Source organism: Chelonia mydas, chromosome 6, assembly GCF_015237465.2.
Source record: "Chelonia mydas isolate rCheMyd1 chromosome 6, rCheMyd1.pri.v2, whole genome shotgun sequence".
NCBI classification, from domain to species: Eukaryota; Metazoa; Chordata; order Testudines; family Cheloniidae; genus Chelonia; species Chelonia mydas.
The window spans coordinates 18,180,259-18,230,804 of record NC_051246.2 but is presented as its reverse complement, the minus strand read 5'-3'; the positions used below and the strand labels follow the sequence as shown (position 1 = coordinate 18,230,804).

The 50,546-nt window shown below is 51.9% G+C and overlaps 2 protein-coding genes across 2 annotated transcripts; both read right to left on the bottom strand.

Moving 5' to 3' along the window:
• Positions 1-5,184: 5,184 nt before the first annotated feature.
• On the bottom strand, positions 5,185-33,910 carry LOC119566333. Its single transcript, XM_043548468.1, has 24 exons — positions 33,705-33,910; positions 32,844-32,965; positions 32,082-32,673; positions 30,704-30,847; positions 29,718-29,902; positions 29,534-29,631; positions 27,398-27,525; positions 27,115-27,304; positions 26,876-27,026; positions 26,578-26,662; positions 25,425-25,550; positions 24,722-24,859; positions 14,280-14,525; positions 13,419-13,540; positions 12,591-13,248; positions 11,215-11,358; positions 10,229-10,413; positions 10,045-10,142; positions 7,909-8,036; positions 7,626-7,815; positions 7,387-7,537; positions 7,089-7,173; positions 5,936-6,061; positions 5,185-5,370 (listed from the first exon to the last, which is right to left on the bottom strand). Exons 1-24 carry the CDS (start codon positions 33,889-33,891, stop codon positions 5,231-5,233), a joined length of 4,419 nt encoding a protein of 1,472 aa, XP_043404403.1. The 5' UTR covers positions 33,892-33,910; the 3' UTR covers positions 5,185-5,230.
• A 10,183-nt stretch (positions 33,911-44,093) lies between these two features.
• On the bottom strand, positions 44,094-50,257 carry LOC122461344 (zona pellucida sperm-binding protein 1-like). Its single transcript, XM_043549603.1, has 9 exons — positions 50,109-50,257; positions 49,124-49,308; positions 48,940-49,037; positions 46,803-46,930; positions 46,520-46,709; positions 46,281-46,431; positions 45,984-46,068; positions 44,843-44,968; positions 44,094-44,279 (listed from the first exon to the last, which is right to left on the bottom strand). Exons 1-9 carry the CDS (start codon positions 50,206-50,208, stop codon positions 44,140-44,142), a joined length of 1,203 nt encoding a protein of 400 aa, XP_043405538.1. The 5' UTR covers positions 50,209-50,257; the 3' UTR covers positions 44,094-44,139.
• Between the last annotated feature and the right edge of the window lie 289 nt (positions 50,258-50,546).

Sequence of the window (50,546 nt, the reverse complement as noted above, 5' to 3'; positions counted from 1 at the left end):
ATTGTAATTGCTGCTTGTTGTGTGCTCCACAATATCTGTGAGAGTAAGGGGAAGACATTTATGGCAGGGTGGGAGGTTGCGGCAACTTGCCTGGCGGCTAGTTTCACACAGCCAGACAACAGGGCGATTAGAAGAGCGCAGCAGGGCGCGCTGCACATCAGAGAAGCTTTGAAAGCCAGTTTCATGACTGGCCAGGGTACGCTGTGAGAGTTGTTGTTGTTTCTCTTAAAGTTACCTGCCCCCCCGCCCCAGATATATATATGAGAGGAAATAAAGTCACAATTGTTTAAAAACCGTTCTTTATTAGGTGTTGCACAAAACATTGAGAGAAATCAGAAGCTAGAGGGGGTATTGGGTTACGGGGGCAGAGGAGGAGGAGGGAAGGACTAGTCCAGAAACCAAATCAAAATTTAGGATATGCCAGCTTTCTGCTGCTTGTGCAATCCTCTGGGGTTGACTGTGTTGATCCTCGCAGCTTCCCCCCGGCCATGTACTTGGGCGTCTGGGTGAGGAGGCTATCGAACTTGGGGAGGAGGGAGGGCGGTTATACAGGGGCTGCAGCAGCAGTCTGTGGTCTTGCTGCCTTTCCCGCATTGGATCCACCATACAGCGGAGCATATCAGTTTGCTCCCCCATGAGCTTGACCATAGCATCCTGCCTGCTCTCATCACCCACGTCCCTCCTCTCTTTGTATTCATGTAACGCTTTACGCGACTCCGCAGTTGTTTGCCTCCATGCATTCAACTGGGCCCTATCAATGCGGGAGGACTGCATGAGCTCAGCAAATGTTGTCCCGAGTTCATTTTTTCCACCTTCTAATCTGGACCAGCCTCTGGGACGGAGTAGATAGGGGCCGCATTGAAACATTTGCACCTGCTGCAGGAGAAGAAAAAGGGAGGGTAGTATTTTAAAAGATACAGTTTAGAGAACAAAGGGGACACTGTTTCTCAGTGAAACAGGCAATTCATAATACACAGCACATGTTCTTTCTGTAGAAGGTCTCATTTTGCCTCTCATACTGAAGTGCCTGCCACTTTGGTGTGAGTAAGCCATCACATGCGGCCGGGCAACAGAATTCAGCTTGCAGCTCCTTGATTTTTGTACGACACTGTTCTGTGTCCCTGGAGTAGCCTCTTTCCATCATGGCAGTGGAGAGTTTAATGTACGTATTTGCGTTCCTTTTTTTGGAACATAGTTGAGCCAGAAGAGATTCGTCTCCCCAACATGCAATGAGATCCAGTACCTCCCGTTCGGACCAAGCTGGAGCTCATCTGCGAATCCGGGACTGCGTGGTCTCTTGAGATGGTGGACTGTGCTGATGGTGACCAAACAGGAAATTCAAAAGTTCCCGGGGCTTTTCCTGCCTACCTGGCTAGTGCATCGGAGTTCAGAGAGTTGTCCGGAGCGGTCACAAGGGAGCATTCTGGGATAGCTCCCAGAGGCTAATATTGTCAAATTGCGTCCACAGTACCTCTAACCCGGAACTGCGATCTCAGTTTTAGTGTGGCTACTCCACTTGCCGAGGTGGAGTACAGAAATCGGAGTAAAGAGCCCTTTAAAATCGAAAAAACTGGTTTGGTCCTGTGGACGGAACCAGTTTTATTTCGAGGTAACTCGCCTAATTCGGAAATAACTGCGTACTGTAGACCAGGCCCAAGTCTCCCTACTTCAGCAGGAGAAACATTTGGCCATTTTTCTATCACACTCAGCACTTTTCCCCTAAGTGGAGAAGTTTCATCCTCTCCTCCAACTCTCTCCTGTCTAGTGTCTCTGCCCCTGAAGTCAATGGAAGGATTCCCATGGACTTCGAAGCAGACCTTTTCTGTCAGGGGAAAATCATCCCTCACCTTCAGTGTCTGGAAGAAACCCCACACAATGACATTTTATACACGTTCAGAATTGGCCTTTCAGTAGGCTACTGAGGCCTCCATTCTTGTTCACCCTGCCTTTAGAATTCGGGATGGCCAGGGTTTTCCGTTTAAAGATTTTAATAGGCAGCAGTAGCAGAAATACAGAACTTACACCCTTGTGTCTGAAACTTAGTTCTTCTGCTGCCACCCTATTGTTTTGGCTCCAGGGTAGTTCGGTTAGCTAAGCCTTCCCTCCTCATCACTGTAGTCCTGGAAAGCACACTGCCCGCCCCCCCCGCCCCATTACTGCCCATCAGCCAGTATTGACCCCCAGTTTTGCATCATTTAAATACACCATTGAGTTGTTGGAGGAAACAGCTTATTGCTATTGTTCTATCCTGGCACAGATCAGTGCTGGCAATCCTGATTCAAACATTGTAGCTTGCACCACTCCCTTTGGATTGTTTCTGGTACCCTAAGGCAATTATATGTCTTACTTCTGTGCCAAGATGATACCAAGTCTTTCATGTGCAAGATGTGACAATGCTGACTGAATTGTCACATCATTTAGCTGGTAGAAAGAAAGTCACAGGCACCCATCCAGCTGCATGCAACTTGTATCTCCAGTGTTGCGTTATTGCTTATAGTTGGCTGTCCGCTGCCATTGTTGAGCTTTCAGGGAACCCCGTCTCTCTTCTGTCACAGACTTTAAGGCCAGAAGGGACCATCATGGTCATGTAGTCTGACCTCCTGCACATTACAGGCTACAGAACCTCACCCACCCACTCCTGCAATACACCCATGACCTCTGTCTGAGTTAGTGATATCCTCAATAATGATATAAAGGACAAAACTAAACAGAATCCCCACATTTACATTAGTTTAAACCTGCAAGTGACCCGTGCCCTGTGCTGGAGAGGACGGCAAACCCCCAGCCACAGGGTCTCTGACATGGGGGAAATTCTTTCCCATTCCCCAAAATTGTAATCAGTTGTGGGCAAGACCCACTAGCTAGATATCTTGGGGAAAGAATTCTCTATAGAAACTCAGAGCCCTCCCCATCTAGTGTCCTGTAACCAGCCATTGGAGATATTCGCAGCTCGCAGTCACAGAGCGGCCGTGTGCCATTGTAGGCAGTCTCATCCTACCATCCCCTCCATAAACTTATCAAGCTCAATCTTGAAGCCAGTTACGCTTTTTACCCTCCCCCCCACGGCTCCCTTTCAAAGGTTGCTCCAGAACCTCACTCCTCTGATGGAGAGAAACTTTTGTCTAATCTAAAGCCTAAACTTGTTTATGGCCAGTTTATATCCATTTGTTCTTGTGTGCACATTGGTGCTTATGTTAATTCCTCTGTGATAGTTATCCCTCTGATGCATTTAGAGAGAGCGGTCATCTATCTCTCCTCAGCCTTCTTTTGGTTAGGCTAAATGAAAGTATTTCAGTCTCCTCTCATAAGTGAGGTTATCCATTTCTCTGGATATACTAGTAGCCCTTCTCCATATCCAGTTTGAATTCATCTTACACATGGGAGACCAGAATTGCACACAGTATTCCAGATGAAGTCTCACCAGTGCCTTGTATAATGGTACTAGCACTTCCCGGTCTCTACTGGAAATACCTCACCTGAGTATCCCATGACTGGGTTAGCCTTGTTCCCAGCTGCATCACAGTGAAATCTCAGAGTCATCCTGTGATCAAGCAATACACCCAAGTCTCTCCTTCTCTGTTGCTTCTAGCAGATAAGTGCCCAGCTTTCAGCAATAATTCTCATTGTTAGTCCCCAAGTACATGACTTAAGCACAGAAGCAAAGGCCTTTACAACTGCAGCACGATCTTCATACTACTTTGAATTTTAGCAAATGGCAAATTCATTACCTTGTGCCTTGAAGCCACCAGGCTTCCATTCATTATTGTGCCAAGCCATCACAGAATGCTTTTTGCAGAGAGTAACAAAAGCATGATCCCTGCTGCCATCCTCTTACAGTCCAAGACTGACCTTGCAACACTCCATTTTGGGATGCAGGAGTACACAGGTGCACCCAGTCAGGCAGAGCAGGGACTCAAATCCATGTCTCCTAGATCTCAGGCGAGTGCCCATGCATTTCTAGGATACGCATGTCTTTCTGCTTTTTCCATGAAGAGTTTTGAGGCATTGGTTTTGCCTACTGCAGACTGAACGTTGACATTTAATGAACAGTTTGTGTTGCTTGGCCAGCCCTCAGCATGTGCTTAACTCCATGCATGCGTGAAGTCCCCATGAAGTCATTACCACATGCACATTAAGTGTCTGCAGGATCCAGTCCCACAGTAGGCTACCCTAGAAGATGCTCATAGAGGGGCTAGAACAGTCACACCACGTTAGTGTGACAGTCCCTGTGGGTTCTACAGTAGGTGGAGGATGTTGACATGGTAGGAGCAGTGGGAGAGAAGATTTAGCTGTTGGAAGGGGATTTGGAGAGGAGCTGGAGGGCTGTAGTTTCCCAGGTGAGATAGAAGGAAACTAATGCAAATGGAGAAGGGTAGATTGCTGTGTAGACAGAGGTGAGTGTGTAGATGTAGCCAAGGTAGCTTTAGCCTAGCCAGATCAAGCAGTAGAGCAACAGCAGCACAGGCTACCCACTGGAGCCTGACCCAGAGTCCCAGCTAGTCTTGTATAGTCCATGCTTCCACTACTGTTATTTCAACTAGCTTGATGAAAGCTAGCTCATTGAGGTCTGTGTGTGCGCACTACAGCCACACTTTGGAGTGCCCCATAGATATAGCTTAAGGGTCAAGAAGCAGGAGATAGCAGTTATGGGGGAGATCCCAGCTGTAAGGCAGGATGCTTAAGGTCTTGAAGCATCAGGTTTCCCAGTCACTAACACAATGGGGAAATCTTCACCACCTCCTGTAAGCTAGGGGCTGGCCACAGCCCCCACAGAAGACACAAGGGTTTCTAATTACCAGACTTAGGCTTGTCCCCCAGCTTGCTCACATGGACTTCATGTTAGACTGGCAAGCGCCAGTCGTTCTTATTGCGTGCCCAGTGGAGTTAGAATCCAGCTATTCACAGTAAAGTTAATCAAAAAGTCTCTAGTTCAGCTGAGTGGCTTCCCCTCCCCCCAGATAGGACCCCAGGAGATGAGAGAAAGCCATTTGATTTACCTTGTCTAGTGCTAGCTTGCAGTCTTCTTCCTGTCCTCTATGCCACATCCTATTCTGGTGTCTATCCCTGCAGAGAGGTCTGTTCTGCTGCTGACTGGGGAAGAGCTACAAGGCCAGTAGTAGACGCCTGGCCTCAACAACTGCTGTTCCCTCCCCCAGAGGGACACATGCTACCACAAGACATTAGTGCAGTCCAGACATTTTATTTCTGCTCCCCCTCCCTTATTTTACAGTCATCTGCCATGGAAGATTGGGGACCTTGTCATCCAGCTGCTTCTCCTATGGAGTAGTGTCACAGTAACAAGAGAAACCACAGCCACCAATGAAAGCATGGCCAGAAGCACCAGGGTCAGGTCCAGTCTGGAGACAGGGTCTGGAGGAGGAAGAGGAGGAGAGGTTAAGACAATCCTGATTTCTGTAGGGTCTAAAGTGTGGAGATGACACCTAGACTTCCCTGCCCCAGTGGTGCTCCCCCTACCGCTTAGGCCAGCCTTCATCAGAAAGATACTTGAATTGTCAACTCACTTTTTAGACTGTGAGCCAGCACCACCATCCCATTGATTGCCTTCTATTGAATGGCTGAGGCAATGCTAGCCCCAGTGCATTGAGTGCCACAGAGGCTCAGGGCATACAAGTCACCATTGAGGTGCCATAGTGTCCCCCCCACCCCACCCCCCAAGTTTGCTGGGTTTTGAGACATCCTATGAATGTCCAAAGGATAAGGAAATAACCCAACATTGGCCCACTCATAGGAAGCACTCACAGGTGTGGTGTCAGCCAGCATTAGCTTACATATGGATCATCAAGGAGTGACTTCTGCATGTAGCTCCCCCGCCCGAACATTTACATTAGAACCCCCTAGACAGCATTGACTTGCTGTATTCCAGGTTACTGTGCAAGATGCCAGTTGTCCTACTCGGGTTTAACAGAAAACTCACCCTTGTTCTCATAGACGTGCTCTCTCCATGGCTCAGGGCTCTCCTGGAAGATCACAGGGCCAGGAGAGCTCACCAGGTCCTGGGGCTCTCCTGTCCCATTGTTGATATCCAGGAACCGGCGGCCTCCTGGGAGATGGAATGGAGAGTTAGGGAGCTGTCTGTCCAGTGCACTCACAGCCAGAGGGCCCATCGTCATGAAATGCAGTGTCACCATGGACTCAACCATGAGCCCTTACAGGCCTCCTGACAGGTTGTGGTACCAGGTATTAGATCTTCCTGAATTGCTTATTTGAAGTGTGGGAGAAGTTGGGAAGAAAGGCCATTTCATCAGGAGCAGCAGACACTCCACACTCCAGAGGCAATTTCTAGTATTGTCTCCTACATAGGGCAATTGTAGGAGATTAGGCCATTTACCTCTTCGTGTTAGCCCATCATACCCCAGCTAGCGCTACAGTACATGGTACAGGTACATAACGAGCTGGGCTGAACGCCTTGCAGTCAGTGTATAGCACAGGGCTGGGCAAACTTTTTGGCCTGAGGGCCACATTAGCACTGTAAAACTATATGGAGGGCCAGGTAGGGAAGGCTGTGCCTCCCCAAAGAGCCTGGCTCCCTCCCACTTCCTGCCCCCTGACTGCCCACCTCAGAAACCCCCTCTGCCCCCCCAACTCCTTGTCTCCTGACTGCCCCCTCCCAGGACCCCTGCCCCTAACTGCGCCCTGGGACCACACCCCTATCCAACCCCCCGCTCCCTGACAGCCCCCGCTGGACTCCAAAGACTATCCAATGCCCCCTGACTGCCCCCCTGAACCTCTGCCCAATCCAACCAGCCCCTGTCCCGACTGCCCCCTGGGACCCTCTGCCCCTTATCCAAGGCCAACCCCCTTATGATGCTGCTCAGAGCAGCAGGAGCTCACAGCCCTGCCGGAGTAGAGTGCTGGACGGCACAGGAGGGGCTGGGGGCTAGCCTCCCCGGCCGGGAACTCAGGGGCCGGGCAGGATGGTCCTGTGGGCGGTAGTTTGCCCTCCTCCAATATAGCAGGACAGGCAGATCTCTGTTCACTATGAGTCCTCTGGTATTTGGGATGGCAGCTTGTAGAAACCCACATGGGTTTCAGACCACTGGGGCCCAGATGGAGCCACTCCGACTTACTCGTAGCAGCTCCTGATGGGCACATGGTCCTGCAGGGCTCCAGCCGGGAGGGGTAGCAAGCTGAGGCGCTACAGTAAATGTACACCTAAAATCCACACAAGTGAGAATGGAGTTAGTGAGTGACTGGCCAGTGCTGGTAGGAGCCAGGAAGTAGATCCACAGCTATCAGTTTGGTTCTGCATGTGCAGCGCCTCAGCAGAGACAATGTGAAGGTCAGGACCTGACTGAAATAGGAGCTCCTGCCCCTGCACTCCGACTTCCCCCTCCTCACCCGCTTTATATGTGGGCCCCTTCTCACCTCTCCCTCAAGCGCCACCTGGGAGGCGGAGTCCACAAAGGCAAAGGTGGAGAGGACGAAGCGCTGGTGGTGAGTCGGGAAGGGCAGCTCAGATAAGGCAGGGCCCACGGGCACAAGCTGGGTTCTGTAGTTGTCTCCCAGGAACGGGCACCTGGGAGCAAGACATGAGAGAAGGGTGGACCAAGGAAACCGCCTTCCTCCTCCCCAAGCCATGCTCCCCCTCCATCCCAGCCACTCACCCGTCCACCAGGATGGGCCACTGCGGCTGCTGCAGGGGGTTAGCACTTGGGGTGGCCCAGCACTGGTGTAGAACCAGAACCAGGGACGGGTCTGTTCTGTGCAGGATGCGAACCTCCATGTAGAGAGGGTCCCTGAGCACCTTCACCACAGGGTAGTCTCTGTCTGTGAGATAGGATCTGTAGCTCAGGTCTGTGGGGGAGAGGGCAGGAGGAGAGCAGAGCTGAGACACCTGTGGTCCTTCAGGGGGATGGGATCTCCGTGCTGGAGTGAGGGGTCACCTACCTGTGGCGATGCGCAACTCAAGCCGGAGGGGTCCTGCCTGGGTGACTGGAGCAGGTGTGGGGGGCAAGAAGACCTCGACCTGGACTGGCAGAAAGTCACTGGCATTGTAGATGCAGCGAGCATGGAGGCTGCACAGGAGAGAGCAGAGGGAGGAGACAGGGGCTGATGCTCTGTGAATTCAGATTGAGGCCATGTGGTTTCTGGCAGTGACCTTATTAGTGCTTGAGACAAGCAGGGTCAGGCCCTATCAGTACTTGGATGGCAGACATCCAAGGATGCTAGTGTATCAACCCTTTTAGCAACTCAGATGTTCTTCCCTCTAACTCAGGGACTCAGCAGGAGTGTCCGAGCACGGCCACATGGGGGCCTTCTCAGACAGGCTAGAAGCACCTGCTTACTTGTAGTCACATCTCTCTTGGCAGCATTCTCAAGTTTGCCACCAACTATTATCCAAGCTTTCTTTCTACCAACCCTGTAGTGAGTTATCAGTCCCTCCGGGTGGCCCCACGGAGGCCTTCTCAGGTCAGGCTGGCTGTGCCTACTTGTCATCATTGGAGATCACATAGCAAGTGGCATTTACAATCATAAGATTAGGATTGGAAGTGACCTCAGGTGGTCAGCTAGTCCAACCCCCTGCTCAAAGCAGGACCAACCCCAACTAAATCATCCCAGCCAGGGCTTGGTCAAGCCAGGTGGCAGAATCTCCATCCTTAGAGGTTCTGCCACCTCCCTAGGTAACCCATTCCAGTGCTTCACCACCCTCCCTGTGGGATAGTCCCATCCCCAATAGCCAACCTAGACCTCCCCCACTGCAGCTTGAGACCATTGCTCCTTGTTCGGTCATCTGCCACCACCGAGAACAGCTGAGCTCCATTCTCCTTGGAACCCCTTCAGGTAGTTGAAGGCTGCTATCAAATCCCCCCTCACTCATCTCTTCATTTTTGTTGCCCTCTGCTGGGCTCTCCAATTTTTCCACATCCTTTCTGTTGGTGGGGGCCCAAAACTGGACACAGTATTCCAGATGGGCCTCCCCAGTGCTGGATAGAGGGGAATCACTTCCCTCCATCTGCTGGCAATGCTCCTACTAATGCAGCCCAACATACCAGTAGCTTTCTTGGCAACAAGGGCCCACTATTGATTTCATAGCCAGCTTCTCGTTCACTCTAATCCCCAGGACCTTGTCTGTAGAACTGCTGCTTAGCCAGTCGGTCCCCAGCCTGTACCAGTAAATGGGATTCTTCCCTCCTAAGTGCAGACTCTGCACTTGTCCTTATTGAACCTCAGATTTCTTTTAGCCCAATTTTCAATTTTTCTAGGTCACTCTGGACCCTACCTACCTCTCCCCCCAATTTAGTGTCATCCATTAACTTGCTGAGGGTGTAAGCCATCCCATCATCCAGATCATTAATGATGATGAACAAAACCAGCCCCAGGACTGACCCCTGGGGCATGCTGCTTGATACCAGCTGCCAACTAGACAGAGCTATTGATCACTACCGGTTGAGCTTGATGACCTAGCCAGCTTTCGACCCACCTTATAGTCCATACTTTTTTAACTTGCTGTCAAGAATACGGTGGGATACTGTGTCAAACTTTGTTAGAGTCAAGGTATATCATGTCCACCACTTTCCCCATATGCGCAGAGCCAGTTCTCGTCATAGAAAGCAATCAGGTTGGTCAGGCATGACTTGCCCTTGGTGAATGCAACTTGGAGGAGAGGAAGGTGATCAGGACCAGCCAAGTGCTTCAGAATGGATTTGACCTGCTGCAGGATTTTTCTAGGGACTGAGGTGAGGCTGACCAATGTTGGCATTTGATCAGACAATGTAAAACCCTGACTCTTGGACAGTCAGCTGCACAGCGTGTCCTTCCCTTCACAAAGCAAGATTTTGCCCCATGCCCCATTAGGGATCAGGTGCATTGCCCCACACTCAAAAAAGGGGATGTCTGTGACTGCAGGGAATCCATACCTGTAGAACATCCCCCAAGTCCTTCGGTGGTCAGGAGAGGCTGCTGAAAAATTGATGGATCAGATCTTTGCCAGGGGAAAGTATCTGGCCTCACGCTTCCACTGTGGAAGGGCTGAAGCCTGCTCACCATCACTTCCTTGCTAGTCAATAGAGCAGGCCAACTTACATGAAGGTGCTGTCCCGGGTGATGGAGCCGTCTGGCCCAGTCCGGATGTCGATGCCAGAGATCAGCTGGTTCTCATAGATCAGTTTGTCATGGATCACCTGGAAGAGTGGAGACATGGGGCAGGTTAGTCCCCCAAGCCCCTGAGCAGAGCACTCACCCTGGCTTCCCGTGGGTGTCCCCTCACCTGGACTGTGGTGCCGCACTGCATGAGGGGGAAGCGGAAGATCACAAAAGCCTCAGTCATCCTGATGGGGTCACACCCTGCCTGGGCATAGGCTAGCCGGACACTCTCCAGGATGATAGGGTGATCAGACATGTCCCTGGAGACCACCAGAACAAAGTGACCATCCAGGAGGCACTGAACAGTGACTGCAACACAAAGGAGCAGGATTCAGTATAGATGTTCCTGGTAGAGGAATTGGGCAAGAGTTCCATGCCACACTCTGGATGATAGACTGGAATCAAGTCACCCCTTAACCTTCTCTCTGTCTAAAGAGGCAGAACTTGGTCACTACAAGGCCTGTTTTCTAATATTTCTCATGGCTCTTCTCCAATCTAAGTATTTAAATAAGGTGTAGATCTGAGAGCGAGGGTAGTTAACCCTTGGAATGGTTTGCCCAGGGTCACTGATAAGGCAAGACTGGATGTCTACTAAGAGATCTGCTTGAGGAATTATTTCAGGGAAAGTCTATAGCTTGTGTGATACAGGAAATCAGACTAATGATCACAATGGTCCCTTCTGGCTTTGGAATCTATCAAGTGAAGCCCCATGGGGGTAAGTGGGTTTGTCTGACACAGCATGATTGCAGCTCAGGTTGTGCAGGAACGAGACACAAGCCGGCAGAGTTATCCTTCGATCTGATGATGGAGCACCAGCCTGTACGGTCTGATGGTTCTTCCTCTGCCACCACACATTTGGTGTTGGCTCTCAAGATCTGCCAGGCACTGGGCAACTGAGGAGAGACCGTGATGTAGGAAGGAATCCCTTTGCACACAACTGATGCCAGCTGCAGCCTAGGGTGAGAGTTACAAAGACATTGCATCCAAGTCTAGTTCACCATGCTAGTAGGTGGTGACCAAACTCATCTGAGAAGTACGGTGTGTCACCAAGCTTCCCAGGACGGAGATGGCAAAAGGCTCCATAAACTGACATGAGGGCAGGTCTCCTACCTGTGTTGCCATAGTAGCAGGGAGTAGTGAGGTCAGTCTCATCATAACAGCAGCCAGCCTGGAAGCAAGCAGCTTGGCCTGGGGCATCCGCACAGGGCATCTTCCCAGCCACCACACGGCACTGCTCCTCTGTGAGATGGGCCCCTAGAACAGCAGGGTGTGGATTAAGGAGAGCTAGAGATCCTCTGAAGGGATCACAAGAGACCCTTCCCCAGAGATTATTTAAGATCCGTAGTGACCTCTGGACAAGTGGCTGACCTCAACACCAGTCCAACCCTCCTCCCCTTCCCCAAAGGGCTGCAAGAGCTCCCACAGTGGTCCTCCATCCCAGCTCACCCTGCCCCCCACAGCCATAACCTCAAACCACATACCACCTCAGACAGCATTGTGCTCAGATCCCCACCCCTGTCCTCCAGATGTAGGATGTTGCCCTTCTTTGCATTAAGCCAGATACCAGGCTTAACATTTCACTTGGAAATTCAGGCTCCTGATCTGCTGCTGTGTCAGAGGAGAGCCCCCACCCACACCCTACAGCCCTCTCAACACAGCCAGCAGTGTGGTCCACTCCAATTTATCACAGTTAGCAGTTCCGGGGTGGGTTTTTCTAGCCATCTCATGAAATGGTGAGCAGACACTTACTCTATGAATTTTTCCTTTATTAAAGTCACCATCTCCCTTTACTGATGATGGGGCAGACGCTAGCAGGAAGGCCACCATTTCCCCATAGCCAATCAGAGGAAAGTGCCCCTCGTAAAACATGGCTGCGAATTTCTTTCATGAGACTGAAGCTGTACCTAGAGGCAAAGTGGCTGCCACTCTGGTTTAGGGGAAGGGCTAGACAGGACACTAAGAGTGCTGAGGGACTAAGAGCTGTGGAGAGCCTGTGCGAGAGACATGGGGGGAAGGAGACAGATTGCAAGCAGATGTGGGGATGAGATATGAAGGGATACAACATCAGATCCCAAACCCTGGGATACTGGAGGAACAGGGGAAACCCCTCTGAGCAGCCAATGGCAAGGACACATTGGTGCATGTGTGACTGGATTTTGCACCAAAGAAGCTCACAGACTTTGGAAGCAAGTGCCTTCCCCTAAAGCTTTGAAAAACCAGAAGGCAAATAGCCACCCCTTCCCTTCAAATAAACTGGGGGGAGGCGGGGGGGGGGGGGGAACAGCATGATTTCTAAACAAATCTAATTTTTGATCATGGCTTACAACACTGTCAACACCAGCTCTAACATGGCAGCCACAAGCAAGAGACAAGGTTCAGCTCCTCTGAAGACCACCACAGGAGTCAGAAGTGGACCATGAAACCTTCCATTAGAGGGGACCCACATGCACTCAAACCAGTTAGAGGTCACAGACACCCCTACACACCTATGTTGCTTGGTGGAGGATATATTTGGGGCACCGGGCGCACCAGGCCCGGCTGCGGCTGGGGCACCGGGCGCACCAGGCCCGGCTGCGGCTGGGGCACCGGGCGCACCAGGCCCGGCTGCGGCTGGGGCACCGGGCGCACCAGGCCCGGCTGCGGCTGGGGCACCGGGCGCACCAGGCCCGGCTGCGGCTGGGGCACCGGGCGCACCAGGCCCGGCTGCGGCTGGGGCACCGGGCGCACCAGGCCCGGCTGCGGCTGGGGCACCGGGCGCACCAGGCCCGGCTGCGGCTGGGGCACCGGGCGCACCAGGCCCGGCTGCGGCTGGGGCACCGGGCGCACCAGGCCCGGCTGCGGCACGGGCACCGGGCGCACCACGCCCGGCTGCGGCACGGGCACCGGGCGCACCAGGCCCGGCTGCGGCACGGGCACCGGGCGCACCAGGCCCGGCTGCGGCACGGGCACCGGGCGCACCAGGCCCGGCTGCGGCACGGGCACCGGGCGCACCAGGCCCGGCTGCGGCACGTAGCGCATGGTCTCCTCTGGGGTTAAGTCACGTTCAGTGGGCTTGGGGCAGGTCATGTTCACATCATAGGTGGCAGCGATGGCCCTGGTGCTCAGCAGTTCCTCCACTCGCACCTGCAGGTGGTTACGGCCATCCTGCAATAAAGAGACACCAGTCAGTCAGTATTGTGGCCTAACAGACTCTCTGTAGGCGCTAAGCACAGTGCCCCCCAGCTGCACAGGCTGTGTGACTGCAGGTATGGACCCATCTCCAGCTTCTGTTGTTGCTCAGGTACACTGGGGTGAGGCGTGCCAACCCCCCTCACCTTCTTCTGGACATGACAGCCATTGTAGCCAGCCGAGAAGATCATCGCTCCTTGCTCGCCAGATGTGACCCAATGGAGACAGATGGAGCAGTTGGTAACTTCGAAGGGTGTCCCAAACTCATCTGTGGAGAGAGTCATACAGGTCGTGGGTAAGGAAGAGTTAAAGCCCTTGATGAAGCTTAGCCAAGTAGCCATGTTTGGAACAGTGACTGTGGTTTGTCACATCCTTCAGTTTAGTGGAGTTTAGCATGGTGGGAAGCAGCTCTAAAGGTACAGGACGGCCCTCATTTACCAAGTCTGAACTAGAGCCAGGAGTGCTGAGAGTGGCCGAGCCAGGCCAGGCCAGGCCATCCCATCCGACCCCATGCTTGGGCATGACAACAGGGAGGTGATCGCCCACAGAGGCCACAGGATCCAGGTGTCTGGAGCTCAAAGGGCCGAGTTACACCCGAGCTTGGGATACCCAGCCACATTTTGGTATGTCCTTTTACAGTCTCCCCCCCAGCAGGGTTCCCTCTTTACCCTCTGCTATTTTGTGGGTCACGATCAGCAGGCTGTTGTGAGGAAAGACTTCGCTACCTGGATTCAATGGTTAGGGCTAACTCCAGTCTTTTCTCCAGGGGACAGAAGCCACAGACTCTCACTTCAGGAGACCAGGGTACTCAAGATTTGAGGATAATAGCCAGGCCACCAAGAAGCACTAGAGTAGAACCTTCTTGTTCCCTTCCTAAAGCTCTCATTACATACTGTAGAAGTAAGAGGTTTCCACAGGAGACCCATAAAACCCTCCTGCATGTCTAAGAGGGCAGACGAGCAGGAGGCTTCTTAGCTTTCTTATGAAGCAGCCAGGCAGCTACTTACCCACAACTTTGAAGCGGACGGTGCGGCCCTGGCTGGGAAAGACCAGCAGCTGCATCCCATAGTCTCCACAGTCATACTCATGTTGCAAGACAGAGAAACTGACCCTGTGGAAGTCCCCCTGCCCAAGGGCTATTCTTAGGGACCAGAGCAGCACTAAGCCCACAAAATACCTACAGCCCAGCCCCATGGCAGAAGATGCTAAGAAAGAAGCCCTGTCTAGCAGCCACTTCTCATAAGGGGGGGAAGCTGTGGGACCGGGGCTTTGTAGGGTGAGTGGTGGGGAGGGGGCGGGGTGTGAATCAGATAAGCAGAGAGGCAACACCTGGGGAGCTGCCTGCTGCTGGGGAGGGGCCGGGTGAAAAGTGCAAAGCTCAGGGTGAAAGGGAACATAACCATCGAAGCCTTCAGCCCTAAGACCCCCCTCCCATTGAATCCTCCTGTTATGCTACCTTTTGAGTGTTGCCAGCTCTCAGGATTTTATTGCAAGTCCCATGGTAAGTGATGTTTTATTTCAAGCCCCATCTCCTGGAAACAAGGAACTAGCTGAGAACCTCAGTGTGCATTCAAAAGAAAAGTAAGTTTCTTGCCCTCACAGTTGCAGAGAAAAGCTTAAAAACAGGGCTCAAGCACACCCCAAGTGCCCCAAAAATTAGAAGGCCAAGTTGCCTGGAATCGAGGGATCTAGTCAGTGTATCCTTCTGGGATCGGATGATTTAGTTGGGGATCGGTCCTGCTCTGAGCAGGGGGTTGGACTAGATGACCTCTTGAGGTCCCTTCCAAGCCTGATATTCTATGATTCGAAGTGGGCGGGCAGGCACAAGGTCGAGTCAGTGTGTAGGTGGCCATGGTATTGAATGAGGCCTTTTTCTTTCTTGTTCTGTGTGATTAGGTTATTGAAAAACTGGAGTGGATACAGAGAAGAGTCACAAATGCAATTTGCCGGCTGGAAGAAGTGCCGGCTAGCAAGAGACTTACAGAGCTCAGTCAGTTTAGCTTATCGAAAAGGAGATCAAGAAGTAGCTCAAGTACAGTGCCCAAGCACATTCATAGGGAGAAAAGACTGGCTATTAAAGGGCTCTCTAATCGAGTGGAGAAGGGTAGAACAAGATCCAGCGGTTGGAAGTTGGAGCCAGACCAATCCATGGACGATGCGTACAATAGCCTGGGGAGGCTGTACCTCTGCAAAGAGCCCCGCGCGGCCCTGTCCATGCACCGCCCAAGGCCCCCTCCTTCTGCTGCTGGTAGTTGGCCCCAGTCCAGGCAAGCGGGCTGCTCCTCTTCCGGGAAGCCTGCTGGGCTGGGGCTGGGGCTAGGGCGGCTAGGACTTGGGGTGGCTGGGGCCGCACCACCCAGTTCTCCAGGGCTGGGGGGAAAGGGAGGGCTGCCCGACGCCACCCAGTGGTCTGGTGCTGGGGGGCAGCCCACCCACCCAGTGCTGCGGGGCTGATGGGGCAGCCTGTCTGGTGCTCTGAGTGTGTGTGTGTGCCCTGGCGCTTTGGGGCTGGTGGTGCTTGGGCAACCCGGGATTGGGAGGGGGGGCAGGTAGCCGCGGGAGGGAGGGATTCTGGGCTTTGGGGTGGGGCCTCAGGCTCAAGGGGTGGGCCGGGCCAGGGGCTAGCCTCCCCAAGCCTGTGGTTCACCCACCGTCCGTGGCCAAATCTAAGGTAGACGTAAGGCACACATTTTGAAGGGTGACTAACCCTTGGAGCAGATGGCCACTGGAAGTGGTGGATTCTCGATCAGGCTATGTTTACACAGCTGCCCTGTAGTGCTGACACTTACTGCAGCAACGCTGTCGTAAATCCACCGCTCCGAGAGGTAGGACGATGGCAGAGTTCTTCCAGTGAGCTCATGGCATCTACCCTGGGAGAGAGGTTGGATTAACTACGTCTCTCAGGAGGGTGAATTTTTCACAGCCCTGAGGGACACACCTGGGTCAACCTAACTTTCTAGTGTAGACCAGCCCACAGGCGGCCTGTCTGGAAGACGCTTTACTCAGACACAAGTTATCGGGCTCCATGCAGAGGTAACAGGGTGACATTCTCTGGTCTGTGCTCTGCTGGAGGTCAGATTGGTTGATCTAAGGGTCCCTTCTGGCCTGAAAATCCATGAACCTATGAAAAAACCCCTCAAGTGTATTTTTTGTGTGAAAAAGCTCATGATTTTTGCAGCAATCTCTTGATTTTTGGCTCTTTGGGGTTGGGGCTCCCCGTCTCATCTCCCTCGCTCTTTCTGCCCTTCTCACTGCCGAGAATATCGCCAACCCTGAGCGCTCAAAAATCCTGAGGCCCCCCAAACGCATGAGCTTCCCTTAAAAATCATGAGATTTTAAAAATAACAAATTTGTGGCTATTTTAAAATGCTTTTCTGGCTTTTGAATCTGCGGAGGTCATGCTTTGAAGCTTCTCTGTCTCTACAGTTATTATGTATTTGTAGTCCTGCAGTGCTTAAGAGCTCCGGTCATGGAGCAGGACCCCATTGGGCCAGGCACCATACAAACATAAAACAAAAAGATGAGGCTCGAAACCCTGTTTTTAAAAGGAAAGCTGACGTTCTGGTATGTTCACCTGACTCCAGGAGCTGGAGCTTTAAGAAAAGCACAATTATTGCATCACTCACAATAACATGATGAGAATTGGTAACTCTGTCTCTGCTTCTTCCCTACTTCCCTGTTGTGTTGTGAACACTGGGGCGGGGGGGGCATCGGGGGAGGAATGTAAAACTCATTCAAAGATGCTTTATCTTTGCGGCAGGGCAAGCAAGGTGTGTAGAGAAACTGCTCCTGTGACTGGGGAATGGAGAACGGGCCCCTGAGCCTGATGCTAACAGCTGCCAAATACGCCTCCTCCACAGCTCTGCTAGTACTCTTAACTCTGACCTACACACATGCTGCTAGTCTGGTCTTCTGTCCCACTGCTCTGCACCCCCTTGCCCCGTATGTCAATCTCTGGCTTGCAATTTTAACTGCTCCTGCTTGGGCCCACACTGAGATTTAAACTCCATGATCTTCAGAGCAAAAACCAGGCGATTCTGAACTAAAAGGACGAACCATCTCTAGGGAGTGGCTGTAGCACACTCATTAACATCCATGTGAACCAGCCACTAGAGAGCAACAGATCCCCAAGCTCCCCTCATGCGGGTGACATCGTCATCTCTGTACAGGTGTAGTCCTGGCCCCTAGTCACCCTGGTGCTTTATCCCATCACCAACCCCATAAGGGACACCAGCTGAGACCTATCATTACATGTCATACCTTTGGAAGGATCAGGCCCGCTCAGTGCTGAGTAGGGGGATCTGTGGGCAAAACCCAGGAGGTCCAGAAAACAGTGGTGTTAATTCACTAGGAGTCACTGCGTTCTGTCTGAGTCAGTGTTGGAACAGGGCTCTGGCGTGGTGCCAGGGGCTGATGGAGGTGCCATTGTTCTGATGAGGTGTGGAACTGAGGCCCATGATTGTTAATGATTTTATAACTCTTTTAAAATAAGATTAAGGGGGTTAGCCCTGGTGGCCTGTGTAGAGTCCAAGTTAGGGGTGAAACTAGTGAAAAAGCAGGGAGGCCTCATACCAGGCCTTGAAGAAGCCTAACCTGGCCAAGTATGGAGCTCCACAGAACGAGGCAGGCCTCAGCCTGAGCTATGTGAAACCTGAGGATGGGATGTAAGGACACCTCAGTAGGCTTAGGCCTCTTGAGCTTCTCTTGGCTGGTGGTTTTCCTAGGCTCTGTCTGTCTTTTTCTCATGGCACTGCTAACCCTCAGTACGTTTACAGTACAAAATTATTTCAAAATTATTCTATTCGAATTTTCGGAAGCTATTTTATACGTTCGGTCTTCTGTGTCCCCACTAAAGCGGGTGAATTTGGCAGATTGCGTCCACAGTACCAAGGCTAGCATCAAATGTCAGAGCCGTGCCCCTACTGTGGGTAGCTATCCCACAGTTCCCACAGTCCCTGCCGCCCATTGGAATTCTCTGTTAAGCTCCCAGTTAAGCATGATGGGGCAAAAACATTCTGGCGGGTGTTTCTGGATGTGTGTCATCAGAAAGCTACGACAGACAATCGTTTCGCCCCTTTTTGGCATGCAGACGCCATACTGCTTTCAGCAGATGGTGCACTACTGCTCTCCTGCTACGATGAAACCACCTCTCCAACTCAACTCTGCTCGGCCATCGTGAACCGAGCAACACAGCTTCTGCCACCAACTCTGCTCTCCCGCTATTGCCACGCTTGCGAGCTTCTCCATGGACACAGACAGCACGGCATGTGGCGATTGGGAGATCATGGTGCTGTTGGGCCAGGTTCATGCTGTGGAACGCCGATTCTGGGCCCGGGAAACAAGCACAGACTGGTGGGACCGCATAGTGTTGCAGGTATGGGATGATTCCCAGTGGCTGCGAAACTTTCGTACGCGTAAGGCCACTTTCATGGCACTTTGTGACTTGCTGTCCCCTGCCCTGAAGCGCAAAGACACCAAAATGAGAGCAGCCCTCACAGTTGAGAAGCAAGTGGCCATAGCCCTGTGGAAGCTTGCAATGCCCGACAGCTACCGGTCAGTCGGGAATCAGTTTGGAGTGGGGAAATCTACTGTGGGGGCTGCTGTGCTGCAAGTAGCCAATGCAATCAATGACCAGTTGCTATCAAGGGGAGTGACTTTGGGAAACGTGCAGACCATTGTGGATGGCTTTAATGCGCTGGGATTCCCTAAGTGCGGCAGGCAACAGACGGAACACATATCCCCATCTTCGCCCCGGAACACCAGGGCAGCCAGTACATAAACCGCAAGGGGTACTTTTCCATGGCGCTGCAAGCACTGGTGGATCACAAGGGACGTTTCACCGACATCAGCGTGGGATGACCTGGAAAGGTGCATGACGCTCGCATCTTCAGGAACTCTGGTCTGTTTGAACAGCTGCAGGAAGGAACTTACTTCCCAGACCAGAAAATTACTGTTGGGGATGTTGAAATGCCTATAGTTATCTTGGGGGACCCAGACTACCCCTAAATGCCATGGCTCATGAAGCCGTACATAGGCACCCTGGACAGTAGTAAGGAGCAGTTCAACTCTAGGCTGAGCAAGTGCAGAAAGGTGGTAGAATGTGCATTTGGACGTTTGAAAGCACGCTGGTGCAGTTTCCTGACTTGGTTAGATCTCAGCACAACCAATATTCCAATTGTAATTGCTGCTTGTTGTGTGCTCCACAATATCTGTGAGAGTAAGGGGAAGACATTTATGGTGGGGTGGGAGGTTGAGGCAACTTGCCTGCTGACAAGTTTCACACAGCCAGACAACAGGGTGATTAGAAGAGCGCAGCAGGGCGTGCTGCACATCAGAGAAGCTTTGAAAGCCAGTTTCATGACTGGCCAGTGTACGCTGTGAGAGTTGTTGTTGTTTCTCTTAAAGTTACCTGCCCCCCCCATATATATATATATGAAAGGAAATAAAGTCACAATTGTTTAAAAACCGTTCTGTATTAGTTGTTGCACAAAACATTGAGAGAAATCAGAAGCTAGAGGGGGGTATTGGGTTACGGGGGTGGACGAGGAGGAGGGAAGGACTAGTCCAGAAACCAAATCAAAATTTAGGATATGCCAGTTTTCTGCTGCTTGTGCAATCCTCTGGGGTTGACTGTGTTGGTCCCCGCAGCCTCCCCCCCCCCCCCCCCCCCCCCCCGGCATGTTCTTGGGCGTCTGGGTGAGGAGGCTATCGAACTTGGGGAGGAGGGAGGGCGGTTATCCAGGGGCTGCAGCAGCAGTCTGTGGTCTTGCTGCCTTTCCCGCATTAGATCCACCATACAGCGGAGCATATCAGTTTGCTCCCCCATGAGCTTGACCATAGCATCCTGCCTGCTCTCATCGCCCACGTCCTTCCTCTCTTCATATTCATGTAACGCTTTACGCGACTCTGCAATTGTTTGCCTCCATGCATTCAACTGGGCCCTATCAATGCAGGAGGACTGCAAGAGCTCAGCAGTTATTGTCCCGAGTTCATTTTTTCCATCTTCTAATCTGGACCAGCCTCTGGGACAGAGTAGATAGGGGCCGCATTGAAACATTTGCGCCTGCTGCAGGAGAAGAAAAAGGGAGAGTAGTATTTTAAAAGATACAGTTTAGAGAACAAAGGGGATGCTGTTTCTCAGTGAAACAGGCAATTCATAATACACAGCACATATTCTTTCTGTACAAGGTCTCATTTTGCCTCTCATACTGAAGTGCCTGCCACTTTGGTGTGAGTAAGCCATCACATGCGGCCGGGCAACAGAATTCAGCTTGCAGCTCCTTGATTATATGTACGACACTGTTCTGTGTCCCTGGAGTAGCCTCTTTCCGTCATGGCCGTGGAGAGTTTAATGTATGTATTTGCGTTCCTTTTTTTGGAACATAGTTGAGCCAGAAGAGATTCGTCTCCCCAACATGCAATGAGATCCAGTACCTCCCGTTCAGACCAAGCTGGAGCTCGTCTGTGAATCCGGGACTGCGTGGTCTCTTGAGATGGTGGACTCTGCATGGTCTCCTGTGATGGTGGACTGTGCTGATGGTGACCAAACAGGAAATTCAAAAGTTCCCGGGGCTTTTCCTGCCTACCTGGCTAGTGCATCGGAGTTCAGAGAGTTGTCCGGAGCGGTCACAAGGGAGCATTCTGGGATAGCTCCCAGAGGCTAATATTGTCAAATTGCGTCCACAGTACCTCTAACCCGGAACTGCGATCTCAGTTTTAGTGTGGCTACTCCACTTGCCAAGGTGGAGTACAGAAATCGGAGTAAAGAGCCCTTTAAATCGAAAAGACTGGTTCGGTCGTGTGGATGGAACCAGGTTTATTTTGAGGTAACTCTCCTAATTCGGAAATAACCGCTTACTGTAGACCAGGCCCAAGTCTCCCTACTTCAGCAGGAGAAACATTTGGCCACTTTTCTATCTCACTCAGCACTTTTCCCCTAAGTGGAGAAGTTTCATCCTCTCCTGTCTAGTGTCTCTGCCCCTGAAGTCAATGGAAGGATTCCCATGGACTTTGAAGCAGGCCTTTTCTGTCAGGGGAAAATCATCCCTCACCTTCAGTGTCTGGAAGAAACCCCACGCAATGACATTTTATACACATTCAGAATTGGCCTTTCAGTAGGCTACTGAGGCCTCCCTTCTTCTTCACCCTGCCTTTAGAATTCGGGATGGCCAGGGTTTTCCGTTTAAAGATTTTAATAGGCAGCAGTAGCAGAAATACAGAACTTACTCCCTTTCCCTTGTGTCTGAAACTTGTTCTTCTGCTGCCACCCTATTGTTTTGGCTCCAGGGTAGTTCGGTTAGCTAAGGCTTCCCTCTCCATCACTGCAGTCCTGGAAAGCACACTGCCCACCCCCACCACTGCCCATCAGCCACTATTGACCCCCAGTTTTGCATCATTTAAATACACCATTGGGTTGTTGGAGGAAACAGCTTATTGCTATTGTTCTATCCTGGCACAGATCAGTGCTGGCAATCCTGATTCAAACATTGTAGCTTGCACCACTCCCTGTGGATTGTTTCTGGTACCCTAAGGCAATTATATGTCTTACTTCTGTGCCAAGATGATACCAAGTCTTTCATGTGCAAGATGTGACAATGCAATCAGCAAAGACAGTCATTTAGCTGGTAGAAAGAAAGTCACAGGCACCCATCCAGCTGCATGCAACTTGTATCTCCAGTGTTGCGTTATTGCTTATAGTTGGCTGTCCGCTGCCATTGTTGAGCTTTCAGGGAACCCCGTCTCTCTTCTGTCACAGACTTTAAGGTCGGAAGGGACCATCACGGTCATCTAGTCTGACCTCCTGCGCATTACAGGCTACAGAACCTCACCCAGCCACTCCTGCAATACACCCATGACCTCTGTCTGAGTTAGTGATATCCTCAAATAATGATATAAAGACAAAACTAAACAGAATCCCCACATTTACATTAGTTTAAACCTGCAAGTGACCCGTGCCCTGTGCTGGAGAGGACGGCAAACCCCCAGCCACAGGGTCTCTGACATGGGGGAAATTCCTTCCCATTCCCCAAAATGGTGATCAGTGAGACCCTGAACATGTGGGCAAGACCCACCAGCTAGATACCTTGGGGAAAGAATTCTTTCCCCAAGGTAACTCAGAGCCCTCCCCATCTAGTGTCCTGTAACCAGCCATTGGAGATATTTGCAGCTAGCGGTCACAGATCAGCCGTGTGCCATTGTAGGCAGTCTCATCCTACCATCCCCTCCATAAACTTATGAAGCTCAGTCTTGAAGCCAGTTTTGCTTTTTGCCCCCCAACACTCTGCTCCCTTTGAAAGGTTGCTCCAGAACCTCACTCCTCTGATGGAGAGAAACTTTTGTCTAATCTAAAGCCTAAACTTGTTTATGGCCAGTTTATATCCATTTGTTCTTGTGTGCACGTTGGTGCTTATGTTAATTCCTCTGTGATAGTTATCCCTCTGATGCATTTAGAGAGAACAATCAACTCTCTCTCTCCCCTCAGCCTTCTTTTGGTTAGGCTAAATAAAAGTATTTCTGTCTCCTCTCATAAGTGAGGTTATCCATTTCTCTGGACATCCTAGTAGCCCTTCTCCATATCTGGTCCAGTTTGAATTCATCTTACACATGGGAGACCAGAATTGCATACAGTATTCCAGATGAGGTCTCACCAGTGCCTTGTATAATGGTACTAGCACTTCCCGGGCTCTACTGGAAATACCTCACCTGAGTATCCCATGACTGGGTTAGCCTTGTTCCCAGCTGCATCAGAGTCATCCTATGATCAAGCAATACACCCAAGTCTTTCTCCTTCTCTGTTGCCTCTAGCAGATAAGTGCCCAGCTTTCAGCAATAATTCTCATTGTTAGTCCTCAAGTACATGACTTAAGCACAGAAGCAAAGGCTTTTACAACTACAGCATGATTTTTATACTACTTTGAATTTTAGCAAATGGCAAATTCATGGCCTTGTGCCTTGAAGCCACCAGGCTTCCGTTCATTATTGTGCCAAGCCATCACAGAATGCTTTTTGCAGAGAGTAACAGAAGCATGATCCCTGCTGCCATCCTCTTACAGTCCAAGACTCTGACCTTGCAACACTCCATTTTGGGATGCAGGAGTACACAGGTGCACCCAGTCAGGCAGAGCAGGGACTCAAACCCATGTCTCCTAGATCTCAGGCGAGTGCCCATGCATTTCTAGGATACGCATGTCTTTCTGCTTTTTCCATGAAGAGTTTTGAGGCATTGGTTTTGCCTACTGCAGACTGAACGTTGACATTTAATGAACAGTTTGTGTTGCTTGGCCAGCCCTCAGCATGTGCTTAACTCCATGCATGCGTGAAGTCCCCATGAAGTCATTACCACATGCACATTAAGTGTCTGCAGGATCCAGTCCCACAGTAGGCTACCCTAGAAGATGCTCATAGAGGGGCTAGAACAGTCACACCACGTTAGTGTGACAGTCCCTGTGGGTTCTACAGTAGGTGGAGGATGTTGACATGGTAGGAGCAGTGGGAGAGAAGATTTAGCTGTTGGAAGGGGATTTGGAGAGGAGCTGGAGGGCTGTAGTTTCCCAGGTGAGATAGAAGGAAACTAATGCAAATGGAGAAGGGTAGATTGCTGTGTAGACAGAGGTGAGTGTGTAGATGTAGCCAAGGTAGCTTTAGCCTAGCCAGATCAAGCAGTAGAGCAACAGCAGCACAGGCTACCCACTGGAGCCTGACCCAGAGTCCCAGCTAGTCTTGTATAGTCCATGCTTCCACTACTGTTATTTCAACTAGCTTGATGAAAGCTAGCTCATTGAGGTCTGTGTGTGCGCACTACAGCCACACTTTGGAGTGCCCCATAGATATAGCTTAAGGGTCAAGAAGCAGGAGATAGCAGTTATGGGGGAGATCCCAGCTGTAAGGCAGGATGCTTAAGGTCTTGAAGCATCAGGTTTCCCAGTCACTAACACAATGGGGAAATCTTCACCACCTCCTGTAAGCTAGGGGCTGGCCACAGCCCCCACAGAAGACACAAGGGTTTCTAATTACCAGACTTAGGCTTGTCCCCCAGCTTGCTCACATGGACTTCATGTTAGACTGGCAAGCGCCAGTCGTTCTTATTGCGTGCCCAGTGGAGTTAGAATCCAGCTATTCACAGTAAAGTTAATCAAAAAGTCTCTAGTTCAGCTGAGTGGCTTCCCCTCCCCCCAGATAGGACCCCAGGAGATGAGAGAAAGCCATTTGATTTACCTTGTCTAGTGCTAGCTTGCAGTCTTCTTCCTGTCCTCTATGCCACATCCTATTCTGGTGTCTATCCCTGCAGAGAGGTCTGTTCTGCTGCTGACTGGGGAAGAGCTACAAGGCCAGTAGTAGACGCCTGGCCTCAACAACTGCTGTTCCCTCCCCCAGAGGGACACATGCTACCACAAGACATTAGTGCAGTCCAGACATTTTATTTCTGCTCCCCCTCCCTTATTTTACAGTCATCTGCCATGGAAGATTGGGGACCTTGTCATCCAGCTGCTTCTCCTATGGAGTAGTGTCACAGTAACAAGAGAAACCACAGCCACCAATGAAAGCATGGCCAGAAGCACCAGGGTCAGGTCCAGTCTGGAGACAGGGTCTGGAGGAGGAAGAGGAGGAGAGGTTAAGACAATCCTGATTTCTGTAGGGTCTAAAGTGTGGAGATGACACCTAGACTTCCCTGCCCCAGTGGTGCTCCCCCTACCGCTTAGGCCAGCCTTCATCAGAAAGATACTTGAATTGTCAACTCACTTTTTAGACTGTGAGCCAGCACCACCATCCCATTGATTGCCTTCTATTGAATGGCTGAGGCAATGCTAGCCCCAGTGCATTGAGTGCCACAGAGGCTCAGGGCATACAAGTCACCATTGAGGTGCCATAGTGTCCCCCCCCCCCCCCCCCCCAAGTTTGCTGGGTTTTGAGACATCCTATGAATGTCCAAAGGATAAGGAAATAACCCAACATTGGCCCACTCATAGGAAGCACTCACAGGTGTGGTGTCAGCCAGCATTAGCTTACATATGGATCATCAAGGAGTGACTTCTGCATGTAGCTCCCCCGCCCGAACATTTACATTAGAACCCCCTAGACAGCATTGACTTGCTGTATTCCAGGTTACTGTGCAAGATGCCAGTTGTCCTACTCGGGTTTAACAGAAAACTCACCCTTGTTCTCATAGACGTGCTCTCTCCATGGCTCAGGGCTCTCCTGGAAGATCACAGGGCCAGGAGAGCTCACCAGGTCCTGGGGCTCTCCTGTCCCATTGTTGATATCCAGGAACCGGCGGCCTCCTGGGAGATGGAATGGAGAGTTAGGGAGCTGTCTGTCCAGTGCACTCACAGCCAGAGGGCCCATCGTCATGAAATGCAGTGTCACCATGGACTCAACCATGAGCCCTTACAGGCCTCCTGACAGGTTGTGGTACCAGGTATTAGATCTTCCTGAATTGCTTATTTGAAGTGTGGGAGAAGTTGGGAAGAAAGGCCATTTCATCAGGAGCAGCAGACACTCCACACTCCAGAGGCAATTTCTAGTATTGTCTCCTACATAGGGCAATTGTAGGAGATTAGGCCATTTACCTCTTCGTGTTAGCCCATCATACCCCAGCTAGCGCTACAGTACATGGTACAGGTACATAACGAGCTGGGCTGAACGCCTTGCAGTCAGTGTATAGCACAGGGCTGGGCAAACTTTTTGGCCTGAGGGCCACATTAGCACTGTAAAACTATATGGAGGGCCAGGTAGGGAAGGCTGTGCCTCCCCAAAGAGCCTGGCTCCCTCCCACTTCCTGCCCCCTGACTGCCCACCTCAGAAACCCCCTCTGCCCCCCCAACTCCTTGTCTCCTGACTGCCCCCTCCCAGGACCCCTGCCCCTAACTGCGCCCTGGGACCACACCCCTATCCAACCCCCCGCTCCCTGACAGCCCCCGCTGGACTCCAACGACTATCCAATGCCCCCTGACTGCCCCCCTGAACCTCTGCCCAATCCAACCAGCCCCTGTCCCGACTGCCCCCTGGGACCCTCTGCCCCTTATCCAAGGCCAACCCCCTTATGATGCTGCTCAGAGCAGCAGGAGCTCACAGCCCTGCCGGAGTAGAGTGCTGGACGGCACAGGAGGGGCTGGGGGCTAGCCTCCCCGGCCGGGAACTCAGGGGCCGGGCAGGATGGTCCTGTGGGCGGTAGTTTGCCCTCCTCCAATATAGCAGGACAGGCAGATCTCTGTTCACTATGAGTCCTCTGGTATTTGGGATGGCAGCTTGTAGAAACCCACATGGGTTTCAGACCACTGGGGCCCAGATGGAGCCACTCCGACTTACTCGTAGCAGCTCCTGATGGGCACATGGTCCTGCAGGGCTCCAGCCGGGAGGGGTAGCAAGCTGAGGCGCTACAGTAAATGTACACCTAAAATCCACACAAGTGAGAATGGAGTTAGTGAGTGACTGGCCAGTGCTGGTAGGAGCCAGGAAGTAGATCCACAGCTATCAGTTTGGTTCTGCATGTGCAGCGCCTCAGCAGAGACAATGTGAAGGTCAGGACCTGACTGAAATAGGAGCTCCTGCCCCTGCACTCCGACTTCCCCCTCCTCACCCGCTTTATATGTGGGCCCCTTCTCACCTCTCCCTCAAGCGCCACCTGGGAGGCGGAGTCCACAAAGGCAAAGGTGGAGAGGACGAAGCGCTGGTGGTGAGTCGGGAAGGGCAGCTCAGATAAGGCAGGGCCCACGGGCACAAGCTGGGTTCTGTAGTTGTCTCCCAGGAACGGGCACCTGGGAGCAAGACATGAGAGAAGGGTGGACCAAGGAAACCGCCTTCCTCCTCCCCAAGCCATGCTCCCCCTCCATCCCAGCCACTCACCCGTCCACCAGGATGGGCCACTGCGGCTGCTGCAGGGGGTTAGCACTTGGGGTGGCCCAGCACTGGTGTAGAACCAGAACCAGGGACGGGTCTGTTCTGTGCAGGATGCGAACCTCCATGTAGAGAGGGTCCCTGAGCACCTTCACCACAGGGTAGTCTCTGTCTGTGAGATAGGATCTGTAGCTCAGGTCTGTGGGGGAGAGGGCAGGAGGAGAGCAGAGCTGAGACACCTGTGGTCCTTCAGGGGGATGGGATCTCCGTGCTGGAGTGAGGGGTCACCTACCTGTGGCGATGCGCAACTCAAGCCGGAGGGGTCCTGCCTGGGTGACTGGAGCAGGTGTGGGGGGCAAGAAGACCTCGACCTGGACTGGCAGAAAGTCACTGGCATTGTAGATGCAGCGAGCATGGAGGCTGCACAGGAGAGAGCAGAGGGAGGAGACAGGGGCTGATGCTCTGTGAATTCAGATTGAGGCCATGTGGTTTCTGGCAGTGACCTTATTAGTGCTTGAGACAAGCAGGGTCAGGCCCTATCAGTACTTGGATGGCAGACATCCAAGGATGCTAGTGTATCAACCCTTTTAGCAACTCAGATGTTCTTCCCTCTAACTCAGGGACTCAGCAGGAGTGTCCGAGCACGGCCACATGGGGGCCTTCTCAGACAGGCTAGAAGCACCTGCTTACTTGTAGTCACATCTCTCTTGGCAGCATTCTCAAGTTTGCCACCAACTATTATCCAAGCTTTCTTTCTACCAACCCTGTAGTGAGTTATCAGTCCCTCCGGGTGGCCCCACGGAGGCCTTCTCAGGTCAGGCTGGCTGTGCCTACTTGTCATCATTGGAGATCACATAGCAAGTGGCATTTACAATCATAAGATTAGGATTGGAAGTGACCTCAGGTGGTCAGCTAGTCCAACCCCCTGCTCAAAGCAGGACCAACCCCAACTAAATCATCCCAGCCAGGGCTTGGTCAAGCCAGGTGGCAGAATCTCCATCCTTAGAGGTTCTGCCACCTCCCTAGGTAACCCATTCCAGTGCTTCACCACCCTCCCTGTGGGATAGTCCCATCCCCAATAGCCAACCTAGACCTCCCCCACTGCAGCTTGAGACCATTGCTCCTTGTTCGGTCATCTGCCACCACCGAGAACAGCTGAGCTCCATTCTCCTTGGAACCCCTTCAGGTAGTTGAAGGCTGCTATCAAATCCCCCCTCACTCATCTCTTCATTTTTGTTGCCCTCTGCTGGGCTCTCCAATTTTTCCACATCCTTTCTGTTGGTGGGGGCCCAAAACTGGACACAGTATTCCAGATGGGCCTCCCCAGTGCTGGATAGAGGGGAATCACTTCCCTCCATCTGCTGGCAATGCTCCTACTAATGCAGCCCAACATACCAGTAGCTTTCTTGGCAACAAGGGCCCACTATTGATTTCATAGCCAGCTTCTCGTTCACTCTAATCCCCAGGACCTTGTCTGTAGAACTGCTGCTTAGCCAGTCGGTCCCCAGCCTGTACCAGTAAATGGGATTCTTCCCTCCTAAGTGCAGACTCTGCACTTGTCCTTATTGAACCTCAGATTTCTTTTAGCCCAATTTTCAATTTTTCTAGGTCACTCTGGACCCTACCTACCTCTCCCCCCAATTTAGTGTCATCCATTAACTTGCTGAGGGTGTAAGCCATCCCATCATCCAGATCATTAATGATGATGAACAAAACCAGCCCCAGGACTGACCCCTGGGGCATGCTGCTTGATACCAGCTGCCAACTAGACAGAGCTATTGATCACTACCGGTTGAGCTTGATGACCTAGCCAGCTTTCGACCCACCTTATAGTCCATACTTTTTTAACTTGCTGTCAAGAATACGGTGGGATACTGTGTCAAACTTTGTTAGAGTCAAGGTATATCATGTCCACCACTTTCCCCATATGCGCAGAGCCAGTTCTCGTCATAGAAAGCAATCAGGTTGGTCAGGCATGACTTGCCCTTGGTGAATGCAACTTGGAGGAGAGGAAGGTGATCAGGACCAGCCAAGTGCTTCAGAATGGATTTGACCTGCTGCAGGATTTTTCTAGGGACTGAGGTGAGGCTGACCAATGTTGGCATTTGATCAGACAATGTAAAACCCTGACTCTTGGACAGTCAGCTGCACAGCGTGTCCTTCCCTTCACAAAGCAAGATTTTGCCCCATGCCCCATTAGGGATCAGGTGCATTGCCCCACACTCAAAAAAGGGGATGTCTGTGACTGCAGGGAATCCATACCTGTAGAACATCCCCCAAGTCCTTCGGTGGTCAGGAGAGGCTGCTGAAAAATTGATGGATCAGATCTTTGCCAGGGGAAAGTATCTGGCCTCACGCTTCCACTGTGGAAGGGCTGAAGCCTGCTCACCATCACTTCCTTGCTAGTCAATAGAGCAGGCCAACTTACATGAAGGTGCTGTCCCGGGTGATGGAGCCGTCTGGCCCAGTCCGGATGTCGATGCCAGAGATCAGCTGGTTCTCATAGATCAGTTTGTCATGGATCACCTGGAAGAGTGGAGACATGGGGCAGGTTAGTCCCCCAAGCCCCTGAGCAGAGCACTCACCCTGGCTTCCCGTGGGTGTCCCCTCACCTGGACTGTGGTGCCGCACTGCATGAGGGGGAAGCGGAAGATCACAAAAGCCTCAGTCATCCTGATGGGGTCACACCCTGCCTGGGCATAGGCTAGCCGGACACTCTCCAGGATGATAGGGTGATCAGACATGTCCCTGGAGACCACCAGAACAAAGTGACCATCCAGGAGGCACTGAACAGTGACTGCAACACAAAGGAGCAGGATTCAGTATAGATGTTCCTGGTAGAGGAATTGGGCAAGAGTTCCATGCCACACTCTGGATGATAGACTGGAATCAAGTCACCCCTTAACCTTCTCTCTGTCTAAAGAGGCAGAACTTGGTCACTACAAGGCCTGTTTTCTAATATTTCTCATGGCTCTTCTCCAATCTAAGTATTTAAATAAGGTGTAGATCTGAGAGCGAGGGTAGTTAACCCTTGGAATGGTTTGCCCAGGGTCACTGATAAGGCAAGACTGGATGTCTACTAAGAGATCTGCTTGAGGAATTATTTCAGGGAAAGTCTATAGCTTGTGTGATACAGGAAATCAGACTAATGATCACAATGGTCCCTTCTGGCTTTGGAATCTATCAAGTGAAGCCCCATGGGGGTAAGTGGGTTTGTCTGACACAGCATGATTGCAGCTCAGGTTGTGCAGGAACGAGACACAAGCCGGCAGAGTTATCCTTCGATCTGATGATGGAGCACCAGCCTGTACGGTCTGATGGTTCTTCCTCTGCCACCACACATTTGGTGTTGGCTCTCAAGATCTGCCAGGCACTGGGCAACTGAGGAGAGACCGTGATGTAGGAAGGAATCCCTTTGCACACAACTGATGCCAGCTGCAGCCTAGGGTGAGAGTTACAAAGACATTGCATCCAAGTCTAGTTCACCATGCTAGTAGGTGGTGACCAAACTCATCTGAGAAGTACGGTGTGTCACCAAGCTTCCCAGGACGGAGATGGCAAAAGGCTCCATAAACTGACATGAGGGCAGGTCTCCTACCTGTGTTGCCATAGTAGCAGGGAGTAGTGAGGTCAGTCTCATCATAACAGCAGCCAGCCTGGAAGCAAGCAGCTTGGCCTGGGGCATCCGCACAGGGCATCTTCCCAGCCACCACACGGCACTGCTCCTCTGTGAGATGGGCCCCTAGAACAGCAGGGTGTGGATTAAGGAGAGCTAGAGATCCTCTGAAGGGATCACAAGAGACCCTTCCCCAGAGATTATTTAAGATCCGTAGTGACCTCTGGACAAGTGGCTGACCTCAACACCAGTCCAACCCTCCTCCCCTTCCCCAAAGGGCTGCAAGAGCTCCCACAGTGGTCCTCCATCCCAGCTCACCCTGCCCCCCACAGCCATAACCTCAAACCACATACCACCTCAGACAGCATTGTGCTCAGATCCCCACCCCTGTCCTCCAGATGTAGGATGTTGCCCTTCTTTGCATTAAGCCAGATACCAGGCTTAACATTTCACTTGGAAATTCAGGCTCCTGATCTGCTGCTGTGTCAGAGGAGAGCCCCCACCCACACCCTACAGCCCTCTCAACACAGCCAGCAGTGTGGTCCACTCCAATTTATCACAGTTAGCAGTTCCGGGGTGGGTTTTTCTAGCCATCTCATGAAATGGTGAGCAGACACTTACTCTATGAATTTTTCCTTTATTAAAGTCACCATCTCCCTTTACTGATGATGGGGCAGACGCTAGCAGGAAGGCCACCATTTCCCCATAGCCAATCAGAGGAAAGTGCCCCTCGTAAAACATGGCTGCGAATTTCTTTCATGAGACTGAAGCTGTACCTAGAGGCAAAGTGGCTGCCACTCTGGTTTAGGGGAAGGGCTAGACAGGACACTAAGAGTGCTGAGGGACTAAGAGCTGTGGAGAGCCTGTGCGAGAGACATGGGGGGAAGGAGACAGATTGCAAGCAGATGTGGGGATGAGATATGAAGGGATACAACATCAGATCCCAAACCCTGGGATACTGGAGGAACAGGGGAAACCCCTCTGAGCAGCCAATGGCAAGGACACATTGGTGCATGTGTGACTGGATTTTGCACCAAAGAAGCTCACAGACTTTGGAAGCAAGTGCCTTCCCCTAAAGCTTTGAAAAACCAGAAGGCAAATAGCCACCCCTTCCCTTCAAATAAACTGGGGGGAGGCGGGGGGGGGGGGGGGGAACAGCATGATTTCTAAACAAATCTCATTTTTGATCATGGCTTACAACACTGTCAACACCAGCTCTAACATGGCAGCCACAAGCAAGAGACAAGGTTCAGCTCCTCTGAAGACCACCACAGGAGTCAGAAGTGGACCATGAAACCTTCCATTAGAGGGGACCCACATGCACTCAAACCAGTTAGAGGTCACAGACACCCCTACACACCTATGTTGCTTGGTGGAGGATATATTTGGGGCACCGGGCGCACCAGGCCCGGCTGCGGCTGGGGCACCGGGCGCACCAGGCCCGGCTGCGGCTGGGGCACCGGGCGCACCAGGCCCGGCTGCGGCTGGGGCACCGGGCGCACCAGGCCCGGCTGCGGCTGGGGCACCGGGCGCACCAGGCCCGGCTGCGGCTGGGGCACCGGGCGCACCAGGCCCGGCTGCGGCTGGGGCACCGGGCGCACCAGGCCCGGCTGCGGCTGGGGCACCGGGCGCACCAGGCCCGGCTGCGGCTGGGGCACCGGGCGCACCAGGCCCGGCTGCGGCTGGGGCACCGGGCGCACCAGGCCCGGCTGCGGCTGGGGCACCGGGCGCACCAGGCCCGGCTGCGGCTGGGGCACCGGGCGCACCAGGCCCGGCTGCGGCTGGGGCACCGGGCGCACCAGGCCCGGCTGCGGCACGTAGCGCATGGTCTCCTCTGGGGTTAAGTCACGTTCAGTGGGCTTGGGGCAGGTCATGTTCACATCATAGGTGGCAGCGATGGCCCTGGTGCTCAGCAGTTCCTCCACTCGCACCTGCAGGTGGTTACGGCCATCCTGCAATAAAGAGACACCAGTCAGTCAGTATTGTGGCCTAACAGACTCTCTGTAGGCGCTAAGCACAGTGCCCCCCAGCTGCACAGGCTGTGTGACTGCAGGTATGGACCCATCTCCAGCTTCTGTTGTTGCTCAGGTACACTGGGGTGAGGCGTGCCAACCCCCCTCACCTTCTTCTGGACATGACAGCCATTGTAGCCAGCCGAGAAGATCATCGCTCCTTGCTCGCCAGATGTGACCCAATGGAGACAGATGGAGCAGTTGGTAACTTCGAAGGGTGTCCCAAACTCATCTGTGGAGAGAGTCATACAGGTCGTGGGTAAGGAAGAGTTAAAGCCCTTGATGAAGCTTAGCCAAGTAGCCATGTTTGGAACAGTGACTGTGGTTTGTCACATCCTTCAGTTTAGTGGAGTTTAGCATGGTGGGAAGCAGCTCTAAAGGTACAGGACGGCCCTCATTTACCAAGTCTGAACTAGAGCCAGGAGTGCTGAGAGTGGCCGAGCCAGGCCAGGCCAGGCCATCCCATCCGACCCCATGCTTGGGCATGACAACAGGGAGGTGATCGCCCACAGAGGCCACAGGATCCAGGTGTCTGGAGCTCAAAGGGCCGAGTTACACCCGAGCTTGGGATACCCAGCCACATTTTGGTATGTCCTTTTACAGTCTCCCCCCCAGCAGGGTTCCCTCTTTACCCTCTGCTATTTTGTGGGTCACGATCAGCAGGCTGTTGTGAGGAAAGACTTCGCTACCTGGATTCAATGGTTAGGGCTAACTCCAGTCTTTTCTCCAGGGGACAGAAGCCACAGACTCTCACTTCAGGAGACCAGGGTACTCAAGATTTGAGGATAATAGCCAGGCCACCAAGAAGCACTAGAGTAGAACCTTCTTGTTCCCTTCCTAAAGCTCTCATTACATACTGTAGAAGTAAGAGGTTTCCACAGGAGACCCATAAAACCCTCCTGCATGTCTAAGAGGGCAGACGAGCAGGAGGCTTCTTAGCTTTCTTATGAAGCAGCCAGGCAGCTACTTACCCACAACTTTGAAGCGGACGGTGCGGCCCTGGCTGGGAAAGACCAGCAGCTGCATCCCATAGTCTCCACAGTCATACTCATGTTGCAAGACAGAGAAACTGACCCTGTGGAAGTCCCCCTGCCCAAGGGCTATTCTTAGGGACCAGAGCAGCACTAAGCCCACAAAATACCTACAGCCCAGCCCCATGGCAGAAGATGCTAAGAAAGAAGCCCTGTCTAGCAGCCACTTCTCATAAGGGGGGGAAGCTGTGGGACCGGGGCTTTGTAGGGTGAGTGGTGGGGAGGGGGCGGGGTGTGAATCAGATAAGCAGAGAGGCAACACCTGGGGAGCTGCCTGCTGCTGGGGAGGGGCCGGGTGAAAAGTGCAAAGCTCAGGGTGAAAGGGAACATAACCATCGAAGCCTTCAGCCCTAAGACCCCCCTCCCATTGAATCCTCCTGTTATGCTACCTTTTGAGTGTTGCCAGCTCTCAGGATTTTATTGCAAGTCCCATGGTAAGTGATGTTTTATTTCAAGCCCCATCTCCTGGAAACAAGGAACTAGCTGAGAACCTCAGTGTGCATTCAAAAGAAAAGTAAGTTTCTTGCCCTCACAGTTGCAGAGAAAAGCTTAAAAACAGGGCTCAAGCACACCCCAAGTGCCCCAAAAATTAGAAGGCCAAGTTGCCTGGAATCGAGGGATCTAGTCAGTGTATCCTTCTGGGATCGGATGATTTAGTTGGGGATCGGTCCTGCTCTGAGCAGGGGGTTGGACTAGATGACCTCTTGAGGTCCCTTCCAAGCCTGATATTCTATGATTCGAAGTGGGCGGGCAGGCACAAGGTCGAGTCAGTGTGTAGGTGGCCATGGTATTGAATGAGGCCTTTTTCTTTCTTGTTCTGTGTGATTAGGTTATTGAAAAACTGGAGTGGATACAGAGAAGAGTCACAAATGCAATTTGCCGGCTGGAAGAAGTGCCGGCTAGCAAGAGACTTACAGAGCTCAGTCAGTTTAGCTTATCGAAAAGGAGATCAAGAAGTAGCTCAAGTACAGTGCCCAAGCACATTCATAGGGAGAAAAGACTGGCTATTAAAGGGCTCTCTAATCGAGTGGAGAAGGGTAGAACAAGATCCAGCGGTTGGAAGTTGGAGCCAGACCAATCCATGGACGATGCGTACAATAGCCTGGGGAGGCTGTACCTCTGCAAAGAGCCCCGCGCGGCCCTGTCCATGCACCGCCCAAGGCCCCCTCCTTCTGCTGCTGGTAGTTGGCCCCAGTCCAGGCAAGCGGGCTGCTCCTCTTCCGGGAAGCCTGCTGGGCTGGGGCTGGGGCTAGGGCGGCTAGGACTTGGGGTGGCTGGGGCCGCACCACCCAGTTCTCCAGGGCTGGGGGGAAAGGGAGGGCTGCCCGACGCCACCCAGTGGTCTGGTGCTGGGGGGCAGCCCACCCACCCAGTGCTGCGGGGCTGATGGGGCAGCCTGTCTGGTGCTCTGAGTGTGTGTGTGTGCCCTGGCGCTTTGGGGCTGGTGGTGCTTGGGCAACCCGGGATTGGGAGGGGGGGCAGGTAGCCGCGGGAGGGAGGGATTCTGGGCTTTGGGGTGGGGCCTCAGGCTCAAGGGGTGGGCCGGGCCAGGGGCTAGCCTCCCCAAGCCTGTGGTTCACCCACCGTCCGTGGCCAAATCTAAGGTAGACGTAAGGCACACATTTTGAAGGGTGACTAACCCTTGGAGCAGATGGCCACTGGAAGTGGTGGATTCTCGATCAGGCTATGTTTACACAGCTGCCCTGTAGTGCTGACACTTACTGCAGCAACGCTGTCGTAAATCCACCGCTCCGAGAGGTAGGACGATGGCAGAGTTCTTCCAGTGAGCTCATGGCATCTACCCTGGGAGAGAGGTTGGATTAACTACGTCTCTCAGGAGGGTGAATTTTTCACAGCCCTGAGGGACACACCTGGGTCAACCTAACTTTCTAGTGTAGACCAGCCCACAGGCGGCCTGTCTGGAAGACGCTTTACTCAGACACAAGTTATCGGGCTCCATGCAGAGGTAACAGGGTGACATTCTCTGGTCTGTGCTCTGCTGGAGGTCAGATTGGTTGATCTAAGGGTCCCTTCTGGCCTGAAAATCCATGAACCTATGAAAAAACCCCTCAAGTGTATTTTTTTGTGTGAAAAAGCTCATGATTTTTGCAGCAATCTCTTGATTTTTGGCTCTTTGGGGTTGGGGCTCCCCGTCTCATCTCCCTCGCTCTTTCTGCCCTTCTCACTGCCGAGAATATCGCCAACCCTGAGCGCTCAAAAATCCTGAGGCCCCCCAAACGCATGAGCTTCCCTTAAAAATCATGAGATTTTAAAAATAACAAATTTGTGGCTATTTTAAAATGCTTTTCTGGCTTTTGAATCTGCGGAGGTCATGCTTTGAAGCTTCTCTGTCTCTACAGTTATTATGTATTTGTATTCCTGCAGTGCTTAAGAGCTCCGGTCATGGAGCAGGACCCCATTGGGCCAGGCACCATACAAACATAAAACAAAAAGATGAGGCTCGAAACCCTTTTTTTAAAAGGAAAGCTGACGTTCTGGTATGTTCACCTGACTCCAGGAGCTGGAGCTTTAAGAAAAGCACAATTATTGCATCACTCACAATAACATGATGAGAATTGGTAACTCTGTCTCTGCTTCTTCCCTACTTCCCTGTTGTGTTGTGAACACTGGGGCGGGGGGGGCATCGGGGGAGGAATGTAAAACTCATTCAAAGATGCTTTATCTTTGCGGCAGGGCAAGCAAGGTGTGTAGAGAAACTGCTCCTGTGACTGGGGAATGGAGAACGGGCCCCTGAGCCTGATGCTAACAGCTGCCAAATACGCCTCCTCCACAGCTCTGCTAGTACTCTTAACTCTGACCTACACACATGCTGCTAGTCTGGTCTTCTGTCCCACTGCTCTGCACCCCCTTGCCCCGTATGTCAATCTCTGGCTTGCAATTTTAACTGCTCCTGCTTGGGCCCACACTGAGATTTAAACTCCATGATCTTCAGAGCAAAAACCAGGCGATTCTGAACTAAAAGGACGAACCATCTCTAGGGAGTGGCTGTAGCACACTCATTAACATCCATGTGAACCAGCCACTAGAGAGCAACAGATCCCCAAGCTCCCCTCATGCGGGTGACATCGTCATCTCTGTACAGGTGTAGTCCTGGCCCCTAGTCACCCTGGTGCTTTATCCCATCACCAACCCCATAAGGGACACCAGCTGAGACCTATCATTACATGTCATACCTTTGGAAGGATCAGGCCCGCTCAGTGCTGAGTAGGGGGATCTGTGGGCAAAACCCAGGAGGTCCAGAAAACAGTGGTGTTAATTCACTAGGAGTCACTGCGTTCTGTCTGAGTCAGTGTTGGAACAGGGCTCTGGCGTGGTGCCAGGGGCTGATGGAGGTGCCATTGTTCTGATGAGGTGTGGAACTGAGGCCCATGATTGTTAATGATTTTATAACTCTTTTAAAATAAGATTAAGGGGGTTAGCCCTGGTGGCCTGTGTAGAGTCCAAGTTAGGGGTGAAACTAGTGAAAAAGCAGGGAGGCCTCATACCAGGCCTTGAAGAAGCCTAACCTGGCCAAGTATGGAGCTCCACAGAACGAGGCAGGCCTCAGCCTGAGCTATGTGAAACCTGAGGATGGGATGTAAGGACACCTCAGTAGGCTTAGGCCTCTTGAGCTTCTCTTGGCTGGTGGTTTTCCTAGGCTCTGTCTGTCTTTTTCTCATGGCACTGCTAACCCTCAGTACGTTTACAGTACAAAATTATTTCAAAATTATTCTATTCGAATTTTCGGAAGCTATTTTATAAGTTCGGTCTTCTGTGTCCCCACTAAAGCGGGTGAATTTGGCAGATTGCGTCCACAGTACCAAGGCTAGCATCAAATGTCAGAGCCGTGCCCCTACTGTGGGTAGCTATCCCACAGTTCCCACAGTCCCTGCCGCCCATTGGAATTCTCTGTTAAGCTCCCAGTTAAGCATGATGGGGCAAAAACATTCTGGCGGGTGTTTCTGGATGTGTGTCATCAGAAAGCTACGACAGACAATCGTTTCGCCCCTTTTTGGCATGCAGACGCCATACTGCTTTCAGCAGATGGTGCACTACTGCTCTCCTGCTACGATGAAACCACCTCTCCAACTCAACTCTGCTCGGCCATCGTGAACCGAGCAACACAGCTTCTGCCACCAACTCTGCTCTCCCGCTATTGCCACGCTTGCGAGCTTCTCCATGGACACAGACAGCACGGCATGTGGCGATTGGGAGATCATGGTGCTGTTGGGCCAGGTTCATGCTGTGGAACGCCGATTCTGGGCCCGGGAAACAAGCACAGACTGGTGGGACCGCATAGTGTTGCAGGTATGGGATGATTCCCAGTGGCTGCGAAACTTTCGTACGCGTAAGGCCACTTTCATGGCACTTTGTGACTTGCTGTCCCCTGCCCTGAAGCGCAAAGACACCAAAATGAGAGCAGCCCTCACAGTTGAGAAGCAAGTGGCCATAGCCCTGTGGAAGCTTGCAATGCCCGACAGCTACCGGTCAGTCGGGAATCAGTTTGGAGTGGGGAAATCTACTGTGGGGGCTGCTGTGCTGCAAGTAGCCAATGCAATCAATGACCAGTTGCTATCAAGGGGAGTGACTTTGGGAAACGTGCAGACCATTGTGGATGGCTTTAATGCGCTGGGATTCCCTAAGTGCGGCAGGCAATAGACGGAACACATATCCCCATCTTCGCCCCGGAACACCAGGGCAGCCAGTACATAAACCGCAAGGGGGACTTTTCCATGGCGCCGCAAGCACTGGTGGATCACAAGGGACGTTTCACCGACATCAGCGTGGGATGACCTGGAAAGGTGCATGACGCTCGCATCTTCAGGAACTCTGGTCTGTTTGAACAGCTGCAGGAAGGAACTTACTTCCCAGACCAGAAAATTACTGTTGGGGATGTTGAAATGCCTATAGTTATCTTGGGGGACCCAGACTACGCCTAAATGCCATGGCTCATGAAGCCGTACATAGGCACCCTGGACAGTAGTAAGGAGCAGTTCAACTCTAGGCTGAGCAAGTGCAGAAAGGTGGTAGAATGTGCATTTGGACGTTTGAAAGCACGCTGGTGCAGTTTCCTGACTTGGTTAGATCTCAGCACAACCAATATTCCAATTGTAATTGCTGCTTGTTGTGTGCTCCACAATATCTGTGAGAGTAAGGGGAAGACATTTATGGTGGGGTGGGAGGTTGAGGCAACTTGCCTGCTGACAAGTTTCACACAGCCAGACAACAGGGTGATTAGAAGAGCGCAGCAGGGCGTGCTGCACATCAGAGAAGCTTTGAAAGCCAGTTTCATGACTGGCCAGTGTACGCTGTGAGAGTTGTTGTTGTTTCTCTTAAAGTTACCTGCCCCCCCCATATATATATATATGAAAGGAAATAAAGTCACAATTGTTTAAAAACCGTTCTGTATTAGTTGTTGCACAAAACATTGAGAGAAATCAGAAGCTAGAGGGGGGTATTGGGTTACGGGGGTGGACGAGGAGGAGGGAAGGACTAGTCCAGAAACCAAATCAAAATTTAGGATATGCCAGTTTTCTGCTGCTTGTGCAATCCTCTGGGGTTGACTGTGTTGGTCCCCGCAGCCTCCCCCCCCCCCCCCCCCGGCATGTTCTTGGGCGTCTGGGTGAGGAGGCTATCGAACTTGGGGAGGAGGGAGGGCGGTTATCCAGGGGCTGCAGCAGCAGTCTGTGGTCTTGCTGCCTTTCCCGCATTAGATCCACCATACAGCGGAGCATATCAGTTTGCTCCCCCATGAGCTTGACCATAGCATCCTGCCTGCTCTCATCGCCCACGTCCTTCCTCTCTTCATATTCATGTAACGCTTTACGCGACTCTGCAATTGTTTGCCTCCATGCATTCAACTGGGCCCTATCAATGCAGGAGGACTGCAAGAGCTCAGCAGTTATTGTCCCGAGTTCATTTTTTCCATCTTCTAATCTGGACCAGCCTCTGGGACAGAGTAGATAGGGGCCGCATTGAAACATTTGCGCCTGCTGCAGGAGAAGAAAAAGGGAGAGTAGTATTTTAAAAGATACAGTTTAGAGAACAAAGGGGATGCTGTTTCTCAGTGAAACAGGCAATTCATAATACACAGCACATGTTCTTTCTGTACAAGGTCTCATTTTGCCTCTCATACTGAAGTGCCTGCCACTTTGGTGTGAGTAAGCCATCACATGCGGCCGGGCAACAGAATTCAGCTTGCAGCTCCTTGATTATATGTACGACACTGTTCTGTGTCCCTGGAGTAGCCTCTTTCCGTCATGGCCGTGGAGAGTTTAATGTATGTATTTGCGTTCCTTTTTTTGGAACATAGTTGAGCCAGAAGAGATTCGTCTCCCCAACATGCAATGAGATCCAGTACCTCCCGTTCAGGACCAAGCTGGAGCTCGTCTGTGAATCCGGGACTTGCGTGGTCTCTTGAGATGGTGGACTCTGCATGGTCTCCTGTGATGGTGGACTGTGCTGATGGTGACCAAACAGGAAATTCAAAAGTTCCCGGGGCTTTTCCTGCCTACCTGGCTAGTGCATCGGAGTTCAGAGAGTTGTCCGGAGCGGTCACAAGGGAGCATTCTGGGATAGCTCCCAGAGGCTAATATTGTCAAATTGCGTCCACAGTACCTCTAACCCGGAACTGCGATCTCAGTTTTAGTGTGGCTACTCCACTTGCCAAGGTGGAGTACAGAAATCGGAGTAAAGAGCCCTTTAAATCGAAAAGACTGGTTCGGTCGTGTGGATGGAACCAGGTTTATTTTGAGGTAACTCTCCTAATTCGGAAATAACCGCTTACTGTAGACCAGGCCCAAGTCTCCCTACTTCAGCAGGAGAAACATTTGGCCACTTTTCTATCTCACTCAGCACTTTTCCCCTAAGTGGAGAAGTTTCATCCTCTCCTGTCTAGTGTCTCTGCCCCTGAAGTCAATGGAAGGATTCCCATGGACTTTGAAGCAGGCCTTTTCTGTCAGGGGAAAATCATCCCTCACCTTCAGTGTCTGGAAGAAACCCCACGCAATGACATTTTATACACATTCAGAATTGGCCTTTCAGTAGGCTACTGAGGCCTCCCTTCTTCTTCACCCTGCCTTTAGAATTCGGGATGGCCAGGGTTTTCCGTTTAAAGATTTTAATAGGCAGCAGTAGCAGAAATACAGAACTTACTCCCTTTCCCTTGTGTCTGAAACTTGTTCTTCTGCTGCCACCCTATTGTTTTGGCTCCAGGGTAGTTCGGTTAGCTAAGGCTTCCCTCTCCATCACTGCAGTCCTGGAAAGCACACTGCCCACCCCCACCACTGCCCATCAGCCACTATTGACCCCCAGTTTTGCATCATTTAAATACACCATTGGGTTGTTGGAGGAAACAGCTTATTGCTATTGTTCTATCCTGGCACAGATCAGTGCTGGCAATCCTGATTCAAACATTGTAGCTTGCACCACTCCCTGTGGATTGTTTCTGGTACCCTAAGGCAATTATATGTCTTACTTCTGTGCCAAGATGATACCAAGTCTTTCATGTGCAAGATGTGACAATGCAATCAGCAAAGACAGTCATTTAGCTGGTAGAAAGAAAGTCACAGGCACCCATCCAGCTGCATGCAACTTGTATCTCCAGTGTTGCGTTATTGCTTATAGTTGGCTGTCCGCTGCCATTGTTGAGCTTTCAGGGAACCCGTCTCTCTTCTGTCACAGACTTTAAGGTCGGAAGGGACCATCACGGTCATCTAGTCTGACCTCCTGCGCATTACAGGCTACAGAACCTCACCCAGCCACTCCTGCAATACACCCATGACCTCTGTCTGAGTTAGTGATATCCTCAAATAATGATATAAAGACAAAACTAAACAGAATCCCCACATTTACATTAGTTTAAACCTGCAAGTGACCCGTGCCCTGTGCTGGAGAGGACGGCAAACCCCCAGCCACAGGGTCTCTGACATGGGGGAAATTCCTTCCCATTCCCCAAAATGGTGATCAGTGAGACCCTGAACATGTGGGCAAGACCCACCAGCTAGATACCTTGGGGAAAGAATTCTTTCCCCAAGGTAACTCAGAGCCCTCCCCATCTAGTGTCCTGTAACCAGCCATTGGAGATATTTGCAGCTAGCGGTCACAGATCAGCCGTGTGCCATTGTAGGCAGTCTCATCCTACCATCCCCTCCATAAACTTATGAAGCTCAGTCTTGAAGCCAGTTTTGCTTTTTGCCCCCCAACACTCTGCTCCCTTTGAAAGGTTGCTCCAGAACCTCACTCCTCTGATGGAGAGAAACTTTTGTCTAATCTAAAGCCTAAACTTGTTTATGGCCAGTTTATATCCATTTGTTCTTGTGTGCACGTTGGTGCTTATGTTAATTCCTCTGTGATAGTTATCCCTCTGATGCATTTAGAGAGAACAATCAACTCTCTCTCTCCCCTCAGCCTTCTTTTGGTTAGGCTAAATAAAAGTATTTCTGTCTCCTCTCATAAGTGAGGTTATCCATTTCTCTGGACATCCTAGTAGCCCTTCTCCATATCTGGTCCAGTTTGAATTCATCTTACACATGGGAGACCAGAATTGCATACAGTATTCCAGATGAGGTCTCACCAGTGCCTTGTATAATGGTACTAGCACTTCCCGGGCTCTACTGGAAATACCTCACCTGAGTATCCCATGACTGGGTTAGCCTTGTTCCCAGCTGCATCAGAGTCATCCTATGATCAAGCAATACACCCAAGTCTTTCTCCTTCTCTGTTGCCTCTAGCAGATAAGTGCCCAGCTTTCAGCAATAATTCTCATTGTTAGTCCTCAAGTACATGACTTAAGCACAGAAGCAAAGGCTTTTACAACTACAGCATGATTTTTATACTACTTTGAATTTTAGCAAATGGCAAATTCATGGCCTTGTGCCTTGAAGCCACCAGGCTTCCGTTCATTATTGTGCCAAGCCATCACAGAATGCTTTTTGCAGAGAGTAACAGAAGCATGATCCCTGCTGCCATCCTCTTACAGTCCAAGACTCTGACCTTGCAACACTCCATTTTGGGATGCAGGAGTACACAGGTGCACCCAGTCAGGCAGAGCAGGGACTCAAACCCATGTCTCCTAGATCTCAGGCGAGTGCCCATGCATTTCTAGGATACGCATGTCTTTCTGCTTTTTCCATGAAGAGTTTTGAGGCATTGGTTTTGCCTACTGCAGACTGAACGTTGACATTTAATGAACAGTTTGTGTTGCTTGGCCAGCCCTCAGCATGTGCTTAACTCCATGCATGCGTGAAGTCCCCATGAAGTCATTACCACATGCACATTAAGTGTCTGCAGGATCCAGTCCCACAGTAGGCTACCCTAGAAGATGCTCATAGAGGGGCTAGAACAGTCACACCACGTTAGTGTGACAGTCCCTGTGGGTTCTACAGTAGGTGGAGGATGTTGACATGGTAGGAGCAGTGGGAGAGAAGATTTAGCTGTTGGAAGGGGATTTGGAGAGGAGCTGGAGGGCTGTAGTTTCCCAGGTGAGATAGAAGGAAACTAATGCAAATGGAGAAGGGTAGATTGCTGTGTAGACAGAGGTGAGTGTGTAGATGTAGCCAAGGTAGCTTTAGCCTAGCCAGATCAAGCAGTAGAGCAACAGCAGCACAGGCTACCCACTGGAGCCTGACCCAGAGTCCCAGCTAGTCTTGTATAGTCCATGCTTCCACTACTGTTATTTCAACTAGCTTGATGAAAGCTAGCTCATTGAGGTCTGTGTGTGCGCACTACAGCCACACTTTGGAGTGCCCCATAGATATAGCTTAAGGGTCAAGAAGCAGGAGATAGCAGTTATGGGGGAGATCCCAGCTGTAAGGCAGGATGCTTAAGGTCTTGAAGCATCAGGTTTCCCAGTCACTAACACAATGGGGAAATCTTCACCACCTCCTGTAAGCTAGGGGCTGGCCACAGCCCCCACAGAAGACACAAGGGTTTCTAATTACCAGACTTAGGCTTGTCCCCCAGCTTGCTCACATGGACTTCATGTTAGACTGGCAAGCGCCAGTCGTTCTTATTGCGTGCCCAGTGGAGTTAGAATCCAGCTATTCACAGTAAAGTTAATCAAAAAGTCTCTAGTTCGGCTGAGTGGCTTCCCCTCCCCCCAGATAGGACCCCAGGAGATGAGAGAAAGCCATTTGATTTACCTTGTCTAGTGCTAGCTTGCAGTCTTCTTCCTGTCCTCTATGCCACATCCTATTCTGGTGTCTATCCCTGCAGAGAGGTCTGTTCTGCTGCTGACTGGGGAAGAGCTACAAGGCCAGTAGTAGACGCCTGGCCTCAACAACTGCTGTTCCCTCCCCCAGAGGGACACATGCTACCACAAGACATTAGTGCAGTCCAGACATTTTATTTCTGCTCCCCCTCCCTTATTTTACAGTCATCTGCCATGGAAGATTGGGGACCTTGTCATCCAGCTGCTTCTCCTATGGAGTAGTGTCACAGTAACAAGAGAAACCACAGCCACCAATGAAAGCATGGCCAGAAGCACCAGGGTCAGGTCCAGTCTGGAGACAGGGTCTGGAGGAGGAAGAGGAGGAGAGGTTAAGACAATCCTGATTTCTGTAGGGTCTAAAGTGTGGAGATGACACCTAGACTTCCCTGCCCCAGTGGTGCTCCCCCTACCGCTTAGGCCAGCCTTCATCAGAAAGATACTTGAATTGTCAACTCACTTTTTAGACTGTGAGCCAGCACCACCATCCCATTGATTGCCTTCTATTGAATGGCTGAGGCAATGCTAGCCCCAGTGCATTGAGTGCCACAGAGGCTCAGGGCATACAAGTCACCATTGAGGTGCCATAGTGTCCCCCCCACCCCACCCCCCAAGTTTGCTGGGTTTTGAGACATCCTATGAATGTCCAAAGGATAAGGAAATAACCCAACATTGGCCCACTCATAGGAAGCACTCACAGGTGTGGTGTCAGCCAGCATTAGCTTACATATGGATCATCAAGGAGTGACTTCTGCATGTAGCTCCCCGCCCGAACATTTACATTAGAACCCCCTAGACAGCATTGACTTGCTGTATTCCAGGTTACTGTGCAAGATGCCAGTTGTCCTACTCGGTTTAACAGAAAACTCACCCTTGTTCTCATAGACGTGCTCTCTCCATGGCTCAGGGCTCTCCTGGAAGATCACAGGGCCAGGAGAGCTCACCAGGTCCTGGGGCTCTCCTGTCCCATTGTTGATATCCAGGAACCGGCGGCCTCCTGGGAGATGGAATGGAGAGTTAGGGAGCTGTCTGTCCAGTGCACTCACAGCCAGAGGGCCCATCGTCATGAAATGCAGTGTCACCATGGACTCAACCATGAGCCCTTACAGGCCTCCTGACAGGTTGTGGTACCAGGTATTAGATCTTCCTGAATTGCTTATTTGAAGTGTGGGAGAAGTTGGGAAGAAAGGCCATTTCATCAGGAGCAGCAGACACTCCACACTCCAGAGGCAATTTCTAGTATTGTCTCCTACATAGGGCAATTGTAGGAGATTAGGCCATTTACCTCTTCGTGTTAGCCCATCATACCCCAGCTAGCGCTACAGTACATGGTACAGGTACATAACGAGCTGGGCTGAACGCCTTGCAGTCAGTGTATAGCACAGGGCTGGGCAAACTTTTTGGCCTGAGGGCCACATTAGCACTGTAAAACTATATGGAGGGCCAGGTAGGGAAGGCTGTGCCTCCCCAAAGAGCCTGGCTCCCTCCCACTTCCTGCCCCCTGACTGCCCACCTCAGAAACCCCCTCTGCCCCCCCAACTCCTTGTCTCCTGACTGCCCCCTCCCAGGACCCCTGCCCCTAACTGCGCCCTGGGACCACACCCCTATCCAACCCCCCGCTCCCTGACAGCCCCCGCTGGACTCCAACGACTATCCAATGCCCCCTGAACCTCTGCCCAATCCAACCAGCCCCTGTCCCGACTGCCCCCTGGGACCCTCTGCCCCTTATCCAAGGCCAACCCCCTTATGATGCTGCTCAGAGCAGCAGGAGCTCACAGCCCTGCCGGAGTAGAGTGCTGGACGGCACAGGAGGGGCTGGGGGCTAGCCTCCCCGGCCGGGAACTCAGGGGCCGGGCAGGATGGTCCTGTGGGCGGTAGTTTGCCCTCCTCCAATATAGCAGGACAGGCAGATCTCTGTTCACTATGAGTCCTCTGGTATTTGGGATGGCAGCTTGTAGAAACCCACATGGGTTTCAGACCACTGGGGCCCAGATGGAGCCACTCCGACTTACTCGTAGCAGCTCCTGATGGGCACATGGTCCTGCAGGGCTCCAGCCGGGAGGGGTAGCAAGCTGAGGCGCTACAGTAAATGTACACCTAAATCCACACAAGTGAGAATGGAGTTAGTGAGTGACTGGCCAGTGCTGGTAGGAGCCAGGAAGTAGATCCACAGCTATCAGTTTGGTTCTGCATGTGCAGCGCCTCAGCAGAGACAATGTGAAGGTCAGGACCTGACTGAAATAGGAGCTCCTGCCCCTGCACTCCGACTTCCCCCTCCTCACCCGCTTTATATGTGGGCCCCTTCTCACCTCTCCCTCAAGCGCCACCTGGGAGGCGGAGTCCACAAAGGCAAAGGTGGAGAGGACGAAGCGCTGGTGGTGAGTCGGGAAGGGCAGCTCAGATAAGGCAGGGCCCACGGGCACAAGCTGGGTTCTGTAGTTGTCTCCCAGGAACGGGCACCTGGGAGCAAGACATGAGAGAAGGGTGGACCAAGGAAACCGCCTTCCTCCTCCCCAAGCCATGCTCCCCCTCCATCCCAGCCACTCACCCGTCCACCAGGATGGGCCACTGCGGCTGCTGCAGGGGGTTAGCACTTGGGGTGGCCCAGCACTGGTGTAGAACCAGAACCAGGGACGGGTCTGTTCTGTGCAGGATGCGAACCTCCATGTAGAGAGGGTCCCTGAGCACCTTCACCACAGGGTAGTCTCTGTCTGTGAGATAGGATCTGTAGCTCAGGTCTGTGGGGGAGAGGGCAGGAGGAGAGCAGAGCTGAGACACCTGTGGTCCTTCAGGGGGATGGGATCTCCGTGCTGGAGTGAGGGGTCACCTACCTGTGGCGATGCGCAACTCAAGCCGGAGGGGTCCTGCCTGGGTGACTGGAGCAGGTGTGGGGGGCAAGAAGACCTCGACCTGGACTGGCAGAAAGTCACTGGCATTGTAGATGCAGCGAGCATGGAGGCTGCACAGGAGAGAGCAGAGGGAGGAGACAGGGGCTGATGCTCTGTGAATTCAGATTGAGGCCATGTGGTTTCTGGCAGTGACCTTATTAGTGCTTGAGACAAGCAGGGTCAGGCCCTATCAGTACTTGGATGGCAGACATCCAAGGATGCTAGTGTATCAACCCTTTTAGCAACTCAGATGTTCTTCCCTCTAACTCAGGGACTCAGCAGGAGTGTCCGAGCACGGCCACATGGGGGCCTTCTCAGACAGGCTAGAAGCACCTGCTTACTTGTAGTCACATCTCTCTTGGCAGCATTCTCAAGTTTGCCACCAACTATTATCCAAGCTTTCTTTCTACCAACCCTGTAGTGAGTTATCAGTCCCTCCGAGTGGCCCCACGGAGGCCTTCTCAGGTCAGGCTGGCTGTGCCTACTTGTCATCATTGGAGATCACATAGCAAGTGGCATTTACAATCATAAGATTAGGATTGGAAGTGACCTCAGGTGGTCAGCTAGTCCAACCCCCTGCTCAAAGCAGGACCAACCCCAACTAAATCATCCCAGCCAGGGCTTGGTCAAGCCAGGTGGCAGAATCTCCATCCTTAGAGGTTCTGCCACCTCCCTAGGTAACCCATTCCAGTGCTTCACCACCCTCCCTGTGGGATAGTCCCATCCCCAATAGCCAACCTAGACCTCCCCCACTGCAGCTTGAGACCATTGCTCCTTGTTCGGTCATCTGCCACCACCGAGAACAGCTGAGCTCCATTCTCCTTGGAACCCCTTCAGGTAGTTGAAGGCTGCTATCAAATCCCCCCTCACTCATCTCTTCATTTTTGTTGCCCTCTGCTGGGCTCTCCAATTTTTTCCACATCCTTTCTGTTGGTGGGGGCCCAAAACTGGACACAGTATTCCAGATGGGCCTCCCCAGTGCTGGATAGAGGGGAATCACTTCCCTCCATCTGCTGGCAATGCTCCTACTAATGCAGCCCAACATACCAGTAGCTTTCTTGGCAACAAGGGCCCACTATTGATTTCATAGCCAGCTTCTCGTTCACTCTAATCCCCAGGACCTTGTCTGTAGAACTGCTGCTTAGCCAGTCGGTCCCCAGCCTGTACCAGTAAATGGGATTCTTCCCTCCTAAGTGCAGACTCTGCACTTGTCCTTATTGAACCTCAGATTTCTTTTAGCCCAATTTTCAATTTTTCTAGGTCACTCTGGACCCTACCTACCTCTCCCCCCAATTTAGTGTCATCCATTAACTTGCTGAGGGTGTAAGCCATCCCATCATCCAGATCATTAATGATGATGAACAAAACCAGCCCCAGGACTGACCCCTGGGGCATGCTGCTGGATACCAGCTGCCAACTAGACAGAGCTATTGATCACTACCGGTTGAGCTTGATGACCTAGCCAGCTTTCGACCCACCTTATAGTCCATACTTTTTTAACTTGCTGTCAAGAATACGGTGGGATACTGTGTCAAACTTTGTTAGAGTCAAGGTATATCATGTCCACCACTTTCCCCATATGCGCAGAGCCAGTTCTCGTCATAGAAAGCAATCAGGTTGGTCAGGCATGACTTGCCCTTGGTGAATGCAACTTGGAGGAGAGGAAGGTGATCAGGACCAGCCAAGTGCTTCAGAATGGATTTGACCTGCTGCAGGATTTTTCTAGGGACTGAGGTGAGGCTGACCAATGTTGGCATTTGATCAGACAATGTAAAACCCTGACTCTTGGACAGTCAGCTGCACAGCGTGTCCTTCCCTTCACAAAGCAAGATTTTGCCCCATGCCCCATTAGGGATCAGGTGCATTGCCCCACACTCAAAAAAGGGGATGTCTGTGACTGCAGGGAATCCATACCTGTAGAACATCCCCCAAGTCCTTCGGTGGTCAGGAGAGGCTGCTGAAAAATTGATGGATCAGATCTTTGCCAGGGGAAAGTATCTGGCCTCACGCTTCCACTGTGGAAGGGCTGAAGCCTGCTCACCATCACTTCCTTGCTAGTCAATAGAGCAGGCCAACTTACATGAAGGTGCTGTCCCGGGTGATGGAGCCGTCTGGCCCAGTCCGGATGTCGATGCCAGAGATCAGCTGGTTCTCATAGATCAGTTTGTCATGGATCACCTGGAAGAGTGGAGACATGGGGCAGGTTAGTCCCCCAAGCCCCTGAGCAGAGCACTCACCCTGGCTTCCCGTGGGTGTCCCCTCACCTGGACTGTGGTGCCGCACTGCATGAGGGGGAAGCGGAAGATCACAAAAGCCTCAGTCATCCTGATGGGGTCACACCCTGCCTGGGCATAGGCTAGCCGGACACTCTCCAGGATGATGGGGTGATCAGACATGTCCCTGGAGACCACCAGAACAAAGTGACCATCCAGGAGGCACTGAACAGTGACTGCAACACAAAGGAGCAGGATTCAGTATAGATGTTCCTGGTAGAGGAATTGGGCAAGAGTTCCATGCCACACTCAGGATGATAGATTGGAGAAGAGCCATGAGAAATATTAGAAAACAGGCCTTGTAGTGACCAAGTTCTGCCTCTTTAGACAGAGAGAAGGTTAAGGGGTGACTTGATTCCAGTCTAAGTATTTAAATAAGGTGTAGATCTGAGAGCGAGGGTAGTTAACCCTTGGAATGGTTTGCCCAGGGTCACTGATAAGGCAAGACTGGATGTCTACTAAGAGATCTGCTTGAGGAATTATTTCAGGGAAAGTCTATAGCTTGTGTGATACAGGAAATCAGACTAATGATCACAATGGTCCCTTCTGCTTTGGAATCTATCAAGTGAAGCCCCATGGGGGTAAGTGGGTTTGTCTGACACAGCATGATTGCAGCTCAGGTTGTGCAGGAACGAGACACAAGCCGGCAGAGTTATCCTTCGATCTGATGATGGAGCACCAGCCTGTACGGTCTGATGGTTCTTCCTCTGCCACCACACATTTGGTGTTGGCTCTCAAGATCTGCCAGGCACTGGGCAACTGAGGAGAGACCGTGATGTAGGAAGGAATCCCTTTGCACACAACTGATGCCAGCTGCAGCCTAGGGTGAGAGTTACAAAGACATTGCATCCAAGTCTAGTTCACCATGCTAGTAGGTGGTGACCAAACTCATCTGAGAAGTACGGTGTGTCACCAAGCTTCCCAGGACGGAGATGGCAAAAGGCTCCATAAGCTGACATGAGGGCAGGTCTCCTACCTGTGTTGCCATAGTAGCAGGGAGTAGTGAGGTCAGTCTCATCATAACAGCAGCCAGCCTGGAAGCAAGCAGCTTGGCCTGGGGCATCCGCACAGGGCATCTTCCCAGCCACCACACGGCACTGCTCCTCTGTGAGATGGGCCCCTAGAACAGCAGGGTGTGGATTAAGGAGAGCTAGAGATCCTCTGAAGGGATCACAAGAGACCCTTCCCCAGAGACTATTTAAGATCCGTAGTGACCTCTGGACAAGTGGCTGACCTCAACACCAGTCCAACCCTCCTCCCCTTCCCCAAAGGGCTGCAAGAGCTCCCACAGTGGTCCTCCATCCCAGCTCACCCTGCCCCCTCACATCCATAACCTCAAACCACATACCACCTCAGACAGCATTGTGCTCAGATCCCCACCCCTGTCCTCCAGATGTAGCATGTTGCCCTTCTT

Bases quoted from the DNA above. Each gene is read 5' to 3' on its own strand.
- LOC119566333 (XM_043548468.1), bottom strand. From the start codon at position 33,891: ATGGGGCTGGGCTGTAGGTATTTTGTGGGCTTAGTGCTGCTCTGGTCC. The intron at 27,526-29,533 runs GTAAGTTGGCCT...TCTCCTGTGCAG, and splicing joins ACCCGGGACAGCACCTTCAT to CCTCCATGCTCGCTGCATCT. The intron at 5,371-5,935 runs GTGAGTTTTCTG...TTCCTCCTCCAG, and splicing joins GCACGTCTATGAGAACAAGG to ACCCTGTCTCCAGACTGGAC.
- LOC122461344 (XM_043549603.1), bottom strand. From the start codon at position 50,208: ATGCCCTGTGCGGATGCCCCAGGCCAAGCTGCTTGCTTCCAGGCTGGC. The intron at 46,931-48,939 runs GTAAGTTGGCCT...TCTCCTGTGCAG, and splicing joins ACCCGGGACAGCACCTTCAT to CCTCCATGCTCGCTGCATCT. The intron at 46,432-46,519 runs GTGAGTGGCTGG...TCTTGCTCCCAG, and splicing joins TGGCCCATCCTGGTGGACGG to GTGCCCGTTCCTGGGAGACA.